The sequence below is a fragment of the Quercus lobata genome, chromosome 10 (genome assembly GCF_001633185.2).
Source record: "Quercus lobata isolate SW786 chromosome 10, ValleyOak3.0 Primary Assembly, whole genome shotgun sequence".
Classification (NCBI taxonomy): Eukaryota; Viridiplantae; Streptophyta; class Magnoliopsida; order Fagales; family Fagaceae; genus Quercus; species Quercus lobata.
The window spans coordinates 59,546,213-59,607,160 of NC_044913.1; the positions used below are offsets into that span (position 1 = coordinate 59,546,213).

Consider the following 60,948-nt stretch of genomic DNA (forward strand, 5'->3'; position numbering starts at 1 on the left):
CTGATGGCTCTGAGGAAGTCCAAGATTTGGAAACCATAGATGAAAAACTCAAGCGTTTCAAGTCTAAGGTCTCACAAGACTTACCAAAGCTCATTGAGAAACATAATAGCTCCAAATACCCTCCAAAGTTTCTTGTGTATGACTCAATTCTGCCATGGGCTTTAAACGTAGCTCGACAATCTGGACTAGATGGAGCTCCATTTTTCACTCAGTCATGTGTGGTCAATGCCATCTATTACCATGCACATCAAGGAACACTTCAGATGCCCTTAGAAGAAGGGTCTTCAATATCATTGCCCTCGATCCCATCTCTAGGGATCAATGATATGCCTTCGATTTTTCGTGATATGGAATCGTACCCAGGTGAGTTAAATGTTGCGGTGAATCAATTCTCAAATTTCCAGGAAGCGAATTGGCTCTTGTGCAACACTTTCGACGAGTTGGAAGATGAGGTAGGTTCACTAAGCCATGTATCAATGTCATCTATTCAAATTCAATCTTTTTTTTTTTTTTAAAAGAGTCATATATTCAAAGCTTATTAAGATTCCTATAAAAAAAAATCTTGCGAATATTATTTGCATTTTGCAAAATATTTTTGTCTATTTAACGTAAGAATTTATTATATTTTACTTACACGTTCAGTTTTTTTAATACTTTAGGGTATGGTATCAATTTTACAATATATTTTATTAAAATATTAATTTTAAAAAAAAAATTAATTTTTTTACGTAATAACCATCCTTTACTTTATATATATATATATATATATAAATATATATATATATATATATAATATAAAGGTAAAATAACTATTGTCAGGAAGAATTTATTCTATTTTAATTACACATTCTTTTTTTTTTTTTTAATACTTTAGTTTATATTATCTATTTTATACTATATTTTATTAAAATATTAATTTAAAAAAATATTTTTAATTTTTTTAATATAATAACCATCAATTACTTTTTTTTTAATATAAATGTAAAATAAATATTATCAGTATAAATTTATACAACTCGCGTGATAATAATATATTTTTTTACTACCTTGCATGGACAGATGATGGTGTAAATGAATTTTGAACTTAATTAACTAAAATATGGTATCTTTTCCTTTTTATTATACAGGCTTGGTAATTGCCACTTTCAAATTAAAAAAAAAAAAAAAAAAAAAAAGAAAAAGAGAAGAAGGTAGGAATACATATTTAAAATATTAATATTTTTATCTTTTTTTTTTTTTTTGGGTAAAACAATCAATTTTCTTAACATTATGGAGTTATTTGGTATGATAATTTAAGCAATACTTTTCAGTTTTTAAATAATATTACACTTTTTTTTACGTTCTTTTCACCCAAATATATTTCTAAAAAATACATAGTTACCATACGCCCTATATTATTCATTATCTTTAAGAGCCTTTAAATTAGAATACCTTCCAAAAATATATAAGCAACTCTCTTTTGTAAATGCTACTTTTCTCTTCTAATAATAATCTATTTTCTCATTGCATTTATAGATTTTTCAATCAATAGTTGTAAGTGGTGAGATCCAAATCTTATATGTATCTATTTAAAACATCTAGAGATGCTAATTTAGCTGTAAAACTCTTGGTAGTATTGAGTTAGAGATACATGAATACAGACTTTTTATTCTTTTTCTTTTTGTTCTGTTGTTATCCATAAGCAAAAGATAGTTTTTCATGTAGTATAGTTATTTCTATATTTTCTTATATTATATTGTATTTATTAAGGCATATAAAAGTGACTTTTTTATTTAGATTTTAAATAAATTGATTTGTATACTTTTTTTTTATATTTTATAAAATGTTATTATATTTTAATATGCAATATTGTTTAATTTATTTAACCATTGATTTAAAATATTTAAGTAATTTTAACCGTGCTTGATATAATTTAAAATATAATTACACATGACTTAACCAAATAACATAATGGCCTTGAATCCTATAAGACTGACTCAATGAATTTTTTTATATATAGGAAACATATATATACAATTTGTTTGGGATCCGTTTATTTTGCTGAAATTAAAAATTTTTTGCTAAAAGTATTATAGATAAATATAAAAATTAGTTGAAATAATATAATGAGACCCATAAATAGTAGAAAAAATAAATTAAATAGTAAAATAAGCTGACTTTTTTATTCGGAGCAGAACAATTGTGTGTGGGAGTGTGTCTCTTTAAGCATAAATTATATGGTTGTTTGTGCTTGTGTGTGGTCATTTTTGTCCAATAAAAATAATGGAAGGATAAAAGAATGCTATCCACTTCATCATAATCATCATCCTAATTATTATTTTAAATATTTTTTTACCTTATATTCTATTACACATATATGCTTCTACTTTCTAAATACCTTTAGGTAATATTTAGGTAATAAATTGGATGACAAGCCGGTGGCATTTTAAAACAATTGGACCAGCTATTCCATCAATTTATTTAGACAAGCGATTGGAAGATGACAAAGAATATGGCCTTAACCTCTTCAAGCCCAGTATGGACACATGCATGAAATGGCTAGAAACAAAGAAAATTGGCTCGGTCGTTTATATATCATTTGGAAGCATGGCAGCCCTTGGAGAAGAGCAAATGGTGGAGATAACGTCCGGCCTAAAGAATAGCAATTGCTACTTTTTGTGGGTTGTTAGAGAATCTGAATGTAAAAAGCTTCCCAGTAATTTTTTACAAGAAATAGTAGAGAAGGGGCTAGTTGTGAGTTGGTGCCCTCAACTAGAAGTATTGGCTCACAAAGCCATTGGATGCTTCATGACTCATTGTGGATGGAACTCGACACTTGAAGCGTTGAGCTTAGGAGTGCCAATGATTGCGATGCCACAATGGATGGATCAAACAACTAATGCAAAGTACATTATGGACGTGTGGAAGGTAGGGGTTAGGATTAAAGTGGATGAAAAAGGCATTGTTACCAAAGAAGAAATAGAACTATGCATAAGGGAGGTAATTGGGGGAGATAGAGGAAAGGAGATGAAAAGGAATTTAATGAAATGGATGGAATTAGCTAAAGAGGCAGTAGATAAAGATGGAAGTTCAGATAAGAATATAGATGAATTTGTGGCAAAAATTTCACATTCGTAATGTTAATGTAAGCAGTAACTCTTCATTCAAATAATGTGAAGAAGAAATGCATGATTTGCCCTAAAACTTCTTTTAAAGTTATGTGATTGCACCATTTATTAAGGACGTACGTTGGATCATCTTCTCTTTTTTTTCTTTTTTTCTTTTTTTCTTTTTTTGTAACCTTCTTGTAACAAAACAATAACTTGATATAAAAATAAATAAAGGATTTTGAGAATGAAATTGCCCTGCAATAGGTACCTACACAAAAACAAATAAATCATAAGACCTAAGCTAATTCAGAAAATGTGTTAACTGACAATGAGACATTTCAGGTTATTACAACTACGGATTGAATCATTCGACTTACCGATGCCAATTAACAATACAATGTGTAAAATATTGTATCACATTCGTTGTTGACTTACCTACAGATTTTTGCAATTATCATTTCACATTTGTGGTATACACGCTCTATACACACAATGTGTAAAATATAAATACCATGCATATAGGGTTTGTTTTTTGGGAGTGTGAGACTATCACGGTCCCAAATTATTTTAATCATATCAATTAAAATACAACAAAATATAATTTAAGTTAAAAAAAAAAATCTAAATTGAAACAAAATCAATCAAATTAAGAAACAGAAGCAAAAATTAGAATAGAACCTTTCAAGGTAAAGGTAAGAAAATTATGTTCTCTTTAAGAATATTCAAGTTCTTAAGTTCTCTATGGTTACCAATAATTCAAAGCATATGGTTTCTATTTGACATATCCCCTCTATAATAGAATAACCCAACTAAATAGTTGTATGACTTAAATTTGAAAAATCTAGATTGACCCCTAAGCTATGTGTTTAATTAACAAATTAATTATTACTTATTCCTAGAGGTTATTCACCAATCAAAGGTGTCAGGGTAAAATATTAGAATTTTATTATTGGAATTTGGATATGTTGATAACTTAATAAACTATTAATCTATCTCGATAATTCACCGCCTATTAATAAGACAATGAAAGTCAAAAGAATTGATTTAACTCTATGTACATATTGTATAAAAAATTTATTAAAAAAATAAAGAAAATTAAATGAAAAATTAAATATCAGTAATATATCATTCTTATAAATATTTTTTAACAAAATTTTAAGAAACCCCAATCTTCCATTTATTGATATCTGTATTTTTTTTTAAAAAAAAATAGTAAAAAAGGAATTGTGAAAATAATGTGAACAGGATGCATGTAACTATTGCATGTTTATTAAGTAGCTCTATGTTTACTAACTAATCCCACCGACGTGACTATCTCATATCTCATTTACTATTTTTCATTGAATTTTTGGTCTAGTCTTGTGTTTGTTGTTTTTCCTTTCTTTTTTATGGATAAACTTAAGCCTATTGGGTTTAGCCGGATTGGTTTAGGTATAAACTCATTTATAACATATTACGAGAGAGTTTGTATATGGATTATCTCACGGCCTTGTGTTTAGGTTTTGACGCTTTTTTTTTTCACGCTTTTTGGGAGACAATGGCTACTGTTTATGAGCAGTAGCCATCGTTTATTGACTTTTCAACCATATTTTATCAGTTTTGTGTTCTGTGATCAGTGTATGGGACCCACAAATTTCACTTTTCAGGAACTTTTTCATTTAAAAATGAGTCTCACGGTACTATTTACACTTTTAAAAATTATTTTGGTACAATATTTTTAGTTTCAGCAAAATAAGTTCTATCCAAACAGACCCTATATAGACTTTTCTCAGACACTTAAATTTATATAATATAAACATGTAAATAATATATATACTATTAAATTCATTAAGTAGCAATAAGTTCAAAACGTTACATTGATATACTAGTATGTACTTTCATTTTCTAGCCTAAGTCGAAACTGTATCCAGTATGATATTGATTCCACTGTAACTAACACTACTTTATTTTTATCTTTAAATTTTTTATTGTTGTGAAATTTATTATGAATTATGTTTCAACTCTTTTTTTTTTTTTTTTTTTTTTTTGAGAATCTCGACTCAGACTTATTGATCAATTATCACTTCTACATTTTTAAAGTAAATTAAATGAATATGAAAACATGTAATCTAACTCTAACTAATCAATTTAAAATCTATTATCACCTCAAAATTTAGAAGGAAAATTATTAATTTGCATGAATAGTAGCATGTAAAATGAACCGTTTTTTCTAAAGTGACAAATATTGACCACTTATTTTTTTTACAATATATACTTTACATAATACTATTTATGAAAATAAATAGTTGTCCGGTTTAGAAACAAGACTTTGATATTGATATTAGTATAGTCGGCAAGTACCTATAGACATCGATTATGCATTCGTTTGGATTGGGCGTCTGTGTTTACAAGTTTGCGTTTCCTGGGTTTTTTTTTTTTTTTTTCCACGCGTTCCAGGAAGTAATGTGGTTACTGTTCATGAACAATAGCCGCGACTTTTCCACGGTGAACAGTGCATCTGTGTACTGTTCATGGACCCACAAATTTCACTTTTTAGCAATTTTTTTCATTAAAAATGAGTTCTACAGTACTATTCACACATTTAAAAATTATTTTGTTACAGTGTTTTCAATTTCAATAAAAATAAGTTCAATTCAAACAGACATATATGAGGCACGCATTGCGTCTTACACTCAAATTCATACCTTATTTATGTGTCAATTTTTTATTAGATTTCATTCCTTTCGTGATAAACTCGAATAAAAGAAGTTGACAAAGGATATAGATTTGGACGCAAGAACGGCTATCCCAACGTTCCTCTATAAAATCATGACAATTCTGAGCCTCTGACACTAATTTATAAGTTTTATTTTTTTCTGCATAATTTATAAGTAATATATGTAAAATCAAAAGTGAAATGTGGGCCAAGCGCAAAAGAAAAAAGTGATATGTGGGCCACGTTCACTCTCAATGGTACAAACATACAAGACACAAATGTCAGTTTGATTAGTCCTTCACCTAATTACTGACAGCATTGAACAAAAGCATTTCTTCTCCAATTCAACTTCTTCAGAGTGTTGAGAGCATTAGAAGAAAATGGAGAGGAAAATTCATATCCTGGTGATTCCTTATCCCCTACAAGGTCACATAAACCCAATGCTGCAATTCTCAAAACGCCTAGCTTCAAAGGGTCCTAGAGTCACATTTATTGCTACTAGTCGTATTAGCAAGTCTATACAAGCCCATGAAAGCACTTCTATCAACTTTGAGACCATCTCTGATGGCTCTGAGGAAGTCCAAGATTTGGAAACCTCAGATGAAAAACTCAAGCGTTTCAAGTCTAAAGTCTCACAAAACTTACCAAAGCTCATTGAAAGATTTAATAGCTCCAAATACCCTCCAAAGTTTCTTGTGTATGACTCAGTTCTGCCATGGGCTTTAAACGTAGCTCGACAATATGGACTAGATGGAGCTCCATTTTTCACTCAGTCATGTGTGGTTAATGCCATCTATTACCATGCACATCAAGGAACACTTCAGATGCCCTTAGAAGAAGGGTCTTCAATATCATTGCCCTCGATGCCATCACTAGGGATCAATGATATGCCTACGTTTCTTTCTGATACGGGCTCGTACCCAGATGTGTTAAACCTTGTGGTGAATCAATTCTCAAATCTCCAGGAAGCGAATTGGCTCTTGTGCAACACTTTCGACAAGTTGGAAGATGAGGTTCAATAATCCATCTATGTCATATATTCAATTTTCTTCTTCTTCTTTTTATTTTTTTAAATTTTTTTTTATTTTATAGAAGAGTATATATATTCAAGCTTCTTGAGATGCTATACTTAATTTCCACTTTCACATTAAAAAAAAAATGGTACGAATACTTATATTAATACTAATATCTCCATTTTTTTTTTTTTTGGGGGGGGTGAAACATTCCATTTTCTTGACACATAATTCATTAACTTTAACAGCCTTTAATGAATATGCTTCCAAAAATCAACAAGGAAATATCTTGTGTAAAAGCCCCTTTTCTTTCTTAAAAACAATTCATTTTCTCATTTTGTATTTGTAGGTTTCTCTTTTCTTTTTCTTTTTTTCATAAAATCGATAGTGGTGGGTGACCATTAAGATTTAAATTTTGCATGTTTTTATTAAAAATATCAAGAGATGCTTATTGAGCCAGGTGATAATTATGATTTGAATTTTGATGTCTTTATTAAAAACTTTAGGATATATATTTATATATATATGACATTTTTTTTCTTTTTCAATTATAAGAGACGATGTTATGATTTGTATAAATTTTACATTTTCTAAAAATATTATTATATTTTAATGTGTAATGTTTAGTTTATTTATAATAAAAAAAGACCTTTCTCATACAAAAAAAAACTTTTGATTTAAAATATTTAAGGAATTTTAATCATGATTATTATAATTTAAAATATAATTACATATGTCTTAATCAAAATAAAATATTGATCTATCATATAAAACTGACTTGAATAAAAAATTTTATATATAGGAAAATAATATGTATATGTAATAAATTATGTGATAATATATATTTGAGAAACTTATGTGATATATATATATATATATATGGTGTAGTTGTGTGTCTCTTTAAGAATAGATTATAGTGTTTATGCTGGTGTGTGGCCTTTTTTGTCCAATAAAAATTATGGAAGTATAAAAGAATGATATTCTCTCCATCTCTAGTATATCATTGAACCATGATGGTATGATATAAGAGTACTTCATCGTCTTCGTAATTATTATTAATAATTTTTTTACCTGATTCTATTACGTACACATATATGCTTCTGCTTTCTAAATTCCTATAGGTAATAAATTGGATGGCAAGCCAATGGCCTTTTAAAACAATTGGACCAGCAATTCCATCAATGTATTTAGACAAGCGATTGAAGGATGACAAAGAATATGGCCTTAACATTTTCAAGCCCGACATGGACATTTGCATGAAATGGTTAGACACAAAAGAAATTGGCTCAGTCGTTTATATATCATTTGGAAGCATGGCAACCCTTGGAGAAGAGCAAATGGAGGAGATAACATGGGGCCTAAAGAATAGCAATTGCTACTTTTTGTGGGTTGTTAGAGAATCTGAAGAGAAAAAGCTTCCCAATAATTTTTTATTAGAAACAGCAGAGAAAGGACTAACTGTGAGTTGGTGCCCTCAACTAGAAGTATTGGCTCACAAGGCCATTGGATGTTTCATGACTCATTGTGGATGGAACTCGACACTTGAGGCATTGAGCTTAGGAGTGCCAATGATTGCGATGCCACAATGGTCGGATCAAACAACTAATGCAAAGAACATTATGGATGTGTGGAAGGTAGGAATTAGGGTTAAAGTGGATGAAAAAGGCATTGGTACCAAAGAAGAAATAGAGCTATGCATTAGGGAAGTAATTGAGGGAGAGAGAGGAAAAGAGATGAAAAGGAATTCAATGAAATGGAAGGAATTGGCTAAAGAGGCAGTCGACGAAGATGGAAGTTCAGATAAGAATATAGAGGAGTTTGTGACAAAACTTTCACATTCCTAATGTTACCTAATGTTAATGTAAGTAGTAACTCTTCATTCAGATAATGGTTTATAAGAAATTTATGGTTTGCAGTAGAACTTCTTTTAAATAAGTCGTGTGATTGCACTCTTAATTATGGACATACGTTGGATCATCTTTTTTCTGTGTAATCTTCTTGTAACAAAAACGATACAACATTTAAGAGTCCAGTGAATCCATGTATCAAATGTTAAACCCTGATTTAAAAAATATAAAAAATAATTTTTTTTTTCAAAAACCCCACATTATGCAAAATGGACCCAAAAAAAAATGATTTTGTGAATGTAGTTGCCCTGTAATACGTACCTCGCCAAGAACAAAATAAAACGAAGGACCTATAAGCTAATTCAGACATATCAGGTTATTTGAACTATGGATAAAAATCATAAAACCATGTATTTGTTGTCTTATTAATACCAACAATACAATGTCTCCTCAAATTGTTGGAAAATTATTGTTTCACATTTTTTGGTATAGACATTTTGTGTAAAATTTTAATACAATGTGTATGGAGTGTGTTTATCAGGAGCGTGAGACAATCACGGTCCCAAATTATTTTAATCATGTTGGTGAAAATACAAAAAAAAAAAATATATATATATATATATATAATTTAATTTAATTTACCATAGAAAAGAAAATCTTAATTGAAAAATCAATCGAATTAAGACACAGGAGTAAAAATTAGAACATAACCAATCAAGCTAAGGTACAAAAATTATGTTCTCTCCTTTAAGAATATTCAGGTTCTCTATCACTACAAAAAAATCGTCCTGTCCCAGCGTTTTTTTCCCGGCGTTTTTACAAACCGCCGTAATAGATAAGCCTATACCAGCGCTTTTTGTCGGCGCTTTACAAAGCGCTGCCATAGGAGGCCTATAGCAGCGTTTTTCAAAAACGCTGGTATAGGAAGCCCAAAAGCGCTGGGATAGGGTTACTAATTTCCATTATGGAGAATGAGAAAGACCCTTCCCAGCGCTTTTAAAAGCGCTGGGACAGCTCATTCTCCATACGGAAATGGAGAGACCTGTCCCAGCGCTTATAAAAGCACTGGGACAGGTCTTTCTCATATCCTTATAAGAATGACCTGTCTCAGCACTTTTAAAAGCGCTGGGACAGGTCTCTCCATTTCCGTATGGAGAATGAGCTGTCCCAGCGCTTTTAAAAGCGCTGGGACAGGTCTTTCTCATTCCCTTATAAGAATGACCTGTCCCAGCGCTTTTAAAAGCGCTGGGACAGGTCTCTCCATTTCCGTATGGAGAGTGAGCTGTCCCAGCGCTTTTAAAAGCGCTGGGACAGGTCTCTCCATTTCCGTATGGAGAATGAGCTGTCACAGCGCTTTTAAAAGCGCTGGGACAGGTCTCTCCGTTCCCTTATGAAAAGAGGCCTGTTCCAGCGCTTTTAAAAGCGCTGGAATAGGGTCCACCTATTCTAGCGCTTCTAAAAGCGCTGGGACAGGCCTCTCCAAAACGCTGGGATAGGTCCCTCGTACCACTTAAAAATTTTCAGACTTCCCACTTATTTTTTTCACCTTCCCACAACTTTGGCCTCTCGTTTTTGGTCTCCCTCTTCTTTGCTTCAGATGTTTTCCTCTCACCCACTTTTTCTCTCCCTCTCCCTCTCCCTCTCCCTCTCTCTCTTCCTTAACCCATTTCCCCTCCTCCTCTCTTCTTCTTTACTCAAAACCCACCATTTTTTTTCCAAAATTTCAAACACACAAATATTACCAAAAACCACAAACCCTACCCAAAGCAAGGTAAGTCTCTCTAGCTCTCATTTCTATTTTGTAGCAATATTTGTATATATATATTTTTGTTAAATTTCTGGTTTTTTATTTTTGATTTTGGTTGAAGTTTGGTTTGGGTTATGTGTATATTTTTGTGTAACTGTTGGTTGATTGTATGGGTTTTAATTTTGGTTTTGGTTAAAGTTTAGTTCATTTTGTGGCTTTTCATTTTTGATTTTGGTTAAAGTTTGCTTTATTTTGGAGGAAATGTAGGTGGCAGTAGTGCTAACAAAAATTTTCTCTAAGGTTTACATCAGAAATCGTTAATCTGCCTCTGTACAAAGCAAGGTAAGTCTCTCTAGCTCTCATTTCTATTTTGTAGCAATATTTGTATATATATTTGTTGTTCAATTTCTGGTTTTTTATTTTTGATTTTGGTTGAAGTTTGGTTTGGGTTATGTGTATATTTTTGTGTAACTGTTGGTTGATTGTATGGGTTTTAATTTTGGTTTTGGTTAAAGTTTAGTTCATTTTGTGGCTTTTTATTTTTTATTTTGGTTAAAGTTTGCTTTATTTTGGAGGAACTGTAGGTGGCAATAGTGCTAACAAAAATTTTCTCTAAGGTTTACATTAGAAATCGTTAATCTGCCTCTGTACAAAGCAAGGTAAGTCTCTCTAGCTCTCATTTCTATTTTGTAGCAATATTTGTATATATATTTGTTGTTAAATTTCTGGTTTTTTATTTTTGATTTTGGTTGAAGTTTGGTTTGGATTATGTGTATATTTTTGTGTAACTATTGGTTGATTGTGTGGGTTTTAGTTTTGGTTTTGGTTAAAGTATAGTTCATTTTGTGGCTTTTTATTTTTTATTTTGGTTAAAGTTTGCTCTATTTTGAAGGAACTGTAGGTGGCAGTAGTGCTAACAAAAATTTTCTCTAAGGTTTACATCAAAAATCGTTAATCTGCCTCTGTACATTTTTTTTTTTTTTTAATTTCGATTCTCTGATATAAGGAAATTGGTATAACTTAAAATATTTCATCTATTTGATTATTACACTTAAAATCATTACCCTGTTGCTTGAAATCGTGTAGTTGGTAGTCATTTTCCCTTGCAAATATTGTCTTGATGGTGGCTTTGGTTGCTTGGCTCTACCTTGCAGATCTATTTGAGCCTTGTTTAGGGGCATTATGAGGCAATATGACAGCTGCAAATGCACTGGTGGAAACATATTATCTCTATTTAACTTATTATCCTTATTGTTTGTTAACCATCCTTTGTGTGATTATTGTTATTAATCCTCGAAAAACATATTTAATCTGGACTGGTTGATACTATGTTATAAGACTGCTATGTTAATCATTAGGAGATAGATTGTTGCATAATTTTCTGCAAATAATTTTAATTTTGAGATTGCTTTATACTGAAACACAGGGCAGGCTTTTATTTCTTACTTGGCAACTGTAGTTTATATTTGCTATGTTGTATTGTAGGCTATTTCTGTGGCTGAAAGAATTGCTGATGAGTGTTGTGAACCTTCACCAGGTTAGGATGGTTCTTTGGTTGGTTATCAAGTCCGTCTTGATAGTGCAAGGTGTTTATATGTCTGCTCCACTAATTGTTTTTTAATTGTGCTTATAATATCAGAGGCATCATCTTATATTGCTTTGACTGCATTTTGTTGTTATTTTCTCAATATTCTATAGTTTGACACAATCCATTTCACTTATCTTAAATCTTTTTCAAAGACATACAGTTTTGGAGTTCAGTTGTGATTTCAAATCCTGCCTTATGTGTCTTTCTTTTTGGGTTTTTCTTTTGTTAGTAATCTGATGTTGACGTGTTTGGCTGAGATGTTCTTTATAATATATAGAATCAAGTGTTTGATGTTTTGTTTGGTGTGGGTATATAAACTAGCAGAGAGAGTTACTGATCACCATCAGTATACTTAGGACTAAACTGAAGTAGTAATCATGTTAGCAGTGCCAATTAAAATGTACCTTTCACGTTATATATATATATATATATATGTCAACTGTATCACTTATATTTGCTTTAATTTTGTGATCTCAGGAGTGAAAAAACAAAGCTTCTTTTTTGTACCACGGGCATTCTTCTTAGAAAATTTGCCGTATGCCCTTCTGTCTGATTGGGTGATATTACTGAATCTATTGTAATCTCTTTGGTACTCTTGCTGATTTTTTATTTCATATCAGGTCCAAATTTTGATTGTCAAGTTGTTACCTATCCAAAAAAAATAAAATTATTGTTATGTTGTGGTGGTGGTTGTATTGGTTCTAGTACTATAATTTTTCATGTCTATAAATTGTGTAGATGCTTGAAATGCTTTACTTCACGAACTCTTACCGATCTATTAATGGCAACCTAGCTATTTTAAATTATCATTCTTTTGTCTGACGTATTTCTCTCTCTCTCTTCCCCCCCCCCCCCCCCCAATTTTAGTGGATAAATCACAAGTCACTAATCTTTCTCTTTGTCATTCGCTTTTCTTGCTGCAGCCTTAAAAATCTAGTATGCTTAAGGGGTATTAAATATCATTCAAAGTGGAGTGAACATAACATTTATTTAAGATACTTCTTTGATTAAGATAAAAAGAAAAGCATATACTTGAAATGCCACTCCACTTTTTTTTTTTAATGATTAAATGTCATTTAGAATATACTATTTTCTTTCATTTTAATTAAAGGATTATCCTAAATTAATTAATTGGTATAAGACTTAGTTTAGTTAAGTTGGTTGTGTTTCATACATTACCTTTAATGATACATAATAATTATTTCACCAAATTATTTCAGATTAATGAATTTGTTGTGATTACAGCCATTATTAGTATAGTTTAAAGCAGTCTTTAGAAGTGACTGCAGTCACTTCTAAAGACTATAGAAAAGTGGTCTATCATATTGAGAAATAAATAGGCAACAAATATCAATAAATCTTAGAGCAAATTACATTTTAAACCCTATACTTCAGAGGTGGTTCAAATTAAGCGGTGAAATTTTGTAGCATGTGTGTTTGTGTGTTATGGCCTTATCTTGTCTTTTGGATTCATAATGAGCTGTTGAGGGTTCAGGCTAAAGCTTCCCTTTCCCACAATGATTTAAATTTTGTTTTTATGTTTTTTAATTTGTTAAAATTGATATGCTATTCTCTTAAGATATAGATAAAGATTTAGAAAGAGAACTTGTAACCTACTGATTGTTGAATAGAATAAATCATGACAGTATGAGTATCAGATTACTAGCTAGTTCTTATTGACAATTTATTTTTACCTCTAATACATACATATATTTGATTAACTCTGCAGACTGACATTACAACCATAGATAAAACAGTAACGGTTATGTTGGATATTGAGAGTCTTGCACAATCCTCAGATAGAGGTTCGGGGAGCCCAAAAGTGACTGTGAGTAGCAAATCCCCTACATTGAAATCTTCACTACTCAACTTGCATGAACTATAATTCAACAACTACTCTCTCACCTCTATTGTTTTAATCACATACCTTGTGCTTTAAGATTGGTTAAATTATTTAACCAAAAAGAAGAAGATTGGTTTAATTACAAACCTTTTTTTTTAATCCATATGCTATTAACAATAATTAATAGAGGTGTGTCACATAAATGCCATGTGACTTATAAAAGTTATAAACCAATAATGGCCAGCATAATACGTCTTGAATAAAGTTTAGCACTCTTGTACTATCATCATTGTGTTATTTTAGTTTAATTTCTTTTTTATAATGACAATACTTGATCCATTATATTTTCCAATTAGGAATTGCTGAAGCTTATAGTTTAAATTATTTAGAATTTATGAATGAACGCTTATACTATATGTGTTCAAAATTTCAAATTACTATGTGTTCAAAATTTTTAATTAACTATCTCTTGAAGAATATTATTGGACTTCTTCTATTTCTATGATATTATTGGAATTATATTCACTTAAGTATTTAAAATCATTTGAACTAAACAAAACATTAAACTGTTTACTACTAAACCTAGGACTCTTTAGTCTTTGCTTATAAGTTAGACACAGAAGTCTCATATAATGGTTTTTGTGTTATGAAATTGTATGATAAATTTCCCTTCTTCCATAACAAAATTTTGGAAAGCTTGAACTACAATTTAATTAAGGTGAAAATACATAAGTGAGTTTATGTTTATCCACATTTGTTTTTAGGATTCCCTATGAGTTTGGATTATTGGAATGACATGTGTTCATCTTAGCATCAATTATTTGATAATTATGAATTTGTGTGTTTGAAGTTCTATTAATTGTGTGTGACATATAGAAACTTTACCCTAGGTTGGGTAGGTTTTTTAATAAATTACCATTTATTTCTCTCTGTTTCTTAAAATTAGTGATTTGCTTTTATTTCTCTATTGAAATTATAGAGATTATTGGTGTTTGCTTTGTTTTGCATGTTCTGTTTCATGCCCAAAACCATGTTGTGCCTTATGGAATGTTGGAAAGGGGTGGGTTGGAAAAGGAAAGGGTAGCTTTGTTGCACAATTGTCCCACTGTGTTTGATGTGGTGCATTTGGAATGAGGGAAGTACACATGAAGTGATTTGAAGAGATGTTTAAAAATTTTAGGGGATATTGGATACTATATGTTTAAATATGCTACCATTATTTAGGTTTGAATGCATGTAGTGGAAGCATGAGAACTAAGTTTATATTGAAAGTAAGCTCATTAATACATAAAATGATCTTGCGCATTACGCAGGTTAAAAGCTAGTTGGATTAATTTACGTCATTTAAGTTATCATAGTAGTGAGCAATGGTCATTTCTCTTTTGCAGGAGTGGCAGCTTGTTTGAAGTTTACATTCTTCTTTCCATGGGCAAACACTGGGATTGCTAAAGGGTGAGTAAGATCTACTTCTTAATTCCCTTAAATTGTAAAATAATGTGGTGGGTTGTTGTTTAGGAGCAAGCAGGTGGCTTGCATGGAGAGAAAAGGTGGAATATATTGGGAGTGTTGTTTGTTTTGTGAATGTTAACATATTGTTGTCAATTTCTTGTATTTTGTCTAAGTAAATACATATAGTATGCTGTGGTGGGTGGTTGTTGGAGAGAAAAGGTGGAGTATTTTCTATTAGGAGTATTGTTTGTTTTGTGACTTATATTTTTGAAACTCAATGTGCAATGGTGAAATTGTAGTGTAGGTGCGCCTCATAACATCCTAGACACTTGGGATGTTTTATTTTGTGTATATATAACATTCTAGACATTTGGGATGTAATTATAGATATGGTGTAATTAAATATATTTAGTTTCTTGGTTTAATGTGTTATTGTATTTGCTATTGGAAAATATGAATTGTGGTTCATTACCGTTGCTATAAAATAGGTATTGGAAAATATGTATTGTAGGTATATTACAGGTGCTCAAAAAATATAAATTTTAAAAAAAAAAAAATGACCTATCCCAGCGCTTTGAAAACCGCTGGAATAGGGTTTGGAAATTTTTTTAAAAAAAAATGACCTATCCCAGCGCTTTTGAGAGCGCTGGAATAGGTACCGCCTATGCCAGCGCTTTTGAAAGCGCTGGTATAGGCCTTTTAAATTTTATTCATCCATGACCTATACCAGCGCTTTTAGAAGCGCTGGCATAGGTACAACCTATGCCGGCGCTTTCAAAAGCGCTGGCACAAGTAGTAAAAACGCTGGTATAGGTTATATTCACATTTTCATAAAGGCTGTCCCAGCACAAGTAAAAACGCCAGAACAGGGTTTGAAAGCGCCGGGACCTATCCCCACACTCAAAAGCCAGCGGTTTGAAGCGCCGGGAAAAAAAACGCCAGGATAGGAATTTTGACCCTATCCCAGCGCTTTTTAGGGCTATCCCAGCGGTTTTGAAAACGCTGGGATAGCCCCATTTTTTTGTAGTTATATGGTTGGTAAAAACCATAAATCAAAGAATATGGTTTTCTATTTGACCTGACCTATCCCCTCTATAATAGAATAGCCCAACTAAGTCACTGTATGACATAAACTTGAAAATTTTAGATAAGACCCGTATGTGTTTAATTAAAAAATTAATTATTACCTAATCCTAGAGGTAATAATAATTCACCAATCAAAGGGGTCATGATTATATAATGGTATAAAAATATTAGAATTTTATAATTGGAATTTTGATTTTGATCATTTAATAAAATATTAATCTATCTTGACAATATTCGCAGCCTATTGATTAGACAATGAAAGTCAAAAGTTGATTTAACTCTATGTACATATTGTATATAAACTTTTTTTAAAAAAAAAAAAAGAAAAAAGAAAAAATATCAGTAATATACCATTGTTATTAATATTTTAAAATTTTTTTAATAAACCCCAATCTCCCAGGCATAGATATCCGTGTAAAAAAAAATGGTAAAAAGGGAACTGTGAAAATTATGTGAACATGATGCTTGTAACAATTGCATGTTAGTTAAGTAATTCTATGTTTACTTATAATATGTTTGAGATCTGTTTATTTTGTTAAAATTTAAAATTTTTTACTAAAAATATTGTAGATAAAGGTAAAAATTAGCTAAACTAGTACAGTGAGACTAATGAATAATATCAAAAAGTGCAGTAAAACTCTTGAATAGTAACAAAAATAAACTGAATAGTAAAATAAGTTAACAAATATTTTTTTCCAAACAAACACTTAATATTAAGTTATAATAAAATTTATAATCCTAGAGGACAAATTATTAACTTAAAAAAAAATCTAAAAAATATAATTTAAATTCGATGTAAGTATAAAATGATTTTTTATGGTTCGTTTGGATTGAGAACGAATAGAGCAGAATAGATTTAGTATAAAATTAGCTTTTTTTAGCCAATACTACTCTATTCTCCTCCACTTCGCCTCATTTCTCTCTCCATCCAAGCAGGGCTTTAGTTGTATATGACTAATACAAAATATAAGATATTATAAAGGAAAATGCTATCTGATTTGGACATGTGAGTCATGTGACATGGAATTACTCATGGCTCCTCATGAAATTATACTTTTCTAAATCCTTTGTATTATTCATTTTGTTAGCACTTACGTTTACGTAAGCAATGATGTCATCAAAGAAACTCACAAAAATGCAAAAGCAATTTGATGACATCATTCATCAATGCTGAGTATTTAAAAAAAAATAAAAAACAATTTTTCTCACATGGTGAATCGTAAATAATAAAATTATGAACTTATTGGCTGGGTTTGGATCCAGCTTTTGCGTTTACGTTTCTTCATTTTTTTTTTTTTTTTTTCCTGCTGCTGACTCGTTTAGGGAACAATGGCTACCGTTCATGTGAACAGTAACCGGCAATTGTTGAAAATTGGGTCCTACAATACTATTCACACATTTAAAAATTATTTTGCTACAGTATTTTCAGTTTTCAGTTTTCAGTTTCAACAAAATAAATTCTATCCAAACAGACCCATTATTTTATTTTTACTACTCAGAGGATCTATTATTTTACTTTTACTGCTCAAAGGTCACCCAAGTGGCAAATTGGAGCAAAAATTGTGGAATTTTTTTTTTTTTTTTTGTCCCTGGCCTTTTATAATTTATTTCCTTAATACCTACAAAACAAGTCACGTGTGCAAAAGTAAGCTGATGAAGTGGTATTTTTTTAATAGGAGTTTTCCTTAGAGGTTGTTCAGAAAATGTCTATACTACTTTTATGGAAGATATAAAGAGTTTAAAAAAAATAGTTTTTCTATAAAACTTTATATATATATATATATATATAATAGTATACAGTTAATAGATGATATAAGCATTTGTTAATAGATTAGTTTTAGAAATGTTTTATGAAAAAAGAAAATACAATTAATTTTTTTGATAGTTTATATATTTCTTGTGAAAGTAATATTAAAATTTTTCTAAAAATGGTTCATTAATAAATGTCTTAAGAGCACTCATTAACCAGACTTATATATATATATATATATAAGCACACAAAATGTTTAAACTTAGGGAAAACCATAAAATTATTTAGGTATAGTATCTTAAGTTTTACAATTAAATTCAAATATGTGATTTTGGGACTTGTAATTAACTACTTATAGTAAGAAAGTGCATTGGTCATATAGTTAATAAAACATAAAATTGTGCTCGTGTAGCACTTAAAAAGCTATAAATAGTTTTTACCCAAATTGTAATAACTGATTGAAATCCAATATTCAACACGCTAAAATAAAATCAGGCTGAAATCCAACAACGTTAACAATTTAAATTTATATAAGTAATATATATATTCAAGAAGGAAAGTATTTCCAGGCTATGATATGTTTATCTCTATAATAATTGGATTTTTTTTTTAAGTGCATGGTTTGATCAAACAACGAGATATATATATATATATATATATGTATATATTACTAACTTTTATGACTTCTATTAGAAATTCTCGTTTTAACCGTTGAAATTTCTTTGATTTTAGGCCACATGTGCAAAAAAAGGAAAGTCGAGCAGAGTTTCTTTTATTTTTATTTTTTGGTAAAAAAATAAAATGGGTAGAGGGGTGATTAGTGTGATTTCTCTATTTAAATGTGACTATAATAACACCTTATTTACTATCAGACAAGACCCTATACTCTTGATCTATAAAAACTCACTTATTATTTTTTAGACTGTTTAAAATAAAAATAAAATATAAAAAGTGCTAACACACAACTAATTATTGAGGAACGAACCTAAATACTGGGACTTACTGGTATCTAACCTACGAGGCTACCCGAAAGTTGGTAGAATTTCACAAGCTAGTTCCAATTTCCAAAGTGATCCGTATATAGTTGCTATGACATGGCTTTAGAAAGCTACGCCACTCGTGATTGTCAAAATCAACTAATCAAACAGGTCTGCTTACATATTTAATTACATCATGCATTCTTTTTATAAGTCTATCACCGATCATTAAATATACATGCAAACCAATATTTCAAACCTACCAGTCAACTTTTCTAAAAAAAAAAAAAGATCCTACCAGTCAACTTCGAAGCATCATAAATATCTCTCCTTGTTTATTGCTTTTCTAAGTTCTAACAAATACTTTTGTGTGTTCATTGAGTGAGAGAAAATGGAGAGAGAACAAGGAGCTACTCTTACCCATATTGTTGTACTCCCTTACCCTTTACAAGGTCACATAAACCCAATGCTCAAATTCTCCAAACGCTTAGCCACAAAGGGTCTCAAGGTGACCCTACTCACCCCCAAGTCCATTGTCGAGTCCATGAAAGGCCAAGCCACCTCAGTCACATTTGAGCCCATTGATGATGATGACGACTCTGGGGAGCTTATAGCAGCAGAAACAATGGAAGCGTATGACGAGCGCTTTAAAGCCATATTTTCACATGGTTTAGGAGGCCTTATTGAGAAAAATAAGAGCTATGGATATGCTACTAAATTAGTTGTCTATGATTGCATTTTGCCATGGGCAGTAGACATAGCAAAACAACATGGTATTGGTGCAGCTCCGTTTTTAACTCAATCATGCACAATTGCTGCCATCTATTACAACTTGTATCAGGAGAGATTTACGCTTCCTCTTCAAGAGCCTGAAGTGTTATTGCCTTCACTACCGCTGCTAAGGATGGATGACATGCCGTCCTTCATTTCCCAGCCGGCATCATACCCATTTATACTAAGAGTTTGCCTGGAAATGTTCCATAATTTCCATGAAGTGAATTGGGCATTTTGTAACTCATTTGATAAGTTGGAAGAGGAGGTAAGTTCGTTCTTTAATCCCAGCATATGTATCTTTTAATTTGCAAGTGCAAACATTCAAAACACAAATTTTTATTTTTATTTTTTATACATTTTAAATGGTAGAGAGGGATTTGAACTTGAAGATTTCTCTCAATTAGGAATACCATAATATATGTCATTTGAACTAAAAGTCATTGGCCCATGCATTCAGTACACATAATTATAGGTACACGGAGATATATACATCATAATAATTCCTACCAAGCCAAAAGGTTAGTCTAGTTAGATTGACATTCTTATTATGGGGGTGACATGCAATTTTTGACAAAAATTCAGTATTCATCTCTTGAAAATGAAGTTTTGATTATTGTTAGAGAGTAAATATGATTGAAGCACATCAAGGGAAATTGAAACCATGAAGATGATCTTTTTTTTTTTTTTTTTTTTTTACTTTCTGAATTGCTACCATGACAATGATACACTCACAATAGGATTTTAACCTATTCAACCAAGCTACCAATTAATTTTTTGATATATTTATCATCAATTCCAGATAATAAATGGTTTTTAAAGAAATAATAAATGTTACTTTATGATATATTTTATCAATTTATGATAAAGAAAGCAATGTCACCTGAATATATGAAACTCATCTTTTCATTGTTTTTTTATTTTATTAAAAGTAGGTAGTTAGAGATGTACTATATATAAATAAAAAATAAAAAAAGGAAATGTCAACAGATTTTAACCTATTCAACCAAGCTACCAATTAATTTTTTTATATATTTATCATCAATTCCAAACAATAAATGGTTTTTAAAGAAATAATAAATGTTACTTTGTGATATATTGTATCAATTTATGATAAAGAAAGCAATGTTACCTTTTTTTTAAGAAATAATTACAATATGCTGCTAATCCCACAGTTCAAACTATTTTCCTCTTGAACCCCCAAGCACTTTGTATATGGGAAGATGCCAATTCAACTACAAGGCCTTTGGTAAAGAAAGCAATGTCACCTGAATATATGAAACTCATCTTTTCATTGTTTTTTTTATTAAAAGTAGGTGGTTAGAGATGTACTATATATAAAAAAAATAAAAAATAAAAAATAAAAGGAAATGTCAACAGATTTTAACCTATTCAACCAAGCTACCAATTAATTTTTTGATGTATTTATCACCAATTCCAAACAATAAATGGTTTTTTAAAGAAATAATAAATGTTACTTTGTGATATATTGTATCAATTTATGATAAAGAGAGCAATGTCACCTAAATATATAAAACTCATCTTTTCATTGTTTTTTTTATTAAAAGTAGGTGGTTAGAGATGTACTATATAAAAAAGGGAAATGTCAACAGATGTCCTTAAGTAATTGTTAATAAACCATTTTAAAAAAGTTTTTATGAAAAAAAAAAAAAAAAACAACAACAACAACAATTAATGTTTTAACAGCTTTTTCTATTTCTCAGAACAATGATGTCAAAACTTTCATAAAATAAATTATTAATTATTACCTTAAGGGCAGCTATTAATATAACCCATATAAAAATTAAGTTTAACTTCATAATCAAATTAGGAGGAAAAATAAAAATATAAAAATCACAACAAAAGAAAACAAATGATGATTTTACTTTCGATCAATTGTTTTCCAATTACTTTGTGTTCGAGATGTTTAGGTGTAATTTATTCAAATCTATATGTTGTGAATGTTTTGGTGAATTCCATAAGGTGGTGAGCTGGATTTCAAGCCAATGGCCAATCAAGAACATAGGACCAACAATTCCATCAATGTACTTAGACAAGAGGTGGAAGGACGACAAAAATTACGATCTGAGCCTCTTCAAACCAAGTGTTGATGCTTGCATGAAATGGCTGGACTCGAAGGATACTGGCACAGTTGTTTATGTATCTTTTGGAAGCATGGCTGCCTTAGGAGAAGAGCAAATGGAAGAACTGGCATTGGGCCTAAAGAGGAGTAATAGGTATTTCTTGTGGGTAGTTAGAGAGTCAGAGACAAAGAAACTTCCTACAAAATTTATAGAGGAGACAACTGAGAGAAGTTTGGTGGTGACATGGTGCCCTCAATTAGAAGTTTTGTCTCATAAGGCTGTCGGCTGCTTCATGACTCACTGTGGTTGGAACTCGACGCTCGAAGCACTAAGCTTGGGTGTGCCGATGGTGGTCATGCCACAATGGAGTGACCAAGCCACCAACTCCAAGTGTGTCATGGATGTGTGGAAGGTCGGAATTAGGGTTAAGGTAGACAACAAAGGAATGGTCACAAGAGAAGAAATTGAATTATGTATTAATGAAGTTATGGGAGAAAAAAGGAAGGAGATGAAAAGGAATGCATTGAAATGGAAGAAATTAGCTACTGAGGCTTTGGATGAAGGTGGAAGCTCTGATAAGAACATCGAGGAGTTTGTGGCAAAAATTGTACAAATTTGATGTTATGTAAAACAAGGTCATTGTTGGAAACCATGAAAGATGGCTTCTCAATATTCATGTAGGTTTACATCACTCGTATTCATTTAATGTTGTGTTTTGATTAATGAAAAAAATTTTAATAAATATTTTCTCAAAAAAAAGTGAAGGCGAAATAAGAAAATTAATTTCTAATAGAAGGTCATCAATCGTAGGATCCAATTTGTTTGAATGTCAACCAATTGCCCACAAAAATCACTAGAATTTGTCAACCAAGGTCAGTTTTCTTTTATCAAAATTATTAGCTTGTTGTAGGACAGATGATATTCCGGAAATTTTGTTGTCGATCTACTCTAAAATAAATATAAATCATATCTTAAAGAATATCAGCTACACACAGTTTTCAGGAATTTTTTTAGGAGGTGAGTAAGAAGATGAATCTTGTGGTCCAGGTGATTTCTGTTTTACAAATATTTCATACTAGCAAGAAAATAAAAAAAAAATGAAAAATACTATGTCCATAATATTTTTACAATATTTTCATAAAAAATCTTAGATGATAAATTGTTATTCGTTCTAATTTAAACCAACTATTGGAATTACTTTTTTTGCCCATCATTAACAGCAAGTAACAATCTACTATTTGAAATTTGTTATGAAAGTATTGTAAAAATATTGTAAACATAGCATTTCTTATAAAAGATAAATTTTAAGTTCATTTGACACATTGTTTCTTAATACAATAAACATACTAATTATTGCTACTAAGATTAAATCTTGGAGATCATTTATTGTTTCTAAATACAATAAATATATTAAGTATTATTGTTAAGTGAATTGCAAGTGAGATCTAAATATAATAAAATTGGGCAAATCACAAGTTTGGTTCCTAATCTTTACACTATGTCTCAATTTGATCCTAACTTTTTAAATGTGTCATTTTAGTCCATCACTCTTCAATATCATGTCAAAATAGTCCTTACCATTAAGTGGTGGATGAAAAAATAAAAAATAAAAAACTGACATGTGATATTAAAATATTAATTTTAGTGCCATCTAGAATTCCATGTAAGATGCCAAGTGGCCTAAATCATGGTTGTTAAAATCGCGATCCGGATCGTAAAATCGTACGATTTTACGATCCCACCTCACCAAAAAGTTTAAAATCGTAGTAGGATTGCAAAAATGGTAGGATCGTATGTAGGATCGTGTAGGATCGCATAGGATCGTAGGATCGTATGGGATCCCATCGATCCTACCATTTGGCTTGATTTTTTTTTTTTTTTTTTTTTTTAAGTGGGATTCATTTGGGTAAGACAATTCACCTAAACCCACAAGCCTAATGGGTTATTAGAAGCCCAATAATGAATTGAAGTTCCAACTTTACCCTTATGTCAACATAAAATCTCAAAAAAACTTATAATATTTAAGTTTAACGTTTTTAAAAACAAAACCTAAAATATTTAGATGATGAAATGAGATATGACAATAACAGTGATTAGATTAGAAGAACCTTAGAATGATAATTCTCTTTTGGATTTCATATTTGTAATTAGCTAGTTTACTTTAGATTGAGAATTCTCTTTTGGATTACATATTGTAAATTTGTAGTTAGCTAGTTTTTATATGCTAACTAGCCTAACTTATTTTGGATTTGAAACTTAGAATTTGGAAAACATTTTCCATATGTGTAGATAATATTTTGGTATTTAGTTGCTAATTAAACATGTACTGAACTTTTTAGATACATTATGTCAAAAGTTAAACATATTTTGTTTCGTTAGAATAACAAAAGAACTATGTAGTGCGTGCAAATTACATTTTATGATGCAATTTTTTTTTTAATAGATGAATTCATATTTTAAGTGATTATATAACATACAAAGTCACTATCATTAGGTTTTTTGCTTAAAATTTGAAAATAGGTAGGATCTTACGATCCACGATCCACGATCCTACCTACCTCTCACGATCCTACGTAGGATCCCGATTTTGACAACCTTGGCCTAAATTATATAAAAAAATAAAAAAATAAAACTAAAATAAAATAAAAACATTTGAGATCTAAAATTCAACTAGGCATGGAAGGCCTGGTTAACTTAATCAATCCATCCCAAATTAGACAGTGTCACAGCAATTAAGAAAATAATCAAAATCCAAAGTCCCAATGTTGGATTTTGGTCATTGATTTAACAACATTGAAGAAATGGATTTGCCTCAGTATTGAATTTGTGGAGAAAGAAATTAAACAGAGTGCTAGGGAATGAGAGACTATTGAAGAAGTCCTTAGCTCTTACCATCAAGAACGTGAATTTTGTCATTAAACTTACTCACTTGTACCGATCTTCTCTTTTTTCTTATGAACTTCTTTTTAGCTAACCTAATTTATCTATACTATTTGTAAGAAGATTCTTTTCTTTAAATTTGACTTTTTTGTAGTTCAAAAATACAATCATTAATAAAAGATAACTTCTCTTAAAAATAAGACCATAAATGTTAGATAACAAATTCTTTTAATATTTTTAGTGTAATTTGAGTCATGTCGCATAAGCCTAAGGAGCTAAAGAAAATCCATTTACCTTTTTTACATTTAAAAAGAGAATAAAATCATGAGTCGGCCGGACGTCTGATTTTAGGGATGTGAGTGTGACATAGAGGTAGAATATACATAATTTTGTCTCTTGTCTGTGTATCTATCTCTCTACACCAATTTCTTGCCCCCACGTATCATGTATGTTTTACCTTTAAGCAATGATGTCGTCGAATGCTATTGGCCAATCACAAGTTTATTCCCTCAGTGATTCAGCAAAGAAAATTTATTCCCTCAGCGCCTACGTAACAGGAGACACATTCAAAAGTTGATCAATTATTGCTAGTGCCGTCTAGTTTACTGTAACATACTCATATGACATGATATGATATTAAAATTTTTTATTTTTTTATAATATTATCATATATTAAAATTATAAAATATATCATATCATCTTAATTTTATTATTTTCATAAATAATGTAATGTTATATTCTTGTATTAAAATTACATTAATATAATATTACAATAACCTAATATTACAGCGTAATATAATATAATATCATAGCGAACCAAATGCCCTCTAAAAGGAAAAATTATAAGTTTTGAAGTGTCTGTTTGAGAACAGTTTATTTATTTTCTTACTGAAAGTGTGCTAAAATATACTTGTACCTTAAAAAATTTTGAAAAAGTGAAAAAATACAAGAAAAAAAATAGTATTTTCAGTGTTGCTATCCTAGAGGGATACACTTAATCCAAAAGGTTCAAGTCTAAGTCTAATGGGTTTAAGCTTAACTATATCATATTAACCATTCAATTTTTTTATTATTAATATCTAATATGAGATTTTACTTACACGTGTATACTCAATAGAGTTGATTAGTAAACCACAAGATAAAATAAAATTAAACCAATAAAATTTAATTAAAGTGAGTGTTTGGATCCACGTTCACGTTTCCACGTTAGCTTTTTTTTCTTTTTTTTCTTTTTTCACGTGTTTTCTGCTTTTTGAGACAAATAACATTGTTCATCACTGTTCATAACACTGTTCATGCACTGTTCACAAGACCCATAACCACTTTATTTAGAAAAAAAATACGAAAAATGGGTCACACGATACTATTTACACATTTAAAAATTATTTTGCTACAGTATTTTCAATTTTCAGTTTTCAGTTTTAGTAAAAATAAGTTGTATCCAAACTGACCCAAAGAAAAAATATGATTGGGTTGGTAAAATAAATTATATTGAGGAAAACAACAATATTTTAAAACACTAATTTTTATGGTAGTCTTAGCAATATTTCTATGGCTTTTTTTAGAGAAATATTTTTATGGTTTTAGAGTTTTTGTTGTTGTGTTTTCTATTGATTTTTCAATCTAGATAATTGCTTAATTCTGTATAATATTTTGATTTAGCATAGACTTATGTATTCTCACTATTAATTATCTGAAATCTTCGGAAAAAATTCCAAATACCACATCACCTTGAACTATTTAACCATTGAAATTTCTTAGGTTTTAGTTGCCAAATGTGAAAAAAGGATAGTTCAACGGAGGTTGCCAAGCTAGTTCCAATTTCCAAGTGTCTACTCTAGTGACTAGTCACATGCTTTAATTTGATTTAATTAGCTTTAGAAAGTCCCAATGCTCACGTAGTTTAGAGTTAATCAAACTGATCTTACATACTTAATTACGTCATCCATGCATTTTATGTATCACCATTAATGTCTATAAATATGTAACTCATATCTTAAACCTACCAATCAACATTGAAGCATCATAATCTCCTTGTTTCTTGCTTATAACAAGTCCTATTTTGTTCATTGAGTGAGACAAAAACAAGCTTAAGAAAATGGAGAGAGAACAAAGAGCTACTCTTACCCATGTTGTTGTACTCTCATTCCCTATACAAGGCCACATAAACCCAATGCTCCAATTCTCCAAACGCCTAGCTTCAAAGGGTCTCAAGGTGACCCTACTTTCCACCAACTCCATCGTCAAATCCATGGATGGTCAAGCCAGCTCTGTCACAATTGAGCCGATTGCTGATGACTCTGGGGAGTGTCCAACAGTAGAAACCATGGAAGCGTATATCGAGCGCTTCAAAGTCATGTTTTCACATAGTTTGGAAGACCTTATTGAGAGAAATAAAAGCATTGGGTATGCTACTAAATTAGTTATCTATGATAGCATTTTGCCTTGGGCACTAGAGGTAGCAAAACAACATGGTGTTGGTGGAGCTCCGTTTATGACTCAATCATGCACAATTGCTGCCATCTTTTACCACTTGTTTCAGGGGCGAATTACACTTCCTCTACATTCTGAAGTATCATTGCCTTCGCTGCCACTGCTAAGGATCGATGACATGCCGTCCTTCATTTCTCAGCCAGATTTATATCCACTTCTTCTAAGACTTTGCGTGGATGAGTTCCATAATCTCCATGAAGTGAATTGGGTATTTTGCAGCTCTTTTGATAAGTTGGAAGAGGAGGTAAGTTTGTTCTATAATTTCACCAAATATATCTTTTAATTTGCTTGCGTGTAAACATTCATAACACAATTTTTTTTTTTTTAATATACATTTTAAATGACAGAGGGGGGATGCAAACTTGGAAATCTCTCTCCATTAGAAATACTAGGATATATGTCATTTGATTTAAAGGTCATTGGTTCATGCATTCAATATACATAATTATAGGTACATGGAGATATATACATCATATTTAATAGATCCTACCAAGCCAACTAGTTAATCGAGCTAGACTGACATTCTTATGGGGTAACAATTGTTTGACAAAAAATTGAGTATTCAATTCTTCAAAACAAAGTTTTGATTATTGTTAAAAGAGTAAATTCGGTTAAAGCGTATCCATGGAAATTGCTACCGTGACGATGATTTTTTCTTTCTAAATTGATACCATGACCATGATTTTTTTTTTCCTTAGATATATGAAGAGAAGGTGTGTGTATATATATATATATATACACACAAAATAGGATTTTAACCTATCCATCCAAGTCACCAATTAATTTTTTGATAGATGATCAAGATAAATGGTTTCTAGATAAGCAATAAATGTTTTTTGAGAAATATTCTATCCATGTATGATAAAGAAAGAAATGACACTTGCATATATAAAACTCATCTTTCCATTGTTTTTTATTAAATACCGGTGGTTAGGGATATACCATATAAAAACTTAAGTTTGGAACGTCATATTCATATTCAAAGTGGAAAGAAAAATGAAAAGATATAAATACACATGATGAATTTATTTTCGATCAATTGTTTTCCAATGAACTTGTGTTCAAGATGTTTTGGTGTAATTTATTCAAAACTATGTTGTGAACGTTTTGGTGAATTCCATCAGGTGGTGAGCTGGATTTCAAGCCAATGGCCAATCAAGAACATAGGACCAACAATTCCATCAATGTACTTAGACAAGAGGTTGAAGGACGACAAGAATTACGATCTGAGCCTCTTCAAACCAAATGTTGATGCTTGCATGAAATGGCTGGACTCGAAGGATACTGGCACAGTTGTTTATGTATCTTTTGGAAGCTTGGCTGCCTTACGAGAAGAGCAAATGGAAGAACTAGCATTGGGCCTAAAGAGGAGTAATAGGTATTTCTTGTGGGTAGTTAGAGAGACAGAAACAAAGAAACTTCCTACCAACTTTATGGAGGAGACAACTGAGAGAGGTTTGGTGGTGTCATGGTGTCCTCAATTAGAAGTTTTGTCTCATAAGGCTGTCGGCTGCTTCGTGACTCACTGTGGTTGGAACTTGACACTCGAAGCACTGAGCTTGGGTGTGCCAATGGTGACCATGCCACAATGGACTGACCAAACCACCAACTCTAAGTTTGTCATGGATGTGTGGAAGGTCGGGATTAGGATTAAGGTGGATGACAAAGGCATGGTCACAAGAGAAGAAATTGAGCTGTGTATTAATGAGGTTATGGGAAAAAGAGGGAGGAGCTGAAAAGGAATGCAATAAAATGGAAGAAATTAGCTAATGAGGCTTTGGATGAAGGTGGAAGCTCTGATAAGAACATCGATGAGTTTGTAGTAAAAATTATGCACACCTAAAATTATGTAAAACAAGGTCATTGTTGGAAATCTCGAAAGATAGCTTTTATATATAGGTCATGTTAACGAGTGTCCTTACGGCATTGGTTAACAATCCATTTTAGAAAAGTTTTGACACTACTTTTATAGGAAATAAAAAAAACTGTCAAAACAATCCATTTGTTAGCATTTCCCTTCATATATTCATGTAGGTTTACATCATTTGCATTTATGTGGTTTTTTTTTTTGTTTTTTTAGTTGTTGCATTCATGTAATTTTGTGTTTTTATTAATGAGAAAGTTTTTGAAGATGATATTATGAAAATGTTACTGTCTACTCTAAATACAGATCATATCCTAATAAATATCAACTACACACGTATTATATTAATCCCAAAAATTAGAGAAAATTACACTTTACCACCCTAAACTATACCAAGTTACATTTTACACTCTAAACTATTCAAATGTACAATTTGAACCTCGATGTTACTTTTGCTATATATTATGTTTAACGAAATCCTACTATACATGACAAGCACATGCATATTGCTTAGGTGGATCAAACTTAAACGACTAAAACACCCTTCTTGCAAATCAATTAAAATAAAAACCAATTTTTTTCCACATCTCTCTCCCTGTCTAATGTGCGTGCTAGCCTTTTCCAAATTCATATTCTTGTAAACCCTAAATCCCCAATTCGAAAACTGCTTCTACTCCACCATCTCTCCATCGTCCCTCCACCACCGCAACACCATCTGTCCACCATTCCAAATTGGAACCTTGCACTCTCTCACTCTCTCACTTATCACACTCTCTCACTTATCATACTCTCTCACTCTGTCCTGGAAGAAAAAAAAAAAACCACTTGAAACCGCAATTTTTTTTCCCCAAATTGAAACATCACTCAGTCTCTCGTGTGAGTCGTGTCTTTTGAGCAAAGAAGTGTTTTCTCAAGTGGTAATTTTTAGTCTCACTCAATTCACTCTCTCGCTTCGTTGCATGTGTGTCTTGTGTCTTCAGTTTCACTATCTCGCTTCATTGGTTGATGAATAATGCTATTTATAATGGTTGGGTTGTGTGATGGGTCCGAATGGGTATATTATTGACGAAAAGTGGATTGGGACCAGTAGATAGAGCTTGACAGTTGGGGTCACCTTTTTGGAATTATTAATCATGACTGGGTGTTTTTTTTTTGAGGGGAAGCAATGATTATGAATGGAATAATGTTTACTGATGGGTGCTGAGACTAGTAGTTAGGGATTGTGTGTGTGTGTTTTTAACACTTAATAGAATATTATTATGTGTTTGTATTGACTTAGGTGGTGTCTTCAATTGGTCCCCATACTGTATAGAATATATTTTGTCCCACTTGTAATATTGAGAGCATGTTTTTGACTAAAATTAAAATATAATGCAGAAAAAAATACAACCAAAACATGGAAGAGGGTGATTATACGACGTATGAGGACTTCAGGTGCAACATAGTATGTAAGTCTTTCATCTGCACATAACAACCATATATGGGACAAATAAATAAAAACAAAAATAATTAGAACCCGTGTAGAACCTTTTTTTTGTAGTGTACCCTCTTTTTTCCATGGGTAGACATCCACTGGAAATCAAATCAAATCAATTTATCAAGTTTATCAAACAATTATGCAGCCAAAAAAGAAAATCTTATTAAACAGTAAGGGATAAATGAGTGTGAATCCCCTCTAGGAAGCACTTTTGGGAAGAATGAAAAGTTATAAACTAAATTTATAACTTTGATAAATCTATAAATACATTTGATAAATATGATTAACCTAATCAAAACCTCCATGACCTCCATGATGTAGGAAGATGAAAAGTCAAATCATATGAGATGTAAAAAGCCAAAATAGTCAAAAACTAAAAGACAAGAGAGAATATAATTTCTATCTAATTAAAAATTTGTGGGTTACGTGTATATACATAGAAAAACAGAGAAAAAGAATGAAGACAGACTTTCAGAAATGCTGAAAATAGTCTGCATTAAAAGTAGAACAGAAACAAGAAAATACATACTCCATGACTATGTATACGTTATTGGCATCCTCACAGGCATCGTGAAATTTGAATTAACATAATTCAACTATGTCATTTACCAACAATTAACTCCACAGGTATAAGTGTTTGTAGAGTATAAGGGGTAAGAGCCGAGGTTCAAATCTTCAGGAAGGAGTTTCACACACATATACACTTAAATTAGACTAAAGTAGAATTCTATCTTGTATAAATATATATAAATATATATATATATATTAAAATAAAATAAAATAAAATAAAAAAGCTCCATTCTCATAATTGACTGATGTATGTGACCCAGAGTTTGCACATGCACTACCATGTGATTGGGACATCGTTAAATAATTGGGGACTTGGGGATTTCATCACAATGGTGGATTGGGGTTTCAATCTGGGGGGAAAAATTGGGGCTTTAGGTTAATTTTTTTGGTGAAAAGTGAGAGAGATTCTGATGAGTGCGATAGTAGAGGGATGGTGTCGCAGTGGTGGAGGGACAGTGGAGCATTGGTGGAGCCAAAGCAATTTTTGACTTAGGGATTTAAGGTTTACAAGAATCTGAATTTGGGAGAGGCAAGCACACAAGAGATGTGGAAAAAATTGGGTTATATTTTAATTTATTTTGAAAAAGAGTGTTTTAGTCTTTTAAGTTTGTTCCACCTGAGCAAAAAACATGTGCTTATCACATATAGTAGGATTCCGTTAAACATAACAATAAAAATAACACCAAAGTGCAAAATGTGATGAGTGTGATGGTTTAGGGTGCAAAGTATGCGTTTAAATAGTTTAGGGTGTAGAGTATAATTTGATACATAGTTTAGGGCCTTTAGAGTAGTAAAGTATAATTTCTCCAAATATTAAAAACCCAAAAGAAATCACATAGTATAAAACTATCTACTTATGCAATAGTATAAAAAATTATTTCAAAGGTATTAACAGAGACTCAAATAGATCCTTTTGTATATAATTTTAGAGACCCAAAAATGATTGTATCCCTCACAAACTAATTACAGATATCTTTTAGATAGCTTTTGAAAACCTAAAATATATGAAAAATAAACAGAAGGGAAATCAAGGCTATACATTGCTTGAACTCAATATGAGGAAGGCATATGCAAGCAGTGGCAGCTCCAAGTTATGGTTTGGGTGTTCATTTGAAAACCCTGACTTTGAAAAAAATTAAACTGTATATAATATTTTTGAAATATATATTTACCAATAAGTATAAACACAATTACAAAAATCAATAAGTTGAGTAACAAAAATAATGTTTTGGACAAAAAAAATTGAGTTGATTTAAATTGTTAATAGAGTAATACTATGGACACAAAGTATTAAGAAAAATACTAATTTTCACTTTATAAATTCAAAAGATCATATGTTTTACATTAAGACCTTGAGGATGACAAAAATGTTTAACTTATCCTAATCAGATGTTGGATTAGTCGATTCCACAATCCAATTGTTAAAATGAACTAAATGGCCTTTGACTGGTAACTTTTGACCTAATTAACCGAAGGTCAAGTAACTTCACATCACAATCGCACCCAATCATCAAAATTCATCTTTCTACATCAAAACTAATATTTTCCAATCGCTTTTCCCTAGTTTGACCAAGTCTAACTTGTAAGCTCAACATTAATTTAAAATCTTGAGACTGATTCCAAATACCACACCACTTTGAACTATAACCATTGAAATTTCTTTCGGTTTTAGCAGCCAAATGCACCAAAAAAAAAAAAAAAAAAGGAGGCTGACGAGCTAGTTGCAATTTCCAAGTGGTCCAGTCACATGCTTTGAGCAAGTTGGCTCAACACAGTTTCAACCAATTCCATTGGTGTCGACCGAAACATGAACAACCCTGACAATTATCTCAAGAACTATATTTGCCATTGAGTTACAAGGCTCTTATTTAAGTTACTACACAACCATAGATCTAATATAAGGGAGGGTTTTCTTTTTCTCATTTCAAGTGCAAAAAATAGCTAGGATACCCTAGAAGGCCCTAGTATTGTTGTGTGTGTACATATATTGTCTCTATCTATCAGGATGTGACTTTTACTATACTAGCAAGCATGTCTTTTGCATCAGACTGCTACAACAGTCTTAAAAACCTTTTTTACATGAGGAAAAAAAAAAAGCAACTTCCAAAAATAATTATCCACTGGAACTTGAAGCAAAAGGAATTTGGTTCAGAACCATTTTAGGAGTGAGATTTGAGAGCATCTATCAAGATCTACAATAGGAAATCAAACTAGAATATATCTACAAACCCCCGTCTTCAGCTGAATTTGCATCTTCTGCCCTACTACCCAGCTTGACAATGTCTTCTACAAGAATTTTCCCATCTGTTGCAATGAAGTAGACAATAATTCAGTTACTCTCTTTAATAATGCACCCTTAATTGATCAGAAGCTTTCTTCCTTTTTCTTTTTGAATTAATGTGTAAATAGAACAAGCCAGATAGCTAATACTGCATAATTACCCTGGACAAAATGATCTCTTTCCTAAATCCGCTCCTCAAAAGGATAGAATTATATGCTACAGGGGGGAAAATCAAAAAGCAGAGGGAAGAGTTCTTTTTTCTTTTTATTTTTTTTTTTTGTCATTGGTACACACATTTTGTAACCATGCGTTTGCTGGGAGTTGAACCCAGTCTATTGCTTGGAAGGCAATTATCCTAACCACTAGACGGGGGAAGAGTTCATTTTTTTAATGTGTAAAAGTGTTATCTTCAAAACAGTTAACCAGTAAAAGAGAAACTTAAAAACATGCATATGCTGAAACTTGTAAAAAATATTATGCAATAAAGGACTCATCTTCTTCCTTGCAACTCTATTACTACCTGTAAAATAAGGTTATTTGGAGAATTCACGATGCACAAGAACAGTTGATAATCTTTATAAATGAATTATAAACATCATAGAACATCACAAATTAAGAGAGGAAAAGAAACTGACCTCCATCTTTGGAAAGATTGCTAATGAGTTCTTGTACACCTTCTTTGCCCAATGTATCCTTCAAGTACATAGCGGCAGATGCAACCTCCTCCGGAGTTACTTTCCCATCATAATCCCTGCATACATGCAACATTAATACCATTTGACTACTTGAAGTACCCATATTAAGACAAGACTTGTTCCTTTGAACCCATATTAAGATACGGTGGATTCAAACCCTGACTCTCCTCGTTAGGAGAGACCAGGCATTAGCAATGAAAATGAGCTATAAGGACTATGAAGATGTAACAAACTTCTCCCAGTTGTCCATATGGAAGTAGTCTGTCACATAAGCAGCTTATCTGATGCAAACAGGTAAATGAAGATTGAGAAAAGGTGAAAGCTACCACAGTAGAAATGCCTTGGAGGTTGAAGTGATGTTTATAAGTCCAGGGTCACAAGTTGCAATCAAGTTTTAGCTTTAGGGATATTAGAATGAGTCATTGTAAAAGCTCTTAGGAAAATTTATAATGATACTTCTTTATACTTTAAAAATAATACTGATTCCAAGCAATATCACTTTATTCTCTTGTATTTCTTAAAATCTTGTTTCTCTCTCTCTGTGTCTCAAGCCCAAACTAACTGACAGTCTCTCTTGAATACATCCTGTGTACTAGAGTTGTGCCCCTTTTGTGCTCTTTCAATAATCAATAAATAAATATTAAATAACCCCAATGATTTACTTACAACAACACCAGTTATAAACCTTACCATCTACAAAATCAAAATGTTGTTTGAACCTCAGCCTATGACCTAATAGGAGTTATCCATCTTGACTGATAAAATCAAATTACCTTCGCAACCAAACCTCCATTCTTAATCTGAACTCAATGACCTTCATTGCCATATAAAAATCAAAACTCATTAAGAACCATAAGCTTAGCCACAATACCCACAAACTTTCTGTTTCTGAATTAGCCTTGGTATGCTGCCAATATCCACATACAAGGTTCTACCCCTGGAACTTTACCCACTTGACTGATATGAGACCATATCAATTACTACTAGAAAACTTCTCAAGTACCACAGGAAATCTTCATTGATCATACACATGGAAAAGAACAACAATGGAAGCATGATCAATAAACAATTACAAACCTGTCCAGTAGTCGCCAACGATCACCGATTTTGGCATCCACATCATCAATTTCCTGTTCAAGATTTTGGAGCATAGCATCAACCTGAAGAATACAAACAATACAGATAGTTAGTATCATGTTGTGTGCACTGGTAATGCTTATACCAGGAACTGAAAAACACAAGGAAAAAATTACTTGGTACTTAAATATTCTTACTCTCTCTATGAGTGCCGATGAAACCTCTTCACCTTCAGCCACTTCATCAGCATTATCACTTTCTTCTCGAGCAGCCGCAGCAGCCCTATATGCCTTCATAACATCTTTTTCACCATCAGTACCCTCTTTTTCTACCATGCTATTATAAAGTTCTATCTGAAACATCAAGGCAATCACATATGACTGTTAGCAAAAGATAAATAACAACCCTAGGATACATGATCATCTGCAAGCACTAATATAAGGAAAAATATACATGACAGAGCTGACTTTAATAAAGAGCATTAGTTGGTGAATCATTCAGGTTATCGGAATCAAACAATAAAAGATCATATGACCCTATCCCATAACAAAATTCATATCCACCCTATGAACAATAAAAATAAAGAAAAACATCATATTACTCAATTACAGAGAAATTTATTTTTTTCCTTTTCGCAAGTCAAGAGACAAATTGATTTGACAATCAAAGGTATTGCAAACATTGAACAAGCAAGACATTGAGGAAGAGAAGCATGCCAATAGTCAGAACTAGAAGTATAATTGCTCCTTATAGATAGATAAAACAAAGCCTAGAGTTTTTCTTTCCTTTTCTGTTTTTTTCTTTTGTTTTAACCATATTCTCCTCTACGTGCGACATCCTAACTAACTAAAATGAATGAAACTTTGAAGCCAACATAATACCAAAAAGTGCAGGAAAGATGCTAATCTTGATCAAGTTCCACATCATAGATATTCAAAGTTTAAAATAAATAAATACCTCCTTATTGGGGAAGAGAAGCATGTCAATAGTCAGAACTAGAAGTATAATTGCTCCTTATTGATAGATAAAACAAAGCCTAGAATTTTTCTGTCCTTTTCTGTTTTTTTCTTTTGTTTTATCCACATTCTCCTCTGTGTGCAACATCCTCAATAACTACCATGAATGAAACTTTGAAGCCAACATAATACACAAAAGTGCAGAAAAGATGTTAACCTTGATCAAGTTCCGCATAAAGTTTAAAATAAATAAATACCTCCTTATTGACGAGGCTCAGAAACTCTTCACGTTCTCTACTTACTGACTGGAAAAACAGAAAAGGGATGAAATAAATTAAAGGTTACACAAGAATACTAGACAATGTTAAGAAAATAAATTGAAAAACAGTATTATAACAACTCAAAGCTTTTAATTCACGGTCCTTACAGATGCAGAAGCCAAAACAGCCAATGCACGACTGAGTTCACAGAGGTGCTCTTGTTTTTCTAATGTTCTTTCTCTTGCTTGTTCGTGTGCTTCTCTTGCTGTTGGACCAGTCATCTCTTTCAGTGCCAGGTCCTCTTGACTAGCTTTAGATTCCTTCATTCTGGCTTGCTCTTCTTCCTCTTTCTCTTCCTCCTCCTATAATTCAAGTTAATACAAATCAAGTAATTCAAGATAAGTACTTGAGGATCAAGAAATTGCTAAGGAATAATCCTCGAGACAGAAGTCTTGTAGTGCACTAGACACCATTTTATTCAGATACTATGCATATTACTGTAACTTAAATAACCATTTTCTTATTCCTAAGTGATTTAGTTAATCTATAACTTATTTTATGGTTCACAAAACACTAGGCAAACACCAAAACTAGCTCATATAAGCATGTGGAGAAAAATATTAACAAAAATCAACCTTGATTAGCTCTTCCTGCATCTCAAGATATTCCAGTTTCCTCCTCCTTCCTGACACAGAATCTTCAGATGGCAAAGCTGTAACACCAACTGTATCTGTAACCTCATCTGGCAGAGAAGAGATTGTAGCTTGGAGAGCTTCCTCTAGCTTCAACTTCCCGGACACAACAAAAGCCCTACATATGTATCAACAAAATATAGATGTCCTAGAGTACAGAATGCAAAGAGGGTGAGCAGATTAACTGGTGAGGCTTCAAATTACCTGGAAAGGATCAAAAGAGAAGATGGCAGAGAATGATTGAGAGACAAATCCAACCAATCATGAAGCTGCATGGAGAAGTTAAATATTCATACAATAATTAATAAACTGAACAAAAATATGTTTGATATAATTCAAATCAGTTTATAAGAAGAAAAGAGCTACTATCTACTTCAACACAACTAACTCCCCTGCTTTTCTTTTCTTTCAATACACAACAGCGGAGGAAGTGGGGAAACTTAGTAAACCTTTTTGATAATTCAATTGCTAGAACAAGTGGGGGTAGGGAAATTCAAAACCCTGGCTCTCCTTATAAAGTAGAGCAGGGAATGCCACTGAGCTACAAGGCTCTTGGCGCATTTAGTATAACTAATATCGCCTAACAGTGTAAACACAATTCAGACTCAAGTTTGCAAACCTTACACAACACTTCAGTGACTAAGTAGGAGAATGGAATGAAATAAATAGGTACAGCTTAAGAAAAAAAACCTGTTGGCGCATTTCTTCCACTGAACGATTTCCAAGCATGCCTCGCTCCCTACAATCCTCACGAAGTTCAGCTTCTGAAAGGGATTCCACACCCTCCGCTTGAATCAATCTATCATCAGCTTTAATCCTGAAATAATAAACAGGGGAGGGGGGCATTCAATGAATTCACGCTTACATTAAGTAATACAAGCCTAATTTTTTTAGCACATAAAGTTGAATATTCTTGTAATGAATTTTTAAAAACCTACCAGGATATTTACATTTAGAGATAAAAATATAAGTTTTGGGAGTTCACTGATAATGTCAAATGTCAATCATGAAAAGACATCAAAAAGAGTAATAATTATGTAAATATTTTCAAGAAATGATTTTGTAGAGTTTTTACAAGATCCCCAAACAACAAAATGATGACCCAAATCTAATAATAATTAACAAATTATGTATGAGATTCCTTTAACACATAACTGATAACCTCACATTGCAAAAACTTTAAAAAAATTTAAAAAGTTAAAGAAAAAAAGTCTTCATTGCCAAAAGAAAATCACCTGCATTAAGGATTTCAATAATTTCCATAGCTAAGGGGTGAGCTAACAAGCTCCCAACAAATGAAGTTATCCATACTCATATTATTATGATGTCAAAATTCAACAAAAAGTTGCATCTTAGTCCTATGCTCTGAACTCTTTATTCCATTGACCCTCACCATGTCCAATTTCAAAACCACATGACCCTTTTATATATAAATATATATATATATATATATATATTTTAAAAAAATTAAATAATATGCTGATTATGTAAAAGTGTGTATCTCACCTCTGAAGCCTTTTTCGGAGCATGTAACGTAAGTATGCATCTGAAAAACTAAATTTGAATAATTTAGTGTCGATTCCCATGTATTTGCACATACTGAGTAAACGAGGCCTGAAAGGAGCAAAAGAAGCATAAACAGAGAAGTCATGATTGCATCTCACACAATAGCCAAATAATATTGATATCAATTACAGAAAAGGATGTGCATGGGGATATAACTTCAGATCTCAAAGTGATCATGATAATATCAAAGTGATCATGATAACAACCTGCTGATGTTATCTAGAGTAAGTTCATCATTAAACAACTTAGCAAAGCCCAAAATTTCTTCATTAGAGACACTGGTACCCCTTCTAACCTGCATTTAAATAAAAGGCAAAAATGTTAAAACATTTATATAAAATAGGCAAAAATGCAAAACTGACCTTCCAACTTTCACTCTTTTTCATTTCAATCATCTAACTTTCAATTTTGTCAATTCAGTCCTCTAACTTTCAATTTTTGTCAATATAGGATTCCATTAAACCCCAGTTATAGGCTGCTGTTAATGTCATTGAAACAACACCGTTTTCCTCTTCTTCTTTTTTTTTTTTTTTTTTGGGAATTAAAAGAAAAAAATCTGTAAAAAAATTTATAAAAAAAATAAAAAAATAAAAAAAATAAAAAATAAAAAAAAAAAAGAAGAAGAAGAAGAAGAAGAGGAAGAAGAAAAATTGAAGGGGAACAATGATGTCGTTCCCCTTCCCCTGAAATCAAAACCAACTTCATGGCGCCGGTCAGGGCTTGGTGGCTCACAGGGGACTATCTCTGGGGAGATCAGAAAAAACCCACCTCGGGAAGGAGATTCTTGAAGCCTGTGGTCGACGTTGACGACGATTTCAAGCTAGATTTCCAGGGCTTTAAGGACAATGACGAGTCCAATATTCATGAGGAAGATGAGCTCCTCAGTTTTGATTTTTTGCGTACTTATAAAACGATGAAGTACCCTTTCTCCATAGAGGTCATGCATTTCTGCTGCCTCTAGCTTTGACCACTTGGCACACCTCACAGGCTTGCACTAATCTCCATCACCAAATATTGAGCAATTGAAAAAATAAATAAATAAAAAGTTGTGTCTGCCCTGTTTGTGTATTAAAGTAGTGGAAATTATTGTTGGTGGTTGTGAGTCAGTGCTTGGGAGGCCTTGTGTGAGTTTGAGGGTTGTCTCTAATTTCTCTTCTGTGTTTTCTAGACTTTTGAAAGTGTGTGTGTTGGGAATTAAGGATGAGCTATTTGGGTGTTGGAATAAGTCCTGGCAATGTCCCAGTGTCTCATAGCATAAATGTGAAGGTAGCTGATAGGAGAGTGAGGGTGGCAGAGTTGGTGTTGAGGTGTGTGATCTGTGGCCTTGGAGTTCTTGGACGATGTTGACGACAATTTCAGGAGAAGGGGAACAACGTCATCATTCCCCTTAAATGTTTTCTTTTTTATTTATTTTTATTTTTTACAGATTTTTCTTTTTTTCTTTTAATTCCAAAATTATAAAAATAAATTAAAATTATAAAATAATAAAAAATAAAAAAAGAGGAAAACAGTGTCGTTTCAATGACATTAACGGCAGCTCATAATTGAGGTTTAACGGAATCCTACATCGACAAAAATTGAAAGTTAGAGGACTGAATTGACAAAACTGAAAGTTAGAGAACTAAAATGAAAAAGAGTGAAAGTTAGAGGGTCAATTTTGCATTTTTTTTCCTATAAAATAATAAGAGAGAGAGGAAAACCACAGAGGATCATGAAACTGAGCACCTAACCTTGTTCAAAAACTCATCAAGATCTTCTGCTGTTTTTCTAATTTCCCCACTCCGTGAGTTCTGAACTTCTTTTGCCATTTCTTTCGCTGTGTCCTGGAGAAACTTGGCATATTCTATTCTTGCATTTAGCCTCCTTTTCAGTGCTTCCTACATATTGAGCAATTAAATTAAACCAAATAGTCAATTTAAAGAATTTAATGAACCTAAGTGTGCATCAATATATTCTACAGAAACATTATCTAAAGATGCAAGTTCGTGTGTCTGCCTACAAGACAGAGCAAGAGAATGTATGTTGCCCACTTAAGTTACGGTCAGGAAAAACGAAATATTCAATTTTTTTTTTTCCTTCCCCACAAGAAATGGCTTAAATTCATGGTTAGCAATGTCATACACTCCATTCATCAGGGGAAAAAGAATCTCATGCACTATAATCAGCTTTTGTTGCATTTACTTAGATATTAAAGCATAAGCACAGACTTTCTATGTTTTTCCGTGGTCAGTTGCTCAATTCTGCTACAGCACAACAGCTCCCAGAGTTCACAGTTTAACACACACACAAACATCCTATTGTTGCATCCAGGAACTATGATCTTCATAATTTGAGAATGAATAAATACTAATTCGTAACAAAACTTGACAACTATATTAGATTTAAAAAGAAAAATTCCATGCAGGAACCATCATAACAAGTTCCAAAAAAAAAAGTGCAAGAAAAAAGCAGATGAGAAAGTCAAAACATCATGTGAGTTAAGTGAAAAATAAGATAAAACACTAGCAACACCCATCACAATCAGTACCTGCTCCTTCATCTTGTCTTGAAAGGTTGATGGCAACATGTTGGGAAATAATTTAAGAAATACTGGCAACAGAAACTCCATGAATGGCACTATGATAAAAACTGCAAAAGGAACTAGCCTAAAAATATCAGCTGTGGTTCGCGTTAGTTGTTGCCTCTCCCTTCTGGAGAGACTCTTCCCACCAGCAAGTTTTAATAGCAATCTTGAACTGATCCTTGTATCAGCCCAGAGTAGCTTAGTACCCAACCAGTAATGTTGCAGAGTTGATATAAATTCATCTTTCCAATGAACAAGCTTCTTGGCCCAATCTGCCCTGCAGGAAGAAATAGTAAAACCAACAAAAGCAGCAGCATTAGTAAAATCATGTTAGTAAAAGTTTTTCAGTTGAATAATACATATAAGCATCATTCAGAAAAAGAATTTAACCTGCTCATAGAAGCTACAGCTTTCAGAGCAGGACCAATCCCTAAAAACGTGGCCCATACTCTTTGCAAAACAGATTTAGCCTTCTGAGATTCTTGCAACCGTTTGGCCTTCGCTTTAGCCTTTGCACTACTCAAACCTTCAACAGCTTGATCACATTCCTCCGCAGATGCTTCCTTTCTCTTTTTATCCATCAGTTCTTCATTTTCTTCATCATCATTGCCCATGTTAGGCTGTTTAGCTGCAGCTGTAGAAGCATTTCGAATCAACAGTGCTGACATTCTGATCCCCATTGGAGAAATGTACTCTGATTTTACATTTCCCAAACCCAAAACCATAGTCCCATAATATCTATGCCTAATTTGTCCTAAACCTGAAAAGCTTAATATTCCCTCTTTTGCCATGGAATCTTTATCCCCACCACTCCTGCCATTAAAATATGTAAAAGGGTATTCCTCACTGGACCTTGAACCCCGTGAATCCGAATTTTGCATAGCATGCCCATGACCAATACAGGGGAAACTTTGAATTGAGCGTGTGGAGCCATTCACATAACCAGAAATAAGTCTCTTCCTCCTCAAAATTGCTCGAGAAGCCATTACTGAATACCTTTCTCTTTACAAAGAGAAACAGATTCACATTTCTGAAAATTAAAAAACCACCCAGTTAAGCTGCTAGATCATTAACAACAACGACAACAAATATATGAAATTGCCATAAACTATTAATCAAATAAAAATTGAAGGCATTGCACTATAATCTCATATAATACATTTCTTTATCAAAGTGAATTACGTAAAATAATCACCAAGGCCCAAGCATAATTACATCACTGAGAAGAATTACCATGTTTCAATAAACTCAACAATTTATTCCCCATATATATATAAGCTAAATTTGCATTTAGTTGCATTTGAGCTAGAATTCATTGGCAAAAAATCAAGTAGAAGAAAATGACATTTTGTTGTACAAATTTGTACAGAATCATTTGTACAAACATCAAAACAACATGCCTCTTTTAAAAAGAACAAGTAAAACAAAATGAAATCAGTACAAACTTGTACATTTTTTTTATAAATATTATAAAAAAAATGCGTGATTGATTTACAAAATTATTAAAAATATATAAATAAGTGTTAGATAAAATAATAAATAGGCGATTATTATAATATTTTTTAAAAAAAATAATCGTAGACTTTATAATATATATATATATATATATATATATAGTGTGCGATTTATTTGCTATAGAATATGAAACGGTAATTTATCTAAATATTATTATTATTATTATTATTATTATAATAATAAAAATAACTTAAAAATGACTTGAAATCAAACACAAATTTTTCATTTTTCTCTTTTTCCTTTCCTTCTAATTTCTAAGCAACCAAACAAAATTTAAAAAACCAAAACATATATATATATGAAAAATAATAAAACTGAAAAATAACATATATATATATATATATATCAAAAATATGCGCGATTTATTTGCAATAGAATATGAAACGGCAATTTATCTAAACGATATTATAATAATAAAACTTAAAAATAACATGAAATCAAAAAAAAACATTTTTCATTTTCTCTTTTTCCTTTCCTTCTAATTTCTACGCAGCCAAACAGAATTTAAAAAACCAAAAAAATCAAAACTATACCACGCACCTCAACTACGAGAATTTCGATTATTACATGCACACAACAACTTGTTATGCAAGAAACATCGACAATTTTCGGTTTTTTTACGACACTAAAACGGTGCGTTTTTTTGTTGAAAATTGTGAGGAAGATGAAGATGAAGAAGAAGAAGAAGAAGATGGAGTTATAGACTTACATTGTCGTTTTTCTGGTGAGCAATCAGGGCCGTTGGTGGTTAAATCAGACGGTGGATGATCGATCTCGCGCAGAGAGAGAGAGAGATTTTAGGGTCTGAGGGAAGAGAGAAGTGTGAGGTTTTAGAAGGGGTTATGAGTAATGAGAGTGAGAATGTGTTATAAAACGACGTCGTGTTGGGGGGTGTAATCGCGTTTTTTTTGGAGAAACGTACTCGCGTTTATGTGTTGACAATTGTTGGGTTTTTTTTTTATTGGATCCAGGTGGAAATTTGGGAATCGCTATATACTTGTTCTGCAAGAAAAAATTAGGAGAGGTTGTTTCAGTTTGTCTTTGTCACGTGGTCAATGGCGGATGTTTGGTTATCTAGAAAATTTAGGGACACTATTTTTATCACAATTTTGATGTGATTAATTGTTTGCGATGAAGAACAAAGAGTAGATTCATATAAAAATGATGAGAAATATTATATCTATAATTTTTCACAATAAAATTTTAAATGACTGGTTGTTATTTGTTGTTATTGATAGACAAAAATTTAATTTTTGTCACGGCTTTAAGAATTTCTTTTAGGGTAGTTATTAAAAAACTTAAATTATACAAAATATTTATATAAAAAAATTAAAATAAAATAAAATAAAAAACTTGAATATATAGTCATCACACACAAAAAAGAAACATGCAAATATACAAAATTTTATAATTTTTTTTTGCTAACAAAATGGAAAAGCAAAAAAAAAAATGTTGAGATAAGAATATTAAAGTGAGAGAGGGCCTGAAATAATGATATTGGTTTTTTTAATGAGTTTTTTATTGAATATTTTGTTCATTTGTTGAATATTTGACCTAATTTTTTTGTTGCTTGGGCTTTTTTTGTTATTATTTAAGCTAATTTTTATTTTTGTTATTTAGACATTTATTTTTCTTATTCAAAGAGATAAGGATTGTTAAGGGCCATTTGTGAGAGCTCAGGCAGAAAGAAAGAAAGCCCAATAATAAGAGCAACAAGGAATTGACAAAATAGATATCAAAAAACCATTAGACCCAAGCGGCAGAAATGATGGATCATAAGCCCAAAAAATAAACAAATGGGTCTTGAAAAGAAGCCCAAAAAGAAAGAAATAGCATCCCATGGGCAGGGTATAAGGTAGAAAAGCGAGAAAAGGTCGCCGCAGGCCCAGTGTAATGTAAACTAAGAGAGTAAGGGATTTATGGCAGGCCCATGAATCCAATGATGAGAATAAGGTTATTAGGCTAGGGAAGCCCAATGAAGTTAGTAAAAAACCCATGGGAGTGTGGAATTAGCAAATGGGCCGAAAAAACCCAAAAAAAGAAAATGGGCCATGGATGCTCAAAGGAAAGCCCAAAGGGACATAGGAGCACAGAAGTAAAAGCAAAACAGTGGTCATTTCAAGCCACTAAGAGAAGGAATAAACGGCTGGCCCAAAAGAGGCCCAGCAGGATTAAGTTATTACGGCAGGAATAACAATACAACATTGCAGGAAATAAAGAAAATTAAGGAGAGAGCCAAAGAAATGTAAGGCCCATCATCAAACATAGTCTAACTCTTGAATGGAGCAGGAAAACAAAGAAAATCTCATATAAGAGGTCAAAAAACATAGACGGCGAGTCTCCAGATCACGGCAAACACATGAGCAGTAGGCAGACTTTTAGACATATCTGAAAGGAAAACACGCGTAAGGCCTAGGCAACACCAGCCTGTACCCAGCCAATATGGGACGGATGTGGTCATGAGCCAGAGTTAAGAGGTAAAGGGGGTATGGTTTGGTGGTGGGGAGAGGGGAAAAGACCTATTTTGTGATTCCTGCTCAAGCCCTTTTGGGAGGTACGTCCTGTTAGGATGACAAACCACCCAAAAGAGGCAAGGTTGAGGGGAGAATCGCTAGGTGCATGCCTTAAGAGTAGAGAGAGAGAGCATTTATGCCGTGGCAGGTAAGAGTGCTACGGTGGACTGACGAATTAAGCAAACCTGCCTTTGTCAAGCAAGGGTGAGTGGCACACAGACGAGCCCTTTGGTGGTCAGCAAGTACGCCCAGACCAAACAAAGGCAGTTAAGGGGCAAAGTGATAAAAAAACTAGTCACATCAGGCACTATAAAAGGACACTTGCCATGCCCTAAAAAGGGGGTCGAAAAACAGAGGGTATTCACGGAGTAAAAAAAAAAAAAAAAAACAAAGTAAAAGAAAACAAGAGAAAGAAAAGAAAAACAGAGGAGAGAAAATTGAGAAAAAAAGAGAAATAATGCAATGGGTATGCACTAGTAGGTCGGTTTCCCTCTCTCCCCCTTCAAATCCTGCTTTCTTCCAAAACATAACAAAGATTCCTCTTGGACATTAACCATTCAGGTTCGACTCCCTCAAAACCATTAATCCCCACGACAGGATCTTTTCCTGGGAGATTATTTGCATTGAGAGGAGGCATTCTCCCCTCTTTGGTTTTGCTTCTGCAGACCAAACTTAAAACTTGACTTTGTGCCCGTTCTTGATTAGTTCATATTATTTTCTTTCTCCTTTACTTTCTCTGTAAATTACATTATCACAACTATAATCATGTTTTATAAGTATGGATTACTTGGCCATTTTTATTAAATAGTTAGAATACGATGTTTTGTTATTATTATATCTGTCTGTCGTAACTCATCTGAAACAGTTCTGCTTACCGTAAACCTACTCCTGGTAGACGAGGCATAGTTTGTGCACAAACCGGCCCAAGTTGAGTACAGTTGGACCGGTTTCAACTCCCTTACTAAGAAACATTTGGGCCCATTACCGCAGAAGGTAGCCCAGCTCAACACGCAATACACAAAAAAGGCCCCCACAAGGATTATGTTTTGCACTAAATTATTTTTGTGAGAAATCCTAAGTTCACAAAGTTTCACAACAAATCATAGGTAATAAATTGTTATTTATAGATAAAAAAGTAATGTCAATGATGGACTCAATTTAAAACCAATAATAATTTGCCACCTAGGATTATTTGTGAAATTTTTGTAAAAATGTTGTAGGCATAATATTACTCTTTTTTTTTTAAACTCCAATTCTCAATATTATCATGTGGGTTAGGAAAAACAAATTAGTTTAAACTTTTTTTTTTATTGACAATTAGGATAGTCTTATGACCACCCTCACTCACAAGTGGAGCTGCCACTACTTAACAATTTGCATGTTAGAGTTTGTGGCACAAAAGTTATGGTTCTAGAAGAACTCTTAAATTAGTAACTACAATAATTTTCAACCAACAATTCAATAGTCCAAACATAGTAAAGCAAAGTATTTTGGGAACGGGAATGGTCAAGAACCTGAAATCCAGAGCCTCATGTATCATATTAGCAAAAACAAGCTCATGGATCATATCAAGCTTAAAAATTAACGGAAAAAAAAATAATAATGTTATTTTTTTAAAATAATAATGTTAGGAAAAAAAATTTCACAACTTGGTATAAGTTGTGATTGAATTAAAATTACTTTTATATGGATCCATTGATCCCACATCAGGGAGAGACACCTCCTACCCGCAACATATATGCATGAACTCACATACACCCCACATATGGGCTCATGCATATATGCTGTGGGTGGGAAGCGTCTTTCTCCAATGTGGGATTGAGCAAATCCATGAAAGTCTTTACCTAAAGCGGGCAATACCTTCTAAGGGAGAGATTTGTCCCTCCACTGGAGGAAATATTGTATACCTATATTTATTATTTTTATAAAGGGAAGAATAAAGGCTTTAATATAGTTTCTTATTTTTAATTTCCCAAATTGGAGGAATTTGGAGGAGGGATTCTGGTTGTTAGTAAAATAAAGATTTGGTATATTTACTTCCTATTTTGCCCTTATTATTTTATAAACATAGAGTTCAATAAATTAATGGTATATTTGTCGATTTCTTCCTATATTAATATTTATCATTTCTTATCTTTTCCACCTGTTGAGGGCCATTTGTGAGAGCCCAGGCAGACAGAAAGAAAGCCCAATAATAAGGATAACAAGGAATTAACAAAATAGATAGCAAAAAACCATTAAGCCTAAGCGGCAAGAATAATGGATCATAGGCCCAACAAATAAACAAATGGATCTTGAAGAGGCAAGTGGGCTCAAAGAAACTCGGAAAGAAAGAAATAGCATTCCATAGGCAATGTATGAGGTAGAAAAGTGAGAAAGGGCTGCCGCAGGCCCAAGGCAATGCAAACTAAGAGAATAAGGAATTTCTGGCAGGCTCATGAACCCCAAGGATGAGTCTAAGGTTATTGGGCCAGGGAAGCCCAATGAAAGCAAACGGGCCATGAATGCCCAAAGAAAAGCCCAAAGGGACATAGGGGCCCATAAGTAAAAGCAAAACAGTGGCCATGACAAGCCACTAAGAGAAGGAATAAACGGCTGGCCCAAAATAGGTCCAGTAGGATTAAGTTATTATGGCAGGAATAACAATACAACGTTGCAAGAAATAAAGAAAACCGAGAGTGGACCAAAGAAATGTAAGGCCCATTATCGGACAAAGTCCAGCTCTTCAGTGGAGTGGGAAACCAAAGAAAAGCTCACATAAGAGGTCAGAAAATACGGAGGGAGAGTCTCCAGATCACAGCAAACACATGAGCAGTAGGCAGACTTTTGGACATATCTAAAAGGAAAGCACGCGCAAGACTCAGGCACCACCAGCCTGTACCCAGCCAATATGGGACGCGATGGGGCCATGGGCCAGAGGTAAGAGGTAAACGGGTATGGTTTGGTGGTGGGGAGAGGGGAAAAGACCTATTTTGTGGTTCCTGCCCAAACCCTTTTAGGAGGTACGTCCTGCTGGGATGACAGACCACCCAAAAGAGGCAAGGATGAGAGGGGAACCGCTAGGTGCATGCCTTGAGGGTAGAGAGAGAAAGCATTTATGCCATGGCAGATAAGAGTGCTACGAAGGACTGACGAATGAAACAAACCTACTTTTGACGGGCAAGGATAAGTGACACACAGACAAGCCCTTTAGTGATCGGCAAGTACGTCCAGATCAGACAAAGGCGGTTAAGGGGTAAAATGATAAAAAACTGGTCACGGCAGGCACTATAAAAGGACCCTTGCCATGCCCTGGGAGAGAGATCGAAAAACAGAGTGTAGTCACGGAGTAAAGAAAATAGAGTAAAAAAGAAAAAAAGAGAAAGAAAAGATAAAAAACAGAGGAAAGAAGAGAGGAAATTAAGGAAAAAAGAGAGATAATACAATGGGCATGCACCAGTAGGTCGATTTCCCTCTCTCCCCCTTTAAATCTTGCTCTCTTCCAAAACGTAACAAGGATTTCTTTTGGGCAATAACCATTCAGGTCCGACTCCCTCAAAGCCATTAATCCCCACGATAGGATCTTTTTTTCCTGGGAGATTATTTGCATTGAGAGGAGGCGTTCTCCCCTCTTTGGTTTTGCTTCGACAGACCAAACTTAAAACTTGATTCTATGCCCGTTTCTTGATTAGTTCATATTATTTTCGCTCCCCTTTATTTCTCTCTGTAAATGACATTATCACAACTGTATTCATGTTTTATAAGTAGGAATTACTTGGCCATTTTTGTTTAAATAATTAGAGTACTCTGTTTTGCTGTTATTATTATATCTGCCTGCCGTAACTCATCTGAAACAGTTTTGCTTACCGTAATCCTACTCCTGGCAAATGAGGCATAATTTGTGCACAAACCTGCCCAAGTTAAGTTACAATTGGACTGGCCCTAACTCCCTTACTCAGAAATATTCGAGCCCATTACCGCAGGAGGCAGTTCAACCCAATGCACAATACGTAAAAAAGGCCCCTACACCACCCTTCAACCTTTCTTTTTCCTCCATTTCTTTCAAATTTTAAAAGATTCAAACACGAGAAAAGTTATCTCATAGCTATTCCACTCCACACTCTTCTCATGTCTTTTCATCTCTCTCTCTTTCTCTCTTATCCTCTCAAGTCTCAATTCCTCTCCCATCAAACTTTCAAGTATAGTGTAAATCACAACTAGATCATAAGTTATACTTTTTTTTTTTTTTTTTTGGTAAAAACAAAAAGAGTAGATTATACTTTTTGCAAGAATATAAAAGAGTAATATCAAATATGGAAGTTGAAATGAAAGATTCTATTTACCGTCAACTTTTTCATTTACCTTTTTAATTTCGTTTTTGCTATACAACTATCTAAAACTCACTTTTTTTCGATGTGAATTCATACTTTAATCGATAATCAATTTCCAGCAAAAATGAAATGACAAAAAGGTCAAATAAGCTAGATATGAAGACTTTTTGCTCTACCGAAGTAATGGTACTAAAAAGTGCTAAAATTGAAAGCCTTGACATGTATTCCAGAAACTCATGGTGCACCATTACAGCTCCTTACCTCGTTCCTTGCTTCTCTTCTATCATACATTCTAATGATTCAACCGAAGCCTCTTTCTTTTGTTTAAGTAGAATTTTAGCATCATATGGAGTGAAAATGCAAGTTTTATCAAATTGAATCTAGGCTGTCTAGGTGATCAAATATGACCTTTTGGGTGTGTGATTAACTTAACAATTGAAAAAAAAAAAATGATTAAATTACAAATTCTGCTCTTATGACTCCTGTCTAGGTTTTCAATTCATAGCAATTGATTAGTATTCTAGATTTTCTTCCTTTAGCTGCAAATTATGGTAGTAAAAGTCTCTGTATGCAACAACAAAATTTATTACTATCTGTGTATGTAAACATATGGTCTAAAACAAAGCTCTTTCACACATTATACATAGAAAGGGACTGTCCCAGCTCCTGAAGAGGACAAAGAATGAGGGACTTTTTTTAATCCCCTTTATGGATCTTTATCCAATCTTTATCCAATTGATTTCTTCAAGCTCTCTCACTCTGAATAAATTTGAAAAGGGGAATAGTGCAATAGTAAGCTCCAAAACTCCTCGAGTCCAATAAAATCCCTTAATGTTTTTCTCGTTTCCTTTTCCTATGATATTGAGTGCCGCCTCTTATATCCTGCACATAATTGCATCATTATATGTTAGGGGAAGAAATCAAAAGCAAAAACCTCTTGAATTACAGATAAGCTAAAGTGCATTGAGTAATCCACAAGAATTCACATCTTACATCAGTGTTCTATACTCATTCCCTATACTCCAAATAAGATAAGTTTAAGAACACAACCTTTTCTTATCAATAATCATATATATAAGGTTGCTGAAACAGGGGATTCACGGCCGAGAGACAACTACATCTTCCTGTCATATTTTCCACATATTATCTTCTTTTTTAGGTAAGCTAAACATGCACATGGTCAGTTTTGAACCCATAACCAAACCTTCCACTAGGAGAAGGTGCAATTTAAGCTAGAGCTCCTCGGCCAAATGTTTCCAACATCCATATCATGGTTTAAGAGCTCCCTTCCTATGAGAGGATATGCCCTGAGCATGATTATTAGTTTGGTTGAATGAGATAGATAATTTATTACTAAAAGTCATGTTATGTGGAGATTTTGGGGTGGTAAGTTTAGGAATAGATATGAGACTGAATAAGTTAACAGATACCATCTCATTTGTCATACTTCATTGTACTGTCACCAGTGTATCATGTGAATGAATATTCAATGGGCTCCTTTGCTTTGCTTGTGTTTTCACACATCTTATAATATTTACTGGATTACCATGGTCACCTGAAAATCTGTTAAGTTTATCTTGAAGAGCATGTTTCAACTTTCAGTAGTGAAATTTGTCCATGAGTAATTTGTACAATTGGCCCAATTTATCAGGCGAATGACTAAATACCCTCACTTGGGTTTGTTTAAATATATACTGCATCTGCGTATAAACAAAATCCAAAAATACGACTTCCTCACTTCATTCTTCCACTCTAATGCCCCTATAAGTATTGCAAACAAGCTTGATTCTAGAGTACCAATCCTAGAATTTGAAATGCAAAACCCTATTTTTGACCCCTAGCTCCTCCTTCTAGGAGAAGGTATTTTTTGGAAAATTATACATTCCACACCAGTTCTATTATACTGCATCTCAAATTCAATGTGACACGAAAGGGAGAGAAAAAACAAAAAAGTTTTACAACAAATTGACCCACATCTAGGAGCCTTGGATATTCATTAAGCATGTGCAAGATTTATTTGCTTTTCAATAACTGTGGAAGGCTAATTCTGCCTGTAAGCTCAACAATGGTTATCAAATATTTCAAGATTCTTGATATGGATTATTTATGTCAAAAAAATACAACAAATTAATTATTAGAGATAATTGGAAGGAGAAACATACCAAGGAAGCTTAAAAGTATCTTTCCACCATCCTTGTTTTGACCCATTTGCTACTATTTTGTCCAACCGAACAATAATCTCAGAAAAAGTTGGCCTAACAACTGCTCTTTGATCCCAGCATTCCTCAATCAACCTGCATATGTAAAATTACCTATCAAAAGGCAGAACTCCTTCTCAAATTTAACAAGAAAAAATAAATACCATATGAGGTTGTCAAAGATTATTCATCACATTCATAAAAATTTTATACTGAAAGAAAATGAAAGCTCTGCAAGTTTTCATAAGTTGAAAGCATGACTTGCACTGAAATTCCAACACGTATTTTGAACTTGTTAAATTGAGGAAGTCAAATTAGAAGAAATCTTCTTAGTAACAAGAAGGATATCAAATAGAACTCCATGAATGGGAGTGACAGAGAATATCCATGAATTGCCAAGCACCCAATGGTCTTACTAACTCCATAAACCCTTCTTCTCTCATCCATGAAAAAGACCCATACCAAACCTGGATTTTCAAGCAACTGTCTAGGCAGTTTAAATCCCAATAACAAAGCATTGCCAACAAAAACCTTACAAGCTTACTGAATGTTCAAGAATTTCCCCAATTTTAAAAGACCCTATTACTGGGTTAACAAATTTCATCAAACTTGCAAAAGAAAATTGATTCTCAAATGCAGAATTATAAGGAAGGGGCATCTCAGTGAAGAAAGTTAAACATCTTGACATATTGCAAATTTGGTGAGTTATCTAGACAATCAAACTTACTCTTTTAGATCTGGAGGATAACTTTTTGCTTTGATCTTGAATGGTGGTCTCTTTCCTTCTAAACACAAAACTTTTGCAGCTTCTTCTGGAGACCTGGTACAGAGAGGTTGTGTACCCTCAATCATCTAGCCCATCAAAAAAAAGTAGAAAAAACAGGTGGTTAATAATGAGTAGCCACCAACATAAAACTATGAGACAAATATCCTACTGACATATTCAACAATAGGGAGGAAAAAAAAAAAACCTTCATGTTGTAGAGGCAGATACATGCCAAACCAATTAAATCTCCCAAAACAGAATCAAATATATAAACTTACAAAGATATTACAAGTGAAGTCATTCACAGCTAGAAAATGGGTTAAAGAAAAAGCAAAACATACCTGGTATGAAGATATAAGAAACTGAGAAAGTGAAAATTATCCCAAATACTTCTTTGGATTTAAGTATTTAAACATGACAACCTATTAAGCATTTTAGCTCGTAAACAAGATTGTGAAAAGAAAAGTACCTCATACAAAATGAGACCAAAGGAATAGGCATCCACACTTCTGTCAAATATCTCATCTTTGTAAACCTCAGGTGCCATATATAAGTCTGAACCAATAAAACAAATAATTAATTGAGCCCATAGCAGCTAATCCCAGATTTTCTCAAGTAATTAATGTTTAGTATTGTACATCAAGTATATATTAACAAATAATATCTACAACCAATTACTCATCAATTAGTGCATACATTAAAACCAAATAGCATTTTCATCAATGGAATTGAAAGAAAACAAAAATTTGAAGAAGGGATATACTTAATATTCCAGGTTGGGTAGATTCTATTAATAACAAATTGCCTGTCTTGCACTGTTGGTAAAAGTGTGTTTATGCACAAGCACATTTGCAAAAGCTCACCTAAAGTGCGCTTTATTATTATTATTACTATTTTTGATAAGTAATAAGAAATAATAGAAAAAGAAACAAGAACTCCTATGTTCACAATGGTGAACACAAAGTATCTAAAACAATTACAACCAAACAACGAGAGAAACTAAGAGAATGCTGGAAATCCAAAATGGAAGTACAGTGTGAAAGAATAATATTATTTATTTTAAAAAAATTAACCAGATGCAATGTAGCAATAAGATCTTGGTGGTGTTGATATACACCATGGATTTGTCATACACAAGTCAATTTTATGGTATCATATCATTCACCTAAGCCCACCCCTCCACACCTTTACAAATTCTAGACAGTAAATGCATTCGGGGAACACACTTCACATATGGATCATCCCAATCAAAGGCGACTCAAGTAGGAATGAAGTCACAAGGGAGGGCAACAATTTCAAGTTCTAGTTCACAACACTCCTCATGAGAGAGAGGCTGTTAATTTGGATGAAGTATATGAGGCAAATAATGAGCGTTACAAATCTAATGATGCTAATGATAATGGTCCTATGCTTAATGAGGATGATGATTATATTCTTTTAGGATTGCAACGCATTTTTTTTTTCCTTCTTCTTTTTTTTTTTTTTTTTGGGGCATAGAAACCATTATTTCCCATTCTAGTACTTTTTTGCCTTTTTATTTTGGGTATATTGGATTCAACCATGAAATACACGTCTTGATTTTGATTATGGCTATCAAATAACATATTTGTACATATTGTGTAAAGCACAAAAGAATCAATTAAATATTATATTTCAATTTTATAAGATTATTTGATAACTTGATTGTTATATTGCCCACTAATAATTAATTTCAAATTTATTACATGATTTTTCAAAAATGCGCTCTTCAATTTAATCAGGTATTGCGCTTTGTGCCTAGGCTCCAAGAGGCCTTTGCACTTAAGTGCACCCAGCGCATTTATCAACATTGTAGTCTTGGGTCACTAGATTGGATAAGCATAATTGTTCACAGTTGGCATTTTGGCTACAAGTGTTAAACTGTGATTCTATTCAATTTAGCAAGAACATGCAATATCCATAAGAAAATCCATAGAACTTTGTTACTTATCCAATAAAAAACAAACAAACAAAAACATAGAAGAAATAGTTTTTCATGACAAAGAACTCCTTAGCAGCAAACGGTAACAATTCCAACTCTTTTTAACAAATCAAAAAGGACTTTACAAACCATCTTGGTTTGTTCAAATACTTGACTAAATCAAGACACCTCTCTTAGTTCAAATTCTGTTTTCATCTATCTAAATTAGCTCAAGGAGTGTATTACACTAGGCCAACGAGATGTTCAAAATACAGAGTCTGAGAAACCAAATGGATTTTGAATCCGTAAAAAGATTACACTCTAATATTCATACTGTCAAAAGAAAAGACAATTTTATCTAGAGTGCACATTATGCTCTGTCCAATAAAGTATACTAAAAATCAAATGCAGGAGTTTCATGATATGGTGTATGCAAGAACTTACTTGAACGGTCAGCCCCTGGCTGCACTAGTTTTGCTTTGTCTGGTGACATTTTTGACAATCTGAGCAATCCAAATCCAGCAACCTTCAACTGACCCCCATTATCGAGCAAAATATTTCTGGCACCTTACCAAAATTTTTAACATTAAGGTATATCCCAACAAGAAAAACTCAATTTCAGTTTACAATTGCAATACCCATCAAATCAACTTTTGCATTTGGTTGCCTTACTTTGGCTTTAAGTCACAGTGGATGATTGGGTCTGGTTTACATTCATGCAGATAATTCATGCCCCTGATAAGACAAATTTGACCAAGAACATGAATAAGCTGGAAATTTATGTCAAAAATATTAAGTAACTATAAACAGTTTGAGAAATTTCGTAGATATGTGCCAATTAAAAACAAAAGGCACACTTAGAAAATTAGTATGTGTATGATATATGCAAGAAGCAGGGGTCACTTTTCTATTCAAAAGATAACATCCACAAAGCCTTTAGAATATGATTACAGCAAGATGGACATGCCTAGCAATATCAAGAGCAAATCTTAAAACTTTGGATGGAGAGAGACGCCCTTTCTTTAGAAGGTAACATGCCAAGTCGCCCTGAAAATCACCACCATTATAAGCAATGTCAAATTTTGATTAAAATATTTAAATTCAAAAAAAAAAAAAAGTGAAAATTTCTAACAAATCAATGCAGCATTCCTCAGAATTTTTAAAAGTAGGCTAAATCTATTCTGGGTAGAGAAAAATTAATCAACCCAAGAAAAAACTCCTCCCAAAAGATTTTCATTTTCACAGTAATCCACAGGTGTCCTGGACAAGGAATTATCTGCAACTGGTATGGAATGAATGTTATGGGTTCAAAATCTGTGATTTGATCAGAAGAGAGTGAGAGAGAGGAAAAAAGGGAGTTAAACCTATAGTAGGCCACAACTGAAAAATAGAAAACTAGTGCAACATGACAATTAAAATGCAACAATAAAATATCACAACCTCCAAATAAGAAGGCTTACAATTCAAAACAGAAAGTAGTTGTTGAACATGGCAACTATAAGAGTTGAATGTATTAGATAAGCATCCACTTAGCAAGGGAGAGACTATTCAAGTCTCCTCCTTCTCTACTCTACTTTTCTCCACTCTAGTTAGTGTGTTCATATGCTACCAAAAAATAATCTTTACACAGAAACACATGCATATTCCCCATCCTCACCCTAGGAGGGTGGGGAAGAGAGAGAGAGAGAGATACTTGCTTACTTTTGAATGATACTCTGAAACAATCATCATGGGTATGTTTTGGGTAACAGCTCCAACAAACTGAACCACATTAGGATGCCGGACCTTTTCTAACAATGTAAGCTCATGTTTGAAAGCACTTCTGTTAAAAGTAAGAAAAATAAGGATGTCAAAATAATGTCCTACAGCTACCTAATAAAACAAAACCAAGAAATCTAATAATCCTGCCGAACCAAACTCTATTAATTAACCATAAATAAACTTTAACAAAAAAAAATAAGTATAAACAATATAAGTAATGTCATTTGGAATGGTTTGACTGAACAAAGTCGCATACTTTGACAAACAAGATGAAAACAGTCTGTACACCATGACACTGGATAGCTAATGTACTCGTGACAAAAATAAAGTGTGTGCTGCATACAGAGACTTATAGTTCATGTTCAGTCACTTCAAGGTGAAGAATGTGACAATCAGTTAGATCAGGAAAGTAACTAATCTAAAGCTTTCTATCAGTTGGTACTGAGTTATCAATAAAAGGCCTAGCGACCAAAAAGATGACAATACTGCCAACTTCCAGAGAATGACTCAAACAACGCCAGAAAAGAATATAAGAGAAAATAAACAGTAAGTCAAGTATTTCTTTTACTGTCCCTTGGAAATTCCTTGGGGGAGACAAGATCACCAACACATAGTCATTAAAAAATCCACATAGATATGTAGTTCATCAGCTTCCATAGCACCAAAGATCCTATGAATTTGCCTTACCACTTCCATTGATTGAAGGATATATGCATTCATGGTTTGGCTCTTTTGGCTTTCAAAATCTTCCCCAGATTTTCATTCTTTAGAAATCCATACAAACAAGGGAATAATTGTAAATCAAAACCAGTATTTGATTGGTTTAAATGCAAAAATAAAATGTCAAAAATATTAGTTCCCCTATTCCAGGAGTATCCCACATCCATGCGTAGCATGAGCAAGTAATCTACTTATGTACATCATCAAGGCACCCTAGTAATCTGAAATCAGAAATCATATTTACACACAAAAGCAGCATTAGCCCATCCTTTGTGACATGTGAAGTCAACTAAGCTTTTCTTTTAAATGATAGACATCAGTTACATGAGTCCTCTGACCAATTGTGTTCCACTACCTGAATTCTATTTTGCCACTCAACTCTATCTAAAGTCATCCACTTGGTTACATCTTTGGTGACCATATCATTTGTAATCACTTCTACCCATATAAACTTTGATCTGCCTTTGATCCTTTGCAACTTAAACCCCTATTAGACCTTCCTACTTCCCAAAATGCAAAATAATTTTGCAATGTAAATGAAAATCTAGACAAGAATCAGGGTGCAATACAGAGGTCCTTGTCAGAACAAAAATGAATAATGTAATTATGCTAGCTATAAAGTGAGATCCTATATAGTTTAGAACGGAACAGAAGTGAAGTTGAGTCTTAATAGTATATATTAGGATTTAAAGAATACTTGAATAAGCTACTTTAAGGACTAATCCTACATATAGGAGGAAAACACTCAAAATTGGATGAAAGCATACATGCTCTCAGGGTCAGAATAGCTGTCCTTGTCAAGTATCTTTACGGATACCTTTGTACCATTCCATTTAGCCACTTGATATGTTCCCTGCAAAGAGATAAATGAACAAAGTTATCCACAAAAATATTTCAGATGGCATCATTAGCTCAATTTTAACATAATATTGAAGGGAGAGAATAATTATCACAAACAGAACATTCAAGAAAAGAAGGGATTGAAGAAACATCCAGAGATTTATCAAGATACAAAGCATTCTCCTTGCAAATTTTTTTAAAGAATTTTCAATCCATGGACAGTAGAACTAAGGATAATATTGAAGAAGCAAGCAAACATTATATCATAACACAATATGACTCCGAAAAGGAAAGAATTAAATCACCTATACAAGCAAGATTTGTCTGACAATTTAGCATTGCAGCATACATCAAGCTATTAGGTTCACACACCATCATTGGCATAGTGGCCTTACAAGTAAAAACCAGATACACTCTTATGGAAGAATAGGTATATATCTCCTAAAGTTTACATTCCAGGTTATCATGGACAAGTTGTATACTACATGATTAAAGCAAACAATGACTATCACTTTCCAGGACTAACAAGAGAAATCATTTCTGGCATATGGAACATGCTGCACAAGTTAAAATAAATATGATTTCTCAACAGATATCTCAACATATGACAAATTAGCAGCTTGTTGACCACTTACAAAATTTACAAAAACTGATGCACAGAGTCGTGCATGATATAGAGCAATGCACCAAGAACAAATTATTCCTTGAAATTTTTTTCAAAAGAGCCCCCTGCCCTCCCTCAAAAAACAGGAAAAAAAGAAAAAGAAAAGAAAAAAAAGCAGCCTATATGCATCATTATGCCTCCCATACAAATCAGTGCTGATTAAAGAGAACTACATGTGAGTTTCCAAAATCATCACCAATCTACTGATAGTTAAGGGAACAGGACCATACCTTTGAAACTTTATCACCCTTCCGAATTTGAAGCTCTAGTGGATTAAGCTCATACTCTGGAACTTCTCGAGGATTCGCAACAGCCATTGGTGTCTTCCTGGTTTTCTAAAAGTATGCAGAATACTAATTTATAAATCTCTAACAGGCATAAAGTCTAACATAAAAAGTAAATAAATAAAACATTTATATTGTACCGGTGCTTTGGCTCCACGGGCCTTTAAAATATTGTAAACGTCCATATGTCCATAATACTTAGCATCAGCAGCTGCCTGTCCAGATAAAGAGCGCTTAACATAAAGGCCAAATTGAAAGGAAAGACAGCAGAGAAGACATTAATGGGACATCTTTCATAACGCTGCAAAATTTAGTTCTCCCTCAATCTATAGAATGGCCAAAAGGCGGAAAGTAAAAGATGAAAGCAACTCGGATTAACATAGAAATGTATGTTGAGCGTGCGTGTGTGTGTGCTGGGTACATACGAGCTGACAGACAAAATGAAACCCAACAACAGACACAAAAACCAATTAAAGTTAAATGTAGTCTTTAGAACCTGAATACATACATGCTCCTTGACCCAATTGTGAAGAATCCAAACTTAGAATTCTATCAAACATATACATATACAAAAATGCTGATTGAATCCCCCACCCCCACCTTAAAAAAGGATAATTCTGTTTTACCCATCTATAGTTTAGAACGAACTTGGTGTGCCAACCCATAATCTAAAAAGATGCACTTTGCTCACTCCATCTACAATTCCTTAATAAAAATTAGCTCAAAATCATTAAAACCCACATTTTAAAGGAAAAATTACCAATAGTACAACTTTTTAAACCAAGTTTCCACAAATCAAAGTCAACCCAAACCACATATAAACCAAATGTAATTAACCAATTGCCACCTACCCACACCCCAAAATCCAAATGTAATTAACCAATTGCCACCTACCCACACCCCAAAATCCAAAAAAAAAAAATTAAAAAAATGTAATAAGAAAAAAAAAAAAAAAAAAACCGCAAATGAGCTCTAACTCAAATGATTCCTCCTCAACTAACAGGAATTCTACAAGGTTGTAAATTCAAGACTCATTAAATGCGTGCGCGCGTAATTAATTAATTAATGAATTAATAACTAATTTAGAAAAAAAATTTAAAAAAAAATACTAAAAGATAATGGGAGTAGTTAGTACCGTACTCCCCCAACGATCACGAGCATCAATATTGGCCTTTCTGCTGAGCAAGAGCTTAACAACCTCAACATGTCCTTCACACGCCGCAATATGCAACGCAGTCCTCCCATCCAAGTCAATGCTATTCACGTCAATCCCTTCCTCATTCAACAAATCCTCCACTCCTTTCGCGTCGCCTCTACACGCCATGAACAGCAGCTGCATCGTCGCGTCCAAGTTCTCCGGCACGGTGAGGTCCGCTCTATCCCCGTCCCCGCTGTCGCTATCTCCTCCCTGGCCGCCACGCCGTATCGGATCCAGCGACGACTGCCGCCCGAAGCTGAACCGCTGATTGTTCCGCCGCGGATCCAGGGAAGCCTGCCGCGTGAACTGCCGGCTCAGCGTCTTCCGCAGCGAACCCGTCGAGAATTGCCGCGATATCCCTCGCTTCAATTGCGACGCTAAATTCTCCATTACTTTTTTTTTAAAATAAATTCTAATTCCAATACTTAAATACAAACAACAATTTTACACTTACATGATATGATATGATATTATTTAAACTCGGATCGAGAGCTATGTAAGATTGATCTCTTTAGAGCTCTCGATACCGAGAGAGAATGAATGGGAGAGTTTGAGAGTTTGTGAAAAAAAAAAATTAGACTAAGATTTGAGAAAGTGGAGAGGTTTTGAGATCCAAGTAAAGCGGTTGAGAGTGAGAGAGAGATGGTTTTTAATTTTTTGGACTCTTTAGTTCCACACAAATAGAGCGGAAAAAAAGGCCGTTAATAAATAAGTGTTGTTTTTTTTGTTTGTTTGTTATTAGGAGCTGGAACCAGACGTGTAAAACGCGGCAAACGTTGACGTTCGGTTCTTCGTGTTACTTGCAATGCCGCACCTTATGTATGGGTAATGGGTAGTAATAGTGCGATTTAAATATTCAACGGTATGGTGTCTTTTTTTTTGGGTGAGTGGAAAACAGTCGTTATTATTATTATTATTTTTTTGTTT

At 32.9% G+C, this 60,948-nt stretch overlaps 5 protein-coding genes and 1 pseudogene across 7 annotated transcripts in view; 4 read left to right on the forward strand and 2 right to left on the reverse strand.

The window, feature by feature from the left end:
• The window catches only part of LOC115965631 (UDP-glycosyltransferase 74E2-like), a 3,416-nt gene extending 222 nt beyond the window's left edge, over positions 1-3,194 (forward strand). Inside the window, exons 1-2 of the mRNA XM_031084896.1 lie at positions 1-452; positions 2,395-3,194. The exon at positions 1-452 is cut by the window's left edge and continues 222 nt beyond it. Of these exons, the coding sequence (XP_030940756.1) occupies positions 1-452; positions 2,395-3,117 (1,175 nt within the window). The 3' untranslated portion in view covers positions 3,118-3,194. The remainder of the gene's footprint in view (positions 453-2,394) is intronic.
• A 2,882-nt stretch (positions 3,195-6,076) lies between these two features.
• LOC115965798 (UDP-glycosyltransferase 74E2-like) lies at positions 6,077-8,710 on the forward strand. The gene is made up of 2 exons (XM_031085099.1): positions 6,077-6,797; positions 7,919-8,710. The coding sequence occupies exons 1-2, from the start codon at positions 6,165-6,167 to the stop codon at positions 8,639-8,641; spliced, it is 1,356 nt and encodes a 451-aa protein (XP_030940959.1). The 5' UTR covers positions 6,077-6,164; the 3' UTR covers positions 8,642-8,710.
• Positions 8,711-19,432: 10,722 nt separating this feature from the next.
• On the forward strand, positions 19,433-22,671 carry LOC115963067 (UDP-glycosyltransferase 74E2-like). The gene is made up of 2 exons (XM_031081956.1): positions 19,433-20,123; positions 21,839-22,671. Exons 1-2 carry the CDS (start codon positions 19,476-19,478, stop codon positions 22,556-22,558), a joined length of 1,368 nt encoding a protein of 455 aa, XP_030937816.1. The 5' UTR covers positions 19,433-19,475; the 3' UTR covers positions 22,559-22,671.
• A 4,183-nt stretch (positions 22,672-26,854) lies between these two features.
• LOC115966009 lies at positions 26,855-29,309 on the forward strand (annotated as a pseudogene).
• Positions 29,310-33,110: 3,801 nt separating this feature from the next.
• LOC115964154 (mitochondrial proton/calcium exchanger protein) lies at positions 33,111-43,666 on the reverse strand. 2 transcript variants are annotated; one of them, XM_031083502.1, is made up of 15 exons: positions 43,538-43,666; positions 41,704-42,343; positions 41,278-41,590; positions 40,481-40,627; positions 38,957-39,045; positions 38,691-38,798; positions 37,875-38,001; positions 37,389-37,453; positions 37,128-37,302; positions 36,660-36,854; positions 36,490-36,537; positions 35,474-35,629; positions 35,277-35,359; positions 34,140-34,255; positions 33,111-33,527 (listed from the first exon to the last, which is right to left on the reverse strand). In XM_031083502.1, the coding sequence occupies exons 2-15, from the start codon at positions 42,297-42,299 to the stop codon at positions 33,445-33,447; spliced, it is 2,301 nt and encodes a 766-aa protein (XP_030939362.1). In that variant the 5' UTR covers positions 42,300-42,343; positions 43,538-43,666; the 3' UTR covers positions 33,111-33,444. The 2 variants fall into 2 exon arrangements, with proteins under 2 accessions (XP_030939362.1, XP_030939363.1); XM_031083503.1 differs by lacking the exon at positions 43,538-43,666 and adding an exon at positions 43,362-43,465.
• A 6,537-nt stretch (positions 43,667-50,203) lies between these two features.
• On the reverse strand, positions 50,204-60,707 carry LOC115963591 (integrin-linked protein kinase 1-like). 2 transcript variants are annotated; one of them, XM_031082659.1, is made up of 12 exons: positions 59,959-60,706; positions 58,964-59,038; positions 58,770-58,874; positions 57,803-57,888; positions 56,256-56,376; positions 55,522-55,601; positions 55,227-55,289; positions 54,999-55,114; positions 53,085-53,170; positions 52,577-52,701; positions 51,814-51,945; positions 50,204-50,533 (listed from the first exon to the last, which is right to left on the reverse strand). In XM_031082659.1, the coding sequence occupies exons 1-12, from the start codon at positions 60,409-60,411 to the stop codon at positions 50,527-50,529; spliced, it is 1,449 nt and encodes a 482-aa protein (XP_030938519.1). In that variant the 5' UTR covers positions 60,412-60,706; the 3' UTR covers positions 50,204-50,526. The 2 variants fall into 2 exon arrangements, with proteins under 2 accessions (XP_030938519.1, XP_030938518.1); XM_031082658.1 differs by lacking the exon at positions 50,204-50,533 and having other exon boundaries at positions 51,239-51,945; positions 59,959-60,707.
• Positions 60,708-60,948: the final 241 nt, after the last annotated feature.

Bases quoted from the DNA above. Each gene is read 5' to 3' on its own strand.
- LOC115965798 (XM_031085099.1), top strand. From the start codon at position 6,165: ATGGAGAGGAAAATTCATATCCTGGTGATTCCTTATCCCCTACAAGGT. The intron at 6,798-7,918 runs GTTCAATAATCC...AAATTCCTATAG, and splicing joins TCGACAAGTTGGAAGATGAG to GTAATAAATTGGATGGCAAG.
- LOC115963591 (XM_031082658.1), bottom strand. From the start codon at position 60,411: ATGGAGAATTTAGCGTCGCAATTGAAGCGAGGGATATCGCGGCAATTC. The intron at 57,889-58,769 runs GTATGGTCCTGT...ATCTCTTTGCAG, and splicing joins AGGGTGATAAAGTTTCAAAG to GGAACATATCAAGTGGCTAA. The intron at 51,946-52,576 runs GTAAGTTTGATT...TTACATATGCAG, and splicing joins TATCCTCCAGATCTAAAAGA to GTTGATTGAGGAATGCTGGG.
- LOC115964154 (XM_031083502.1), bottom strand. From the start codon at position 42,299: ATGGCTTCTCGAGCAATTTTGAGGAGGAAGAGACTTATTTCTGGTTAT. The intron at 38,002-38,690 runs GTGAGATACACA...TTATTATTTCAG, and splicing joins CTCCGAAAAAGGCTTCAGAG to GATTAAAGCTGATGATAGAT. The intron at 37,454-37,874 runs GTTTTTTTTCTT...TTCTCCATGCAG, and splicing joins TGGAAGAAATGCGCCAACAG to CTTCATGATTGGTTGGATTT.
- LOC115963067 (XM_031081956.1), top strand. From the start codon at position 19,476: ATGGAGAGAGAACAAGGAGCTACTCTTACCCATATTGTTGTACTCCCT. The intron at 20,124-21,838 runs GTAAGTTCGTTC...GAATTCCATAAG, and splicing joins TTGATAAGTTGGAAGAGGAG to GTGGTGAGCTGGATTTCAAG.